The 62989-nt window shown below is 42.4% G+C and overlaps 1 protein-coding gene across 1 annotated transcript; it reads left to right on the top strand.

Moving 5' to 3' along the window:
* The first annotated feature begins 19350 nt into the window (after nt 1-19350).
* Nucleotides 19351-55411, top strand: LOC115101839 (RNA-binding Raly-like protein). Its single transcript, XM_029621316.2, has 8 exons — nt 19351-19612; nt 50084-50162; nt 50549-50596; nt 50719-50927; nt 51428-51541; nt 51644-51780; nt 52192-52229; nt 54318-55411. The coding sequence occupies exons 1-7, from the start codon at nt 19357-19359 to the stop codon at nt 52222-52224; spliced, it is 876 nt and encodes a 291-aa protein (XP_029477176.1). The 5' UTR covers nt 19351-19356; the 3' UTR covers nt 52225-52229; nt 54318-55411.
* The last annotated feature ends 7578 nt before the right edge of the window (nt 55412-62989 follow it).

The following is a 62989-nucleotide window of genomic DNA, read 5'->3' on the forward strand; positions in this document are numbered from 1 at the left end:
CCCCTACTGAGTATAAGCAATAACATAATGCCCTTTACCCCTACTGAGCTTTAGGAATAATATAATCCCCTTTACCTTCTACTGAGCTTTAGGAATAACATAATGCCCTTTACCCATACTGAGCTTTAGGAATAACATAATCCCCTTTACCCCTACTGAGCTTTAGGAATAACATAATGCCCTTTACCCCTACTGAGCTTTAGGAATAACATAATGCCCTTTACCCCTTCTGAGCTTTAGGAATAACATAATGCCCTTTACCCCTACTGAGCTTTAGGAATAACATAATGCCCTTTCACTCGGATATGTTCCGTTAATGCTGAGTAACTATGTCTGAGCTCAGCTGAGATGCAGTTTTAAACAGAAAGCTGTGTGAAGAAAGGCTTCTCTTTTTCAGTTGTACAGTTGTTCATCACAGCATTACGCCAAAACACTGACACTCTCTCTCTCCATGTCTCTCTCAGTCACAAACAAGCTGAGTACATTCACCATAAGGCCAATGTGAGTAGAAAAGGTTATCCTGTGACATGTCAGGAAACTTCTCCTGACTAGGGCACTGAGTATTCCTAACCACCTGACCATCACTGCTAACACATCAACTAATGACAGCTACTGACCATGAAAGGGACACTCGGCAGTTGATAGATCGATTTTTGGACTTATAAATGAATACGTACCCATTGATTCTTGAAGAATATAACTTATAAATGCTTTATGAGATTAGTTCAACTGCCATACCCCATCAGAGCCCAAAATATAAGCTCAAGTTTAAAAAGTTGTATTAGTCGTACATATGTGGGATACATCGTCCAAGGAAATGCTTACTTACAGGTTGCTGCTCGATAATACAGCCACAAGAAATAATAAAATACATTTTTCAGTAGAATAGAATAAACAGTTTAGCATAAGTATAATACAGGAAGGCACAATTTATAGTCCAGCATTTACTGTATTGGAGAAGGGCGTGGGGGGGTGTATTAACTGACCAGTAGAATTAGAGTCTGGTAGCAGCAGTTGTATGTACAGTACCTCTACTTTCTGTATTTTTATTATTTTCTAATAGTGAAGACATCAAAACTATGAAAAACTATTAAATAACACATACGGAATCATGTAGTATCCAAAAAAGTGTTCAACAAATTAAAATAGATTTTATATTTTATATTCTTCAAAGTAGTCACCGCTTGCCTTGATGACAGCTTTGCACACTCTTGGCATTCTCTCAACCAGCTTCATGAGGTAGTCACCTGGAATGCATTTCAATTAACAGGTGTGCCTTGATAAAAGTTAATTTGTTGATTTTCTTTCCTACTTAATGCATTTCAGCCAGTCAGTTGTGTTGTGACAAAGTAGGGGGGTATACAGAAATAGCCCTATTTGGTAAAAGACCAAGTCCATATTATGGCAAGAACAATTCAAATAAGCAAAGAGAAACGACAGTCCATCATTACATGAACTTAGTCAATATGTAAAATGTCAAGAACTTTTGAAGTTTCTTCAAGTGCAGTTGCAAAAACTATCATGCGCTATGATGAAACTGGCTCTCATGAGGACCGCCACAGGAAAGGAAGTCCCAGAGTTCCCTCTGCTGCAGAGGATAAGTTCATTAGAGTTACCAGTTTCAGAAATTGCCGCCCAAATAAATGCTTATAGAGTTCAAGTAACAGACACATCTCAACATCAACTGTTCAGAGGAGACTGTGTGAATCAGGCCTTCATGGTCGAATTGCTGCAAAGAACCCACTACTAAAGGACACCAATAATAAGAAGATACTTGCTTGGGCCAAGATACATGAGCAATGGACCTGTCCTTTGGTCTGATGAGTCCAAGTTTGAGATTTTTGGTTCCAACAGCCGTGTCTTTGTGAGACGCAAAGTAGGTGAATGGATGATCTCTGCATGTGTGGTTCCCACCGTGAAGCATGAAGGAGGTGTGATGGTGTGGGGGTGCTTTGCTGTTGACACTGTTGGTGATTAATTTAGAATTCAAGGGACACTTAACCAGCATAGTCACCACAGCATTCTGCAGCAATACGAAGTCCTATCTGGTTTGCACTTAGAGGGACTATCATTTGTTTTTCAACAGGACAATAACCCAAAACACACCTGACCAAGAAGGAGAGTGATGGAGTGCTGCATCAGATGACCTGGCCTCCACTATCACCCAACCTCAACCCAGTTGAGATGGTTTGGGATGAGTTGGACTGCAGAGAGAAGGAAAAGCATCCAACAAATGCTCAGCATATGTGGGAATTCCAAGACGGTTGAGAGAATGCCAAAAGTGTGCAAAGCTGTCATCAAGGCAAAGGGTGGCTACTTTGGAGAATCTAAAATCTATTTTGATTTGTTTCACACTTTTTGGTTACTACATGATTCCACATGTGTGATTTCATAGTTTTGATGTATTCACTATTATTGCACAATGTAGAAAATAGTTTTTAAAAAATAAACTTTTGACTGGTACTGTATATGTGTCTGGGTGCGTGTGTGCGTGAATGACTGAGTGTATGTGTACTAAGGTGTGGAGAATCAGAGCAGGTGGTCAGTCCAGGTTGTTTTATTCCAATGTTTGTAAACAAAATGAATTTAAAACAAACACCGTATACCCTTAAAACATGGTTAGAACTACAATTGTGATATCATGAGAGTGGTTACATTTCGACCAGACCCATCCCATAGCTTTTTAGTGAAATAGGGACGGGGAGTTATTGTTTCAACTGCTGATTGGCGCTTTAATGATGGTTACTTACCTCAGGGCCCCTAATGACTGTAATGAAGTGTCGCTGGAGAGATTAGCTCTCTCCTACAGTAGCTAGCCCAGTTCAGTGAACAGACAGACAGCTCTGAGACAGCTCTCATCTCCTCCCATTAGAACCACTTATGACAGGACCCCTGGATGGTTGATTAGTCAGCTAATGGACTCACCACTGTAAACCTCAGACTGGAACTGTGACATGCCCAACAGAGTTAGTAGGTTTCGATTAGAGAGCAGAGCACATCTAATGCACTCTACAGTTCACACCTACTCATCATCTGCAATGTTCTATAGAGCAGGGGTCACCAGCCAATCAAGGTTAGGTTCATTACCCTGGTCACAGATTAGTTTGTCTGTTTTTCTGTCTTGCCATTCTTTATATTCTGTGGCTGTGAAAAGCAGGATAACATTGCCGTGTGCGACAGCTGAGGAGTGACTTGGCTGTTGAGAGAAATGGAGTGAAAAGGGAGGATGGGATGGTGAGAATTGTGTGGAAAGATAATGTCTTAGCGAGAGGAGATTAATTGTTGATAGGGTTCTCAGGCAGACTCTTCTTTGAGTGTGTGTGTGTGTGTTTGTGTGTGTGAGCTGGACTAGCCCCAGACTCACAGCTCATGTTCTGCCTGCCACTCCAGTGGAATCAGCTGTTGTTACCAACAGTTATCACTGCAGTGCTGTGAAAGGTTGTGAAAGGTGTCTGCTGAGAGACCACATTCCAATCAGAAGTAGGCACAAATAGTTGAGATGCGCTTGATTTGCCTTTCACTGTCCTGTGGAGTCGTCCTAAAGACGCAAGCTCCATGTAAAATCAGACAGACCTCAGGGTGTTTTCACATGTTGTCCTCTTAAAAAGAACCAATCTCAGTCGTCGTTGAAGTGAACTCAGTTCTCTTTGTGTTCACAATGCCCTTGCCTTTGAATGAGGACTCAACTCTTTTGCCAGGTCACTTCACCTATTTTGTGGTCCGAGTCCTCTTTGCATTCACATTGCTATGTTTAGAATGGAACCAAGTTATTTTTCCAAACATTCACTCAATGAATGCAATGTGGATTTTTACAAAGTGCAGGAATGGCCATACCATCAGATCGTGTTATCGGATAGCTAGATGTCATTTTGGAAGCAAATAGATTTCATTTAGTTAAAAGATGAGACATGGGATAGTTCCGGTTTAGCAGGTGAATGGAGAAGAAGCTCGTGGACGAGGCTCCTACGCATTAGTTAATTTTGCCAAATTTGTACTTTGCATTCCACTTTCTTACATATCATATATTTATTTGATTGATGAGTTCGTAAGTTACCTTTTTGATTCAAATGTCACACGACCTGAGTGGCCCGAAGACCTGTAACTAACGTTTCAAACGCGATGGCAAACGTGAATGGTACTAATGGAGCCGACTCCAGTCCAATTGTTACAGAGCCTCATGCGGTCACACTCATGTCAGAATTCTGCAGATGTGCTGGGTCCGGCCATCGTTCCATCACCCCCAAAGCTGGACAGAGCCCACCGCATGCGGCGAAGACGACAACTCCAAGCCTAGAGTGTTTATCGTCCTTGTCAATACTACGGTGACAAGGAGCGCATCCTCCAGAGGCTGAGGTCTTTCCTGACCTCAGCTCGAATGTCGCCAAGAAAATAGTTAAATTCCTTGATGTGAAATGCAAGCTTCATGAGAAGAAAGGGAAATTCTCACTCTGCTTCCCTGCTCGTCTGCACATTGAACATGCCGGGGGGAAGCCACATTTCGACTCCCATGAGGATGCCCAGCATTGGTTCGACAGTCACTTTGAGTCGTATCCTGGATCTATGACCTATTATTTTGACAGGTAGCATGCATAGCCTAGCCTTTAAGTCAAAGGTATGTTTGACTTTTAGGGCAGGGCATTTTTTGTCTCTCCTGTTGCTATATTCCTTTTCTACTCTGCAGAAACACTAACATTATTGAACTCTGATAGAAAAATGACTAACACTGTCTTGTGTGGTTACATTTTTGGGAGGTCCTTTTTATTTGGCTAGATGGCTAACATAGTAATGCATAGCTACAATTACAGGCTTTTGCAGAGCTTCCCTCAGTTGTTTATTCTTTCTTTTCGTCTAGATACTTACTGAAGGACTTTCCACCACTTTACGCCATATTGATCATTCATGTACGGACACTCAGCCCCTTTTCTTTTTTGTAACAGGGTAACATACTGTGGGATACTTATTTGGCCATCCTGAAGACACATTGTATACATATTGCACTGATTGAAGACTCCCTGAGTCAGGGAGAGTTCCGTTACACTGTAATGCGGTGTTTTTGGTTGGCCTACAGTCGTGGCCAAAAGTTTTGAGAATGACACAAATATTAATTTCCACAAAGTTTGCTGCTTCGGTGTCTTTACATATTTTTTGTCAGATGTTACTATGGAATACTGAAGTATAATTTACAAGCATTTCATAAGTGCCAAAGGCTTTTATTGACAATTAGATGAAGTTGATTCAGATTCAATATTTGCAGTGTTGACCCTTCTTTTTCAAGACCTCTGCAATCTGCCTAGGCATGATGTCAATTAACTTCTGGGGCACATCCAGACCGATGGCAGCCCATTCTTGCATAATCCATGATTGGAGTTTGTCTAAATTTGTGGGTTTTTGTTTGTCTACCCGCCTCTTGAGGATTGACCACAAGTTCTCAATGGGATTAAGGTCTGTGGAGTTTCCTGGCCATGCACCCAAAATATCGATGTTTTGTTCCCCGAGCCACTTAATTATCACTTTTGCCTTATGGCAAGGTGCTCCATCATGCTGGAAAAGGGCATTGTTCGTCACCAAATTGTTCCTGGATGGTTGGGAGAAGTTACTCTCGGAGGATGTGTTGGTACCATTCTTTATTCATGGCTGTGTTCTTAGGCAAAATTGTGAGTGAGCCCACGCCTTTGGCTGAGAAGCAACCCCACACATGAATGGTTTCAGGATGCTTTACTGTTGGCATGACACAGGACACAGGGCTCACCTTGTCTTCTCCGGACATTATTTTTTCTGGATGCCCCAAACAATCGGAAAGGAGATTCATCAGAGAAAATGACTTTACCCCAGTCATCAGCAGTCCAATCCCTGTACCTTTTGCAGAATATCAGTCTGTCCCTGATGTTTTTCCTGGAGAGAAGTGGCTTCTTTGCTTCCCTTCTTGACACCAGGCCATCCTCCAAAGTCTTCACCTCACTGTGCGTGCAGATGCACTCACACCTGCCTGCTGCCATGCCTGAGCAAGCTCTGTACTGGTGGTGCCCTGATCCCGCAGCTGAATCAACTTTAGGAGACGGTCCTGGCGCTTGCTGGACTTTCTTGGGTGCCTTGAAGCCTTCTTCATAACAATTTAACCGCTCTCCTTGAAGTTCTTGATGATCCAATAAATGGTTGATTTAGACGCAATCTTACTGACAGCAATATCCTTGCCTGTGAAGCCCTTTTTGTGCAAAGCAATGATAACGGCACGTGTTTCCTTGCAGGTAACCGTGTTTGACAGAGGAAGAAGAAAGATTCCAAGCACCACCCTCCTTTTGAAGCTTCCAGTCTGTTATTCGAACTCAATCAGCATGACAGAGTGATCTCCAGCCTTGTCCTCGTCAACACTCACACCTGTGTTAACGAGAGAATCACTGGCATGATGTCAGCTGGTCCTTCTGTGGCAGGGCTGAAATGCAGTGAAAATGTTTTTTTGTGGATTCAGTTCATTTGCATGGCAAAGAGGGACATTGAAATTAATTGCAATTCATCTGATCACTCTTCATTACATTCTGGAGTATATGCAAATTGCCACCATACAAACTGAGGCAGCAGACTTTGTGAAAATTAATATTTGTGTCATTCTCAAAACTTTTGGGCACGACTGTACTTTACCGTTTTGTGAATGCCTTTTCAAATGTATTTCACGACTGGTACTATGGAGCCTCTCCATGTTAGGATAGGAAGGTTTTCTGTTTATATGCACCGAAGCTGCATAAATTTCAACCTGCTGTCTCCATTCGCTGGGGAAGGAGACTTTGTGTTTGGGTGGGAGGGGGAGTGACCTTTTTCGGTCCTATTTTTGTATTATTTTGTATTTTTTGCTTTGCTTTTTTCATCAGTTTTCTCTGTTATCTTTGCAAATGCTTGGTCAGTTTTCACAGCTTTTTCATTTCAATATTTTAGATGGCTAACAACGCTAAATGTTTTTTATCTTGGAATACTAAGGCAATGAACAATCCTGTCAAGAGGTCTAGGGTCTTCTCTCATTTGAAAAAGCTAAAAACAGATGTGGTATTTTTACAAGAGACCCATTTACGCATTAAAGATCATTCAAGGCTACAAAACTCCAGGTTTAGTCAGGTTTCCATTCAGACTAACTCCAAAGCCAGAGGGGTTGCAATTTTGGTTAGTAAAAGAATACACTTCTCAACTACTAATGTTATTTCAGACAGTAATGGGAGATATTTAATCATAACTGGCACCATTTGGCACATGCCTGTAGTATTGGTCAATGTATATGCTCCCAATTTTGATGTTGAATTTGATGTGGTACTTACTATGAACATGGCGACATGGCAAGGCGTCTGCTCGCACACCAATTAGAACGCAGTGCTGCTACCCGTCTGATTCCCCAAATTAAAGATTCCACTCATAGCTTGATTTCTGACCCTACGGGGATCAATGACACCTTCAAATCTTGAAGTCGGAAGTTTACATACACCTTAACCAAATACATTTAAACTCAGTTTTTCACAATTCCTGACATTTTATCCTAGTAAAAATGCCCTGGTCAATTAGGATCACCACTTTATTTTTAGAATGTGACATGTTAGAATAATAGGAGAGAGAATTATTTATTTAAGCTTTTATTTCTTTCATCACATTCCCAGTGTGTCATAAGTTCACATACACTGAATTAGTATTAGGTAGCATTGCCTTTAAATGGTCTAACTTGGGTCAAATGTTTCGGGTAGCCTTCCACAAGCTTCCACAATAAGTTGGGTGAATTTTGTCCCATTCCTCCTGACAGAGCTGGTGTAACTGAGTCAGGTTTGTAGGCCTCCTCGCTCGCACACACTTTTTCAAATTTTCTATGGGATTGAGGTCAGGGCTTTGTGATGGCCACTCCATTACCTTGACTTTGTTGTCCTTAAGCCATTTTGCCACAACTTTGGAAGTATGCTTGGGGTCATTGTCCATTTTGAACCAAGCTTTTAACTTCCTGACTGATGTCTTGGGATGTTGCTTCAATATATCCACATTATTTTCTTTCCTCATGATGCCATCTATTTTGTGAAGTGCACCAGTTCCTCTTGCAGCAAAGCACCCCCACAACATGATGCTGCCACCCCCATGCTTCACGGTTGGGATGTTTTGTTACATCAGACCGGAGGAAATTCCTCCAAAATGTATGATATTTGTCCCCATGTGCAGTTGCAAACCGTAGTCTGGCTTTTTTATGGCGGTTTTGGAGCAGTGGCTTCTTCCTTGCTGAGCAGACATTCAGGTTATCTTGATATAGGACTTGTTTTACTGTGGATATAGATACTTTTCTTCCTGTTTCCTCCAGCATCTTCACAAGGTCATTTGCTGTGGTTCTGGGATTGATTTGTACTTTTCGCACAAAAGGAGTCTCTTTCCTGAGTGGTATGACAGCCATGGTGTTTATACTTGCATACTATTGTTCGTAGAGTACAAACGTGATACCTTCAGGCATTTGGACATTTCGCCCAAGGATGAACCAGACTTGTGGATGTCTACAATTGTTTTTCTGAGGTCTTGGCTGATTTCTTTTGATTTTCCCATGATGTCAAGCAAAGAGGCACTGAGTTTGAAGGTAGGCCTTTAAATACATCCACAGGTACACCTTCAATTGACTCAAATGATGTCAATTAGCCTATCAGAAGCTTCTAAAGCCATGAACATTTTCTGGTATTTTTCCAAGCTGTTTAAAGGCACAGTCAACTTAGTGTGTGTAAACTTCTGACCCACTGGAATTGTGATACAGGGAATTATAAGTGAAATAATCTGTCTGTAAACAATTGTTGGAAGAATTATTGCACAAAGTAGATGTCCTAACCGACTTGCCAAAACTATAGTTTGTTAATTAACATGAAATTTGTGGAGTGGTTGAAAAACGAGTTTTAATGACTCCTACCTAAGTGAATGTAAACTTCCGACTTCAACTGTACGTCTGAATTTCCATCAGATACTGCCAATATGACTACATTTCTGGGTGAACTGGAGGTTCCCACAGTTGATTCTGATAATGCATATGACCTTGATTCTCCTCTCAGCCTTGAAGAAGTTATTCAGTCTATCAAGTCAATGCAGAGCAGTAAGGCTCCAGGGCCTGGTGGGTTTCCAACTTTAAGAAATTATATACCAAGTTGGCCCCTTTACTTTTATCTATGTATAATGAATCAGTTGAACGTGGCTCGTTGCCATCTACCCTAACACAGGCTTCAATGGCTTTTCTCCTTGAGAAGGGGAAAGACCCCACTTCCTGTTGTTCATTTAGGCCCCTAAGCCTCCTTAATGTGGATGTAAAGGTGCTGGCGAAGGTGATAGCGATGCGCCTGGAAGTAGTCTTACCAGGACTCACAGGAACAAACCGGCTTTGTAAAGGACAGATAATTCATTTTTTTTACATTCGTACTCTGTTCAACATTTTTTATTCTAAACAATTCTGCAACTCCCCTGAGGTGGTAATCAAATCAAATCAAATGTATTTGTCACATTCACATGGTTAGCAGATGTTAATGTGACTGTAGTGAAAGGCTTGTGCTTCTAGTTCCGACAATGCAGTAATAACCAACGAGTAATCTAACCTAACAATTCCAAAACTACTACCTTATACACACAAGTGTAAAGGGATAAAGAATATGTACACAAAGATATATGAATGAGTGATGGTACAGAACGGCATAGGCAAGATGGAGTAGATGGTATAGAGTACAGTATATACAGTGGGACAACAAAGTAGTTAGTCAGCCACCAATTGTGCAAGTTCTCCAACTTAAAAAGATGAGAGAGGCTTATAATTTTCATCATAGGTACACTTCAACTATGACAGACAAAAATGAGTTAAAAAAATCCAGAAAATCACATTGTAGGATTTTTTATGAATTTATTTGCAAATTATGGTGGAAAATAAGTATTTGGTCACCTACAAACAAGCAAGATTTCTGGCTCTCACAGACCTGTAACTTCTTCTTTAAGAGGCTCCTCTGTCCTCCACTCGTTACCTGTATTAATGGCACCTGTTTGAACTTGTTATCAGTATAAAAGACCTCAAACCGTCACACTCCAAACTCCACTATGGCCAAGACCAAAGAGCTGTCAAAGGACACCAGAAACAAAATTGTAGACCTGCACCAGGCTGGGAAGACTGAATCTGCAATAGTTAAGCTGCTTGGTTTGAAGAAATCAACTGTGGGAGCAATTATTAGGAAATGGAAGACATACAAGACCACTGATAATCTCCCTTGATCTGGTGCTCCACGCAAGATCTCACCCCGTGGCGTCAAAATGATCACAAGAATCCCAGAACCACATGGGGTACCTAGTGAATGACCTGCAGAGAGCTGGGACCAAAGTAACAAAGCCTACCATCAGTAACACACTACGCCGCCAGGGACTCAAATCCTGCAGTGCCAGACGTGTCCCCCTGCTTAAGCCAGTACATGTCCAGGCCCATCTGAAGTTTGCTAGAGAGCATTTGAATGATCCAGAAGAGGATTGGGAGAATGTCATATGGTCAGATGAAACCAAAATATAACTTTTTGGTAAAAACTCAACTCGTCGTGTTTGGAAGAATGCTGAGTTGCATCCAAAGAACACCATACCTACTGTGAAGCATGGGGGTGGAAACATCATGCTTTGGGGCTGTTTTTCTGCAAAGGGACCAGGATGACTGATCCGTGCAAAGGAAAGACTGAATGGGGCCATGTATCGTGAGATTTTGAGTGAAAACCTCCTTCCATCAGCAAGGGCATTGAAGATGAAACGTGGCTGGGTCTTTCAGAATGACAATGATCCCAAACCTACCGCCCGGGCAACGAAGGAGTGGCTTCGTAAGAAGCATTTCAAGGTCCTGGAGTGGCCTAGCCAGTCTCCAGATCTCAACCCCATAGAAAATCTTTGGAAGGATTTGAAAGTCTGTGTTGCCCAGCAACAGCCCCAAAACATCACTGCTCTAGCGGAAATCTGCATGGAGGAATGGGCCAAAATACCAGCAACAGTGTGCGAAAACCTTGTGAAGACTTACAGAAAACGTTTGACCTCTGTCATTGCCAACAAAGGGTATATAACAAAGTATTGAGATAAACGTTTGTTATTGACCAAATACTTATTTTCCACCATAATGTGCAAATAAATTCATTAAAAATCCTACAATGTGATTTTCTGGATTTTTTTTCTCTCATTTTGTCTGTCATAGTTGAAGTGTACCTATGATGAAAATGACAGGCCTCTCTCATCTTTTAAAGTGGGAGAACTTGCACAATTGGTGGCTGACTAAATACTTTTTTGCCCCACTGTACATATGAGATGAGTAATGTAGGGTATGTAAACAAAGTGGCATAGTTTAAAGTGGCTAGTGATACATGTATTACATAAAGGTGCAGTAGATGATATAGAGTACAGTATATACATATACATATGAGATGAGTAATGTAGGGTATGAAACATTATATTAAGTAGCTTTGTTTAAAGTGGCTAGTGATATATTTTTTCATCAATTTCCATCAATTTCCATTATTAAAGTGGCTGGAGTTGAGTCAGTGTGTTGGCAGCAGCCACTCAATGTTAGTGGTGGCTGTTTAACAGTCTGGTGGCCTTGAGATAGAAGCTGTTTTTCAGTCTCTCGGTCCCTGCTTTGATGCACCTGTACTGACCTCGCCTTCTGGATGATAGTGGGGTGAACAGGCAGTGGCTCGGGTGGTTGTTGTCCTTGATGATCTTTATGGCCTTCCTGTGACATCAGGTGGTGTAGGTATCCTGGAGGGCAGGTAGTTTGCCCCCGGTGATGCGTTGTGCAGACCTCACTACCCTCTGGAGAGCCTTACGGTTGTGGCCGGAGCAGTTACCGTACCAGGCGGTGATACAGCCCGACAGGATGCTCTCGATTGTGCATCTGTAGAAGATTGTGAGTGCTTTGGTGACAAGGTTGAAGAGGCGCTGCTGCACCTTCTTCATGACGCTGTCTGTGTGGGTGGACCAATTCAGTTTGTCCGTGATGTGTACGCCGAGCAACTTAAAACTTACTACCTTCTCAACTACTGTCCCGTCAATGTGGATAGGGGGGTGCTCCCTCTGCTGTTTCCTGAAGTCCACAATCATCTCCTTTGTTTTGTTGATGTTGAGTGTGAGGTTATTTTCCACACTCCGAGGGCCCTCGCATCCTGCCTGTAGGCCGTCTCGTCGTTGTTGGTAATCAAGCCCACCACTGTAGTGTCGTCCGCAAACTTGATGATTGAGTTGGAGGCGTGCATGGCCACGCAGTCGTGGGTGAACAGGGAGCACAGGAGAGGGCTCAGAACGCACCCTTGTGGGGCCCCAGTGTTGAGGTTCAGCGGGGTGGAGATGTTGTTACCTACCCTCAACACCTGGGGGCGGCCCGTCAGGAAGTCCAGTACCCAGTTGCACAGGGCGGGGTCAAGACCCAGGGTCTCGAGCTTGATGACGAGTTTGGAGGGTACTATGGTGTTAAATGCTGAGCTGTAGTCGATGAACAGCATTCTCACATAGGTATTCCTCTTGGCTTTTGGGCTTTTTTGTCATCCCCTCAGACTCGGTGGCTTTCATCACTGCCAATGTTTTCAGCATCCCCTTATGTCCAGCCCACAGAGGTGAGAGGCTACGCACGCAGCATGCCCACCAGCCCTGGACAACTAACACCTCGGTATTATCCAATGAGAAAATTAGCCATTGACCATTACTGCATCTCATCCTGTCTCAGGAAATAACAAACTAGTGGACACTGTAAGGTTTACATGTACAGAATGATCATAAACCGTAATCATGTAAGATCACCAAAAAAAACTAAATGACTATATCCCCATCGCGTAGTGTGGCCAGAGCGATAAAGATTGAACTCTACGAGACCCCCACGGGGTGGTAGTTCTTTGGCAACCTGATGGATGCAGGCAAATGGAGAAGAGAGTTTCGGCACAGGTAGCTCATCAGTAACTCCACAGGGCGAGGTCGAGACCCAGGGTCTCGAGCTTGATGACGAGTTTGGAGGGTACTATGGTGTTAAATGCTGAGCTGTAGTCAATGAACAGCATTCTCACATAGGTATTCCTCTTGTCCAGATGGGTTAGGGCAGCGTGCAGTGTGGTTGCAATTGCGTCGTCTGTGAACCTATTTGGGCAGTAAGCAAATTGGAGTGGGTCTAGGGTGTCAGGTAGGGTGGTGATATGGTCCTTGACTAGTTTCTCAAAGCACTTCATGATGACGGAAGTGAGTGCTACGGGGCGGTAGTCGTTTAGCTCAGTTACCTTAGTTTTCTTGGGACCAGGGACAATGGTGGCCCTCTTGAAGCATGTGGGAACAGCAGACTGGGATAAGGATTGATTGAATATGTCCGTAAACACACCAGCCAGCTGGTCTGCGAATGCCCTGAGGACGCGGCTGGGGATGCCGCCTGGTCCTGCAGCCTTGCGAGGGTTAACACGTTTAAATGTTTTACTCACGTCGGCTGCAGTGAAGGAGACTCCGCAGGTTTTGGTAGCGGGCCGTGTAAGTGGCACTGTATTGTTCTCAAAGCGGGAAAAAAAGTTATTGAGTCTGTCTGGGAGCAAGACCTCCTAGTATGCGACGGGGCTGGTTTTCTTTTTGTAATCCGTGATTGACTGTAGACCCTGCCACATACATTGTGTCTGAGCCGTTGAATTGCGACTCTACTTTGTCTCTATACTGACGCATAGCTTGTTTGATTGCCTTACGGAGGGAATAGCTACACTGTTTGTATTCGGTCATGTTTCTGGTCACCTTGCCCTGGTTAAAAGCAGGGGTTTGCGCTTTCAGTTTCATGCGAATGCTGCCATCAATCCACAGTTTCTGGTTTGGGAATGACATGCTATGGGTATGACATCGTCAATGCACTTTCTAATGAACTCGCTCACCGAATCAGCGTATTCGTCAATGTTGTTGGACGCAATGCAGAACATATCCTAATCCATGTGATCGAAGCAGTCTTGAAGCGTGGAATCAGATTTGTCGGACCAGCGTTGAACAAAACTGTTTGTATTCGGTCATGTATCCGGTCACCTTGCCCTGATTGAAAGCAGTGGTTCACGCTTTCAGTTTTGCGCCATTCCAATTGGTCAGACAAGCGTTGAACAGACCTGAGCGCGGTCAGAATGGAGCCGTGGTCAGCTTTTCCGAAAGGAGGGCGGGGGAGGGCCTTATATGCGTCGCGGAAGTTAGAATAACAATGATTTGGGGTTTTACCAGCCTTGGTTGCGCAATCAATATGCTGATACAATTTAGGGCGTCTTGTTTTCAGATTAGCCTTGTTAAAATCCCCAGCTACAATGAATGCAGCCTCAGGATATGTGGTTTCCAGTTTGCATAGAGTCAAATAAAGTTCATTCAGGGCCATCGATGTGTCTGCTTGGGGGTGAATATATACGGCTGTGATTATAATCGAAGAGAATTCCCTTGGTAGATAATGGGGTCGACATTTGATTGTGAGGAATTCTAAGTCAGGTGAACAGAAGGACTTGAGTTCCTGTATGTTGTTATGATCACACCATGTCTCACTAAAACTTCTTAAGGTATAGGGGACACTTGCGTCCCACTTGGCCAAAAGCCAGGGAAAATGCAGCGCAGCAAATTCAAATAAAATTATCTAAAAATCAAACTTTCATTAAATCACACGTAAGATACTAAATTAAAGCTACACTCATTGTAAATCCAGCCAACGTGTCAGATTTTAAAAAGGCTTTTCGGCGAAAGCATAAGAAGCTATTATCTGAAGATAGCACAACAGTAAACAAAGAGTAGCATATTTCAACCCTGCAGGCGCTAAACAAAACGCAGAAATAAAATATAAAACATGTCTTACCTTTGACAAGCTTCTTTTGTTGGCACTCCAATATGTTCCATAAACATCACAATTGGTCCTTTTGTTCGATTAATTCCATCCATATATATCCAAAATGACCATTTATTTGGTGCGTTTCATCCAGAAAAAAAACAGCTTCCAATTTGCGCAACGTCACTACAAAATATCTCAAAAGTTGCCTGTAAACTTTGCCAAAACATTTCAAACTACTTTTGTAATACAACTTCAGGTATTTTTAAACGTTAATTATCGATCAATTTGAAGACGGGTCTATCTGTGTTCAATACAGGAAGACAACAAACCAATGCTACTTTTCAAGTCTTGCGCAACTCTCAACAGTGTTACCCATTTCCTAGATGGCCTTACTTCTTCATTGCACAAAGGAATAACCTCAACCAAATTCCAAAGACTGGTGACATCCAGTGGAAGCGGTAGGAACTGAAAACAAGTGCCTAAGAAATATCGTTTTCCCAAATGAGAACGTTTTGCCTGCTACATAAGTTCTGTTATACTCACAGTGTTTTCTATCCAAATCTACTAATAATATGCATATCTTATATTCTTGGCATGAGTAGCAGGAAGTTGAAATTGGGCACGCTATTTATCCAAAAGTGAAAATGCTGCCCCCTATACCTTAAGAAGTTAATCATAAGGCATACCCTCCCACCCCTCTTCTTACCAGAAAGATGGTTGTTTCTGTCGGCGCGATGCGTGAAGAAACCAGCTGGCTGCACCGATTCCGTTAGCGTCTCTCGAGTTAGCCATGTTTCCGTGAAGCAAAAAACGTTACAGTCTCTGATGTCTCTCTGGAATGCTACCCTTGCTCGGATTTCATCAACCTTGTTGTCAAGAGACTGTACATTGGCGAGTAGTATGCTAGGGAGTGGTGCGCGATGTTGCCCGTCTCCGGAGCCTGACCAGAAGACCGCTTCGTTTGCCTCTTTTACGACGTCGTTGTTTTGGGGCGCCAGCTGGGATCCGGTCCATTGTGCTGGGTGGAAGGCAGAACACAGGATCCGCTTCGGGAAAGTCATATTCCTGGTCGTAATGATGGTGAGTTGGCGTTGCTCTTATATTCAGTAGTTCCTCCCGACTGTATGTAATGAAACCTTAGATTACCTGGAGTACCAATGTAAGAAATAACACGTAAAATAAACAAAATACTGCATAGTTTCCTAGGAACGCAAAGCGAGGCGGCCATCTCTGTCGGCGACGGAAGTGGAAGACAATCTCCCTAGACGCAGAGAAGGCATTCGACAGAATTGAGTGGGAGTACCTTTGCTGTTCTTAAATTTGGGGACAAATTTAGCTCATGGATCTGTCTCTTGTATACATCTCCCCAGGCCAGTGTCTGTACCAATGACACCCGTTCTGATTATTTTGCCATGGAACGTGGGACATGCCAAGGCTGCCCACTGTCCCCTTTATTATTCGCCGTCGCCATCGAGCCCCTTTCAGTAGCTTTGCGGGCATCCTCCTCTTTCCAAGGTGTAGCACGGAAAGGAGTTGAACATTGGTTATCATTATATGCAGATGATTTGTTACTCTATGTAAATAACCCTGTAAAATGTTTACCTTCTATTCTGGAGAACTTTGGCTCCTTCTCCGGTTACAAGATGAATCTCCAGAAAAGTGAGTGCTTCCCAATCAATCCAGCAGCGCTACAGCTCCAGCAGACAGACTTGCCCTTTCAGCTTAGCCACTCTGGTTTCATATACCTCGGAGTGAATGTAACTCGTTCATTACATGCTCTTTTTTCTGCAAACTCTACTCCCCTTCTTGTGCAAATGAAGACTGATTTTCCGAAATGGGGTAAGCTTGACACTATCACTATCTACATATAATGCTATAAAAATGAACAGTTAACCCAAATTACTTTATCTATTTCAATCTATCCCATTGTTCTTACCAAAGTATTCTTTAAGTCAGTCAGGCTGTTTTTATGTTATTTTTTTACCTTTTATTAACTAGGCAAGTGAGTTAAGAACAAATTCTTAATTTCAATGATGACCTAGGAACAGTGGGTTCAGGGGCAGAACAATAGATTTGTACCTTGTCAGCTCTGGGATTTGAACTTTCAACCTTTCGGTTACTAGTCCTACGCTCTAACCACTAGGCTACCTTGCCGCCTGTTGCCACATTTATCTGGGGAAGAAAGGTACCCAGAGTCAGTAGATCTTTACTTCAGAGATACAAGTTTAGTGGAGGGCTGGCACTGCCCAACATTTTATACTATTACTGGGCAGCCAACTTTCAGAAATTGCCATTCTGGTTACATGCTCCATATAACCCATGGTGCCACCTAGAGGCACATTTTTGTATTAGGGAGGGAGGAAACCGAGGTGGGTGGACTGCGGTAGGGAAGGGACTAGGGGGGTTGGATGGATGTGTTGTATGGAGGGAGGGTGATTGGTTGGGATATAGTAAAATCTTTGTACTTACATTGATGTGCATTTTGTAAAACTTAAATAAAAATATATTTAAAAAAAGATGAGACATGGGCCTCCTGAGTGGTGCAGCGGTCTAAGGAACTGCATCATAGTACTAGAGGTGTCACTACAGACCCTGGTTCGTTCCGGGCTGTATCACAACCGGCCGTGATCCATAGGGTAGAGCACAATTGGCCCAGTGTCGTCCGGGTTTGGCCGGGAGGGGCGTTACTTGGCTCATCGCACTCTAGCAAACTCCTTGTGGTGGCCGGGCGCCTTCAGGCTGACCTCGGTTGTCAGTTGAACGGCAAATTGGTGCGGCTGGCTTCCGGGTTAAGCTGGCGGGTGTTATGGACGCATGACTCAACTTTCCCCTCCCGAGCATGTTGGGGAGTTGCAGCGATGAGACTGAAAAGGAAGAATTTTTAAAATTTTATTTTATTTTTAATTAGACAATTATAATCATGTAAATATTATTGGTAAGAGAATAAATATTAGAAGAATACTGCAGATTAAATAATGCTGTAATTGAAAATTGTACACTGAATGTAGGATACTACTTCACATTGCCCCAAAAAAGGGAACCAGACCACGCAATTCAAGCGAACCGAACTCAGACCACCTCTGGAGATGGTCTCGGTTCGGTTCACTTCAGGGGCCTCTTTTGAGGGGTCTGAGTTCCTTTGGAGTGTTCACACTGCAGAAAAATGAACCTCTTAGGGAAGTTGAAAATTCAAGCAGCTTTTCGCAGCTTTTTGTTAAAAATCGCGCAACATTTCAGCGCCCTGCTATTTATGCCAGGAATATAGTATATGCATATGATTAGTATGTGTGGATAGAAAACACTCAGACGTTTCTAAAACTGGTTAAATCATGGCTGTGACTATAACAGAACGTGCGTTTCATCGAAAAGTGCATGAAAATCTGATCACTGAAAATGGAAATAAATATCCATGCGCGACTTCAAGGAATTGTTCAAAGTGAACCGAATTAAATGAGGCCGAGGTGCCTACAGCTTCCACACGCTGTCTAGAGTCTTGTCATTTGATTCGGCTTTGATTCTTGGTCAAACTGACACAAGGGAACCGATTCCCTCCGGTCTCCGACCGGATGTTTTGGTCGAGCTCTCTCCAAGACATTTTTTCGAGACGGACATGTATAGAATTTACATCGCCTCCTGATGAATTTTATCGCTTATTAACGTGTACTAATACCTAAAGTTGCATTACAAAAGTATTTCGAAGTGTTTTGTGAAAGTTTATCGTCGACTTTTTTAATTAAAAAAAATGACGTTACGTTATGAAACGCTATTTTTTTCCGTTTATCACACAGTCTTCATAGATCGATATCTTGGCTATATATGGACCGATTTAATCGAAAAAAAGACCCAATAGTGATTATGGGACATCTAGGAGTGCCAACAAAGAAGATGGTCAAAGGTAATGAATGTTTTATATTTTATTTCTGCGTTCTGAGTAGCCCCCGGCTATCGCAAAATCTGTCGTTATGTGACGGTGCAGTATTTGGAGGATACATGCTATCAGATAATAGCTTCTCATGCTTTCGCCGAAAAGCATTTTACAAATCTGACTTGGTAACTAGATTCACAACGAGTATAGCTTTAATTCAGTATATTGTATGTGCATTTTAATGAAAGTTTGAGTTTTATCAAAAACTATACGTGGCGCACTTGAAATGTCCGCTGATATATGTTCCCACCACGGGACCACGGCCCTAACAAGTTTTAAGAGAACCGCACTGAGTTTGCAAAAATTGTCTGAAAGGGACCAAGTGTGAAAACACCCTCAAATACTTGAAAGTATTGTGTTTGTGAGAGCTTGCTTGGGTGATCTCAGATTTCCAATGTATTCATAATGGCAAATAAACTTGAAATACTTTAACTTGACAGTATCTGGCCCTGACAGTATCTGGCCCTGGCAATATCTGACCCTGACATCTTTTTTCTCTCATTTCAGCACGGTGTGGTAGGATGACTGGAAATACTCTCTCTCTCTCACACACACACACTCCCCCCCTACACAACCACACACCCTACACACTCTGACATCTCTTCTCTCCTCCTCGGTCAGTCGGTCAGGGTACAGTAGGATGACTGGTAAGACTCCCACCAGCAACGTGACCAACAAGAATGATCCACGCTCCCTCAACTCCAGAGTCTTCATCGGCAACCTCAACACGGCGGCGGTAACCAAGGCCGACATCGAGGCCCTCTTCACCAAGTACGGCAGGATCGTGGGTTGCTCCGTCCACAAGGGCTTTGCCTTCGTCCAGTATGGCAGCGAGAGGAACGCGCGAGTGGCTGTAGCAAGGGAAAACGCCAGGGTCATCGCTGGACAGCCCTTGGGTAACTTCCTTTTTTTTGCTCGTCGATTGCTCGTCGATTGCAGGGAAGGAATATGTTAGGTCTATATTGTGGTAAGAAGATAACTATTGAGTTGTTGTTGATATCACATCAGTGATTGTACTGTGCTTCTCTTCAGCTGTTCTACTGTTTCTAGTATTGCACTCACTGTCGAGGCCTCTTGAATTGTTGAATGAATCATTAGTTCCAAAGGACAAGCTATTTCAGAGTGGATCCACTGATGCAGAGTACAAGAGAGGCATAAAGTACCTTGCATTCAGTATGAGTGGCGATTTTAGCATGTAAATCTTGGTGGGGCAAAATCCCCACTTTTTTTTTTTTTTACTTGCATGCCAGAAAAGCCCCAACACAACAACACTAAACAATATATTAATTGCACTATAACGGTGAAAAATGGTGCCCACAAACTGTTGGGACAGCTTTACGTAGGCCCTAACAATAGAGTTTTCTTTTCAGGACCATGGAGGGAATCCTTCCCACCGCTACACCTGGCTTTCAGCGGAGCCTTGTCTGGCAGAGAAACAGTTAATTCAGCCTCATTTACTGCCTTTTTAAAAAACATGGCTGACTTGCTTAAACAATTGTGCTTTCTACTGACAATTGAGATGTACAAACTATGGCAAAGGAAACGAGGAGCGGATAAAAGGCAATCCGTAATTTTGATTAAGACATTAATGACCAACGTCGTCAATATAACTCCTTGTGACTATTTATATATCAAAAATTTAAATGGTGTTTTTTACATTGCATAAAAGCAGAGATACAGAGGTACAAAATGGTATATCATACACTGCATTTGAGGAACAATGGGAAAGCAATTCTGCTTTGAAAATTCATCAACTTGTAACCTCAATTTTGAGAAAATAACCTTTGAATGTTTTGGTACCAACTGGAGAGATCTTCTTTGTTTACACACATTCAGCTTCGTTCACACCCTCTTAAGCGTTAGACTGACCCATCTCTTTAAAACCTTTTAGGGATCCCTTAAGCCCCAATCCCGCTCGAATCCCGGTAACGGGATTGATTTGACAACGTCCAGTGAAATTGCAGCACCCCAAATTCAAAAACAGAAATACTCAAACAAAAAGTCATAAAACATACAAGTGTTATACATCAAAATAAAGCGTAACTTCTTGTTAATCCAGCCACTGTGTCAGATTTCAAAAAGGCTTTACAGCGAAATCATACCATGCGATTATCTGAGGACAGCACCCCGCATACAAACACATGAAAATCAGATTTCAACCAGGCAGGTACGCGACAAAAGACAGAAATAGCGATATAATTAATGCCTTACCTTTGAAGATCTTCTTCTGTTGGCACTCCAAAATGTCCCAAAAACATCACAAATGGTCCTTTTGTTCGATAATGTCCTTTATGTCCCAAAAATGTCAATTTATTTGGTGCGTTTGATTCAGAAATACACCGGTTTCAACTCGCCCAACATGCCTACAAAGTATCTAATAAGTTAGCTGTAAACTTAGTCCAAACATTTCAAACAACATTCCTAATCCAACCTTAGGTACCTTAAAATGTAATGAACTGTTTATAATACCGGATAAAAACAACGTGAAGCGCGTTCCAGGTCACGTGCACCAAATGACTTGGGTACCTCTGAGTGACACATGGAAAGAATAGGACTACTTCTTCATTTCTCAAAAAAAAACATCAACCCATTTCTAAAGACTGTTGACATCTAGTGGAAGCTATAGGAACTGTAACCAGATTCCTATTAAAAGGGCTTCCCATAGAAAACTAATGGAAAACACATTGACCTCAAAACAACTACCCTGGATGGATTGTACTCGAGGTTCCTCCTGCCAACTCAGTTCTGTTATACTCACAGACATTATTCAATCAGTTTTAGAAACTTCAAAGTGTTTTCTATCCAAATCTACTAATAATATGCATATCCTAGCTTCTGGGCCTGAGTAGCAGGCAGTTTACTTTGGGCACGCTTTTCATCCGGACGTGAAAATACTGCCCCTAGCCCAAAGAGGTTTTAAGGGTTCATCCGAGCGTTCTGTCCTAACAGCAGCAGTCAAGCAAGCAACCAAGCTAATTGGTTAACATGCTAGTTACTTCCAGACACAAATGAGAGAACAGCTCACTGAACATTACTCGCCCTAGCAGTGCTGGTTAGTTTGTTTTATGTTATCCAGAGCGTGGGTGACTGCAACTGTGCTGGCAGATTGTCCAATCGTAAATTCAGAGCATTTCACTCTGGGAGTGTTCAGAGCGTACACTGGATGCTCTCGCCGACGAGTAGGGTTGATCTGAGCGATCTGACCTCACAACAGCAGTCAAGCACCCAAGCTAACCGGCTAACATTGGCTAGTTTGCTAGCTACTTCCAGACACAAATGAACACTCCACGCTGACCATTTTAGTCACCCAGCAGAGCTGGTTAGGCTGTTTTCATATTATCCAGAGCAGTGGTGACAGTAACTGTGCTGCTGCAACAATTTAATTATGTTTTTTTGACGACGTTTACTGACACCAGCCATATTCAAGGTGTTGAGCGTTCATCCCATCAGCACTCTGGCACACAGTGCTTTGAAATTGGAGTACATTACCAGATAGGTAACCAACCAGGTTCAATGTTAGCTAGCAATGCAAATGGCTCTGAGATACAAATAATAAGATCATACTAGTAACGTAAGCTAGTGAGCCAGCCAGCTAACATTAGCTAGATAAACAGTATACTTTAACTTGAAATGAATTCACTTTGTCAAAATTAGAAATGTGTAATATCTGAAAATGTAGCTAGCTAGACTATCTTACCTGTATACATCATAGATGGATGCATCTCCCTGTCACAGATGCCATGGTTGCCCTTAGTTTGAACATATCAATCAGGGGACAGGTGTTTTCTCCATCTCCTTAGCTATCATACTCTAATTCCACTGATTTCAAAACTCGGTCCTCCAGAAAGTGGAGAGCAACACTTATGCAGTTTTACTACGCAATGCATTGAAAAAACAGCCACGTTAACACAGGATTGCCGACACATACTGACCAGCTCAAATAGACAGAAGCATGCTATATAGCAGACCAATCCGAACTCATCTCTCGGCATGTCCAGCCCACTCATATCTCAGCCAATAATGGCTAGCGGGAAGGTTGCTGGCTTTTTCTGTGGCTAAACCAACTAGGCTTGTAATTTAACAATTGTATTCGTATTTACAGATGGCAAACAGGTTTGTTTCTAAGGCACATGAAAGTTCACATGTTCCAGAAGGCCTTTCTGACAAAAAAATTCATTTTGACAAAAACATTTTTTTTTACATTCAAACGGCTCTCCTGTGAAGTAGTAACCCGCAACATAAGTCTAGTTTCCTGAAACGAGTCACATTTGTTCAGCACTTTTGAATTGTTCAGCGACGGGATTCAGAACATGGTCCATTATTACAGTATTCTCCCTGTACACCAAGTCAGAACCGTATGATAAATAAAGGAGGCATATAAGCAGACAATGAAAGCTCTTACAATATTAAATTATTACATTTCTCTAAAACAGGCTATAGGCTACACCACCAAGTCAGAACAGTAGGCTAAGTTACCAAATTATTAGGGTGAGGCACATGGGCTACTAACAGCTTACTCCTCAACATACACTTAGTATTACTTTATTAGCTATAATATACAGTGCCTTGCGAAAGTATTTGGCCCCCTTGAACTTTGCGACCTTTTGCCACATTTCAGGCTTCAAACATAAAGATATAAAACTGTATTTTTTTGTGAAGAATCAACAACAAGTGGGACACAATCATGAAGTGGAACGACATTTATTGGATATTTCAAACTTTTTTAACAAATCAAAAACTGAAAAATTGGGCGTGCAAAATTATTCAGCCCCCTTAAGTTAATACTTTGTAGCGCCACCTTTTGCTGCGATTACAGCTGTAAGTCGCTTGGGGTATGTCTCTATCAGTTTTGCACATCGAGAGACTGACATTTTTTCCCATTCCTCCTTGCAAAACAGCTCGAGCTCAGTGTGGTTGGATGGAGAGCATTTGTGAACAGCAGTTTTCAGTTCTTTCCACGTATTCTCGATTGGATTCAGGTCTGGACTTTGACTTGGCCATTCTAACACCTGGATATGTTTATTTTTTAACCATTCCATTGTAGATTTTGCTTTATGTGTTGGATCATTGTCTTGTTGGAAGACAAATCTCCGTCCCAGTCTCAGGTCTTTTGCAGACTCCATCAGGTTTTCTTCCAGAATGGTCCTGTATTTGGCTCCATCCATCTTCCCATCAATTTTAACCATCTTCCCTGTCCCTGCTGAAGAAAAGCAGGCCCAAATTATGATGCTGCCACCATCATGTTTGACAGTGGGGATGGTGTGTTCAGGGTGATGAGCTGTGTTGCTTTTATGCCAAACATAACGTTTTGCATTGTTGCCAAAAAGTTCAATTTTGGTTTCATCTGACCAGAGCACCTTCTTCCACATGTTTGGTGTGTCTCCCAGGTGGCTTGTGGCAAACTTTAAACAACACTTTTTATGGATATCTTTAAGAAATGGCTTTCTTCTTGCCACTCTTCCATAAAGGCCAGATTTGTGCAATATACGACTGATTGTTGTCCTATGGACAGAGTCTCCCACCTCAGCTGTAGATCTCTGCAGTTCATCCAGAGTGATCCTGGGCCTCTTGACTGCATCTCTGATCAGTCTTCTCCTTGTATGAGCTGAAAGTTTAGAGGGACGGCCAGGTCTTGGTAGATTTGCAGTGGTCTGATACTCCATTTCCATTTCAATATTAACACTTGCACAGTGCTCCTTGGGATGTTTAAAGCTTGGGAAATCTTTTTGTATCCAAATCCGGCTTTAAACTTCTTCACGACAGTATCTCGGACCTGCCTGGTGTGTTCCTTGTTCTTCATGATGCTCTCTGCGCTTTTAACGGACCTCTGAGACTATCACAGTGCAGGTGCATTTATACGGAGACTTGATTACACACAGGTGGATTGTATTTATCATCATTAGTCATTTAGGTCAACATTGGATCATTCAGAGATCCTCACTGAACTTCTGGAGAGAGTTTGCTGCACTGAAAGTAAAGGGGCTGAATAGTTTTGCACGCCCAATTTTTCAGTTTTTGATTTGTTAAAAAAAGTTTGAAATATCCAATAAATGTCGTTCCACTTCATGATTGTGTCCCACTTGTTGTTGATTCTTCACAAAAAAATACAGTTTTATATATTTATGTTTGAAGCCTGAAATGTGGCAAAAGGTCGCAAAGTTCAAGGCACTGTACATATCTCCCTAATATTACATCATTTATGCAGCAGCATACAATACATTTTTGGACTCACCTTGTTGTGCTGCGCTCACTTGAACAGGAAGGTGGAGCAGCGTCCTTCTTGTGGACAAATTTTGCCATGAATCTTTCTCAACAAAGTCGGGCATTATCTGGATTTATGGTCCTTTCAAGACAACTGGGAACTCTGAAAAAAACAAGGTTGAATCATGACGTCAGTTTTCTTCAGGTCAGAGCTCTAGGAAGAGGCCCCAGTTTTCGACTTCGAATTCCGAGTTGGATGACCGTTCAAAACGTATTTCCCCAGTCGGAGCTTGTTTTTTCTGAGATTTTCCAGTTTCCAGTTGTTTTGAACGCGGCAAAAGTCATGCTTGATTGACAGCATGGCCAATGTCTTCAACCTTTTCTGGCCCATGACATGTGGATGTTTATCCTTTTCAGTTTGGAAATAAGACCCTTAAACCTACACTTGGACCACACACCCACTCCACTGAATAGCAGGCTAGTGATTGCTTTGCAATGCTTGCAGTTAGCCACTGATTCCACTCATTGTTGAATTTGCAATTTCCTCCAACTTGTTGTGTAATCTTTATGTCCAATGATGAGCACCGATACTTTTTAATCAAACATTTATTTTCATATGACAAGGATTTGCCAGTAGATTGTCGACCTGATTCATAATGATGACTGCTTGTCTTAAATTGCTAGCAAAAATGTTGAAAGTATGATGTTGACATGATCAGTCCAATCAACACTACGGGTAGAACTTGATTTGACGTCATTTTAGCTCTGGTCAATGAACTTGAGCCTTCTTGGATGGGCACTTCTAATGTAAATCTATGGCAGCACCCAAGAGGCTTGAATTTTCTCTCCCCATAGATTTTGTGGTGACGTAGTGTCCCCACAAGTGACAGAACACTGAGCTAATCACGGCCCAACTAGACAACATTACCAACCCCTACGCTCTGTTTTCGGCTGGCTGGTCTAACAACCACAGAAAGCATTGAGCTAGGCTGAAACACCTACATTTTATTAACTTAACAGCTTTATTAACTCAATTAGTTTATTTTTGACATTGTTTGCAAACTGATATGTGACACCTATTAATGCCAAAATAACAAACAGGCAAAACCAATATGATATACACACACACGATGCATTTGGAAAGTATTCAGACCCCTTCCCCTTTTCCACATTTTGCTACTTTACAGTCTTATTCTACAATTGATTAAATACATTTTTTTCCTCCTCAATCTACATACAAAACGCCATAGTGATAAAGCAAAAACAGGTTTATAGAAGTAAAAAACAGAAATACTTTATTTACATGTCAGGTGGAAGGAATTGTCCGTAGATCTCCAAGACAGGATTGTGTCGAGGTACAGATTTGGGGAAGGGTATCCAAAAAATGTCTGCAGCATTGAAGGTCCCCAAGAATACAGTGGCCTCCATCGTTCTTAAATGGAAGAAGTTTGGAACCACCAAGACTTCCTAGAGCTGGCCGCCCAGCGAAACTGAGCATTCAGGGGAGAAGGGCCTTGATCAGGGAGGCGACCAAGAGCCTAGTGGTCACTCTGAAAGACCTCTAGAGTTCCTCTGTGGAGATTTGAGAACTTTCCAGAAGGACAACCATCTCTGCAGTACTCTACCAATCAGGCCTTTATGGTAGAGTGACCAGAAGGAAGCCACTCCTCAGTAAAAGGAGTTGCAGGGACTGGAGACTAGTCAGGATCGAGGGAAAGATGAACAGAGCAAAGTACAGAGAGATCCTTGATGAAAACCTGCTCCAGAGTGCTCAGGACCTCAGACTGGGGCGAAGGTTCACCTTCCAACAGGACAACGATCCTAAGCATACAGCCAAGACAACGCAGGAGTGGCTTCGGGACAAATCTCTGATTGTCTTTGAGTGGCCCATTCAGAACCTGGACTTGAACCCGATTGAACATCTGTGGAGAGACCTGAAAATAACTGTGCAGCAACACTCCTCATCCAACCTGACAGAGCTTCAAAGGATCTGCAGAGAAGAATGGGAGTAACTCCCCAAATACAGGTGTACCAAGCTTTGAGCGTCATACCCAAGAAGACTCAAGGCTGTAATCACTGCCAAAGGTGCTTCAACAAGGGTTTTTCTTTATTTGACTATTTTCTACATTGTAGAATAATAGTGAAGACATCAAAACCATGAAATAACACATACGGAATCATGTAGTAACTAAAAAAGTCTTAAACAAATCTAAATATATTTTATATTCTTCAAAGTAGCCACCCTTTGCCTTGACAGCTTTGCACACTCTTGGCATTCTCTCAACCAGCTTCATGAGGTAGTCACCTGGAATGCTTTTCAATTAACAGGTGAGCCTTGTTAAAAGTTAATTTGTGGAATTTATTTCCTTCTTTATGCATTTGAACCAGTCAGTTGTGTTGTGACAAGGTAGGGGTGGTATACAGAAGTTAGCCTTATTTGGTAAAAGACCAAGTACATATTTTGGCAAAAACAGCTCAGATAAGAGAAATGACAGTCTGTTATTACTTTAAGATCAAATCAAATGTATTTATAAAGCCCTTCGTACATCAGCTGATATCTCAAAGTGCTGTACAGAAACCCAGCCTAAAACCCCAAACAGCAAGCAATGCAGGTGTAGAAGCACATAAGACATGAAGGTCAGTCAATCTGGAAAATGTCAATGCCTTTGAAAGTTTCTTCAAGAGCAGTCACAAAAACCATCATGTGCTATGATGAAACTGGCTCTCATGAGGACCGCCACAGGAAAGGAGGACCCAGAGTTACCTCTGCTGCAGAGGATATGTTCATTAGAGTTACCAGTCTCAGAAATTGCAGCCCAAATAAATGCTTCACAGAGTTCAAGTAACAGACAGATGGCCCATCTCTGAATGAGGAGAGCACTATGGCCCATCTCTGATTGAGGAGAGCACTATGGCCCATCTCTGAATGAGGAGAGCACTATGGCTCACCTCTGAACTTTAGAACTGGAATCCTTCATGGTGAAACGGTCCATTTGTGAGATTAAAACAATAAAGAAGCTACTGCAAACACAGAGTTTTCCCCTCTGACATCATCGCACTTGTGATAGAAGAGCCCAATATGTACAGATTGTTGTTTTACCATGCTGCATGATAAAACAATAACCAATATGTACAGATTGTTGTTTTACCATGCTGCAGGACGCTCCTCAGCTCAGCAACTAAAACAATAACCAATATGTACAGATTGTTGTTTTACCATGCTGCATGATAAAACAATAACCAATATGTACAGATTGTTGTTTTTTCACCATGCTGCATGATAAAACAATAACCAATATGTACAGATTGTTGTTTTACCATGCTGCATGATAAAACAATAACCAATATGTACAGATTGTTGTTTTTTCACCATGCTGCATAATAAAACAATAACCAATATGTACAGATTGTTGTTTTACCATGCTGCATGATAAAACAATAACCAATATGTACAGATTGTTGTTTTTTCACCATGCTGCATGATAAAACAATAACCAATATGTACAGATTGTTGTTTTACCATGCTGCATGATAAAACAATAACCAATATGTACAGATTGTTGTTTTTTCACCATGCTGCATGATAAAACAATAACCAATATGTACAGATTGTTGTTTTACCATGCTGCATGATAAAACAATAACCAATATGTACAGATTGTTTTTTCACCATGCTGCATGATAAAACAATAACCAATATGTACAGATTGTTGTTTTACCGCGCTGCACGATGCTCCTCAGCTCGGCAATAACAGCAGTGGTGGGGCGGCCAGTGGCGTTGTTTCCCCCTACTGTGGATTCCATCTTTAACCTTGCAGTCACACTGCACCCTCCCACTAACATACCATCTATATGAAGCCATAGTGTTAAGCAGGATAGAATATCAGCTGCGACCTTCTGGACTCTAGTTCATATTTAATAAGAGAAGAGGACTAGACAGGCTTTCTCATTTTCATGGCTGAAGCAGGGAGTTAATCAATAAGTCATATGGTGAAGATGTGTTCTAGACAGAGAGAGAGAGAAAGAGCATAGAAGTATGTGGTTTAATGCAGGGATGTGACGAAGAAAAACAAAATCTTTACAAATTAAACAGACATTTATTTGTGGTTTTCTATTAAAAAGAAAATAACATTTCATAAAATTCCACTTCAAATCCTATTGCGTGGTATGGCTGACAGGTGGTAGTCAAACAGTAGGGCGGCATCTGGAATCTGCTTTGGGCAGGTGAAATTAAGTCCCTTAGACAACCGTTCATTTACGTTAGCTTGTGTCCCTTCCATTGTTATGTGTATTAGCGAGGTGATCACAGTTCTTCTCCCTACATTCTGTTATCCCTCCACCTCTCCCTCCACCTCTCCCTCTACACACCTCCCATTAGATCTACAGAAATGACTGCCTATAAAGACACTGACGGAATGCACTAAAACAAAACTGTAGACGAGATACATTCTTTACCAAATCACGACAGCTTTAAAACAAATTCTAAATGGACTGGTTGATTACAGTAGGGAAATATGAGTTCCCAATCACGCGCTGCAGTTAGGAATAATAAATGCATATCGTCTATTTTAGTTTTTTTTTGTGTAGTGCGCAGCTGTAGTGTGCCATGTAGATTAGGTTACCCCCCCCCCTAAACCTAGGCAGGTTCCAGACTGAAATATGCAACAAAAACATTGTTTTGATGTTGTCAAATTGCGTATTCATTAGTCTATAGGGGCCTACTTTGTTCCATGTTTAACAAAAGCCTGTCCACCAAGTTTAAGCTCACAAATCAAACACAGAGCAAAAGAAGACACGTGCCAAATATGGATATCTATTGGTTTAAAGAATGGAAGAAGTTATGCTTTGTAATTGCTGTTAAGTGTATGTCTCAACTCCCTGCTCAAAACACTGGAAGAATTATCATTGAATTATCGCTGTGAATCACTGTAATGTTTGTTTATGTGTGAAATAATCCCATACGGGATGGGATGGGTTGCCAAATGGGGATTTGACATAAACATTTAAATGTAATCTATTTATTCATAAAGGGAATGAGACCCTGTTAAAGCGGGAGTAAACGGTGAACAGTGATATGAATGAGAGAGAAGCAACTTTCCAACTGTTAACTATGATGGCGTGTGGAAGCGTTTACATCCCGCAAATCATTTGAAAGATGCTGCATTAATGTTAAGGATAAAATGTTGTTAAAAAGTTAAAACACCCTTCGATTAATGTAATCTACTTGAAACAGAGCGCCATCATGTGGTGGCCTCTGAAAGTGGTGCTGGTTTAGATTGTAGGTACATCTGTCCCGGTTAGAGGACAGAAATGACCAGTAGGAGATAGATTTACAGTCCACACTTTATTACCTCACACCAAACAGGAAGAGGAGACCAGTGGTAGTGACAGTGGATTATGGTCAGTGACACACGGTTAGGAAGTCCAGGTTGGAGGCTTGTCCTTGTAGGAAGGGTCCAGTGGTGAATTGTGTTGAGGTGGTGCAGAGTTCTTCTGACCTTTGGTCTCTCTGGACCTCTATGTCCAACAAAAGAACAGACTGTGTTGGGGGGGTTTGAGATCCCCACCAGATACAGCATGTGATTGGCTGACCCCCTAGCGATGGAGTAGCCAAGGACAGAGGTGTGAAACCGGGGGATGGTAGCCTCTGCTGAGTCCTAAAGTTTATCTCTATCTCCCAGGGCCAGAGAGAGGTTCTGTCTCTAACTCCCAGGACCAGAGAGAGGTTCTGTCTCTAACTCCCAGGGCCAGAGAGAGGTTCTGTCTCTAACTCCCAGGACCAGAAAGTTCTGTCTCTAATTCCCAGGGCCAGAGAGAGGTTCTGTCTCTTATCTCCCAGGACCAGAGAGAGGTTCTGTCTCTAACTCCCAGGACCAGAGAGAGGTTCTGTCTCTAACTCCCAGGGCCAGAGAGAGGTTCTGTCTCTAACTCCCAGGACCAGAGAGAGGTTCTGTCTCTAACTCCCAGGACCAGAGAGAGGTTCTGTCTCTAACTCCCAGGACCAGAGAGAGGTTCTGTCTCTAACTCCCAGGGCCAGAGAGAGGTTCTGTCTCTAACTCCCAGGACCAGAGAGAGGGGTTTTCTACACTATCCTATTTTCTTCCTCCTCTCACATCTGTCTTCTCCTCAAACACACACACACACACACACACACACACACACACACACACACACACACACACACACACACACACACACACACACACACACACACACACACACACACACACACACACACACTCGTAGAAGTAGGAAAGGGGTAAAAAAAAAAGAGCAAAGCTGCAGAATAAATAGCAGATGCAGAGAATTACATTTTCCCAGATTACAAAAGGTGTGTGTGCGTGTTTGTGTGTGTCTGTGTGTTTATGTTCGTGATCATGATACTGCTGTGGATTTGGCCAGCAGGTGAGGAGAGGCTTGAATGCTTGAGTGAATTTAATAGCCATATGAGAGACCGAACTCAGGCTTTCTATTCATTCACTCAGGTTAATTTCACCAGCCAGGACTCCATTTCCATCACAATGACTTTAAGTGGCATATGCAAATAATATACACACTCAATCATACTGGGGGAGCTAACAGGAACTGAGGGTATTTTGATCCAGATAAAGATATCTACCGACTCCAGATCATTTGCCCCCTGTGATGCGTTGGGCAGACTGTACCCCCCTCTGGAGAGCCCTGCCGTTGTGGGAAGGAGCAGTTGCCGTGGTGATACAGCCCGACAGGATGCTCTCAATTGTGCATCTGTAAAAGTTCCTGGGGGTCTTAGGGACCAAACCGAATATTTCTTCTGCCTCCTGAGGTTGAAGAGACACTGTTGTGCCTTCTTGTGTGGACCACACTGTCTGTGTGGACCATTTCAGATCGTCAGTGATGTGTACGTCAAGGAATTTGATGCTTTCCACCTTCTCTACTGCGGCCCCCATCGATGTGGATAAGGGCGTGCTCCCTCCTGCTGTTTCCTGAAGTCCATGATCAGCTCCTTCATTTTGTTGGGTACAGACCCAGGGCCCGAGCTTAATGATGAGCTCAGAGAGTACTATGGTGTTGAAGGCTGAGCTATAGTCAATGAACAGCATTCTGATGTAGGTATTCCTCTTGTCCAGATGGGATAGGGCAGTGTGCAGTGCGATTGCATCGTGTGTGGATCTATTGGGGTGGTAAGCAAGCAAATTGAAGTGGGTCTAGGGTGTGAGGTAAGGCAGAGGTGATATGATCCTTGACTAGTCTCTCAAAGCACTTCATGATGACGGAAGTGTTACGGGGCGATAGTCATTTAGTTCAGCTATCTTTGCTTTCTTGGGTACAGGAACAATGGTGGATATCTTGAAGTAAGTGGGGACAGCAGACTAGGATAGATAGATTGAATATGTCCGTAAACACTCCAGCCAGCTGGTCTGCACATTTCTGTCTGTAATAAAGCCCTTTTGTGGAGAAAGTGAGTGAAAACATCCGAAGTTCATCAAAGGTAAACGATTTAATTTGATTGCTTTTCTGATTTTCGTGACAAGGTTGCCTGCTGCTAGCTGGACAAAATGCTATACTAGGCTATCGATAAACTTACACAAATGCTTGTCTAGCTTTGGCTGTAAAGCATATTTAGAAAATCTGAGATGACAGGGTGATTAACAAAAGGCTAAGCTGTGTCTCAATATATTTCATTTGTGATTTTCATGAATAGGAATATTTTCTAATTATGCTAATTAGTGTCAGGCGATGATTACGCTCCCGCATGCGGGATGGGGAGTCACTAGAGGTGACATATGTGACCAAAAATATTTGATTTGAATGAATTAACATGCACCTGTGGAACTGTCATTAAGACACTAACATCTTTCAGACGGTAGGCAATTAAGGTCACAGTTATTAAAACTTAGGACACTAAAGAGGCCTTTCTACTGACTCTGAAAAACGCCAAAAGAAAGATGCTCAGGGTCCCTCATCAACGTGCCTTAGGCATGCTGCAAGCAGGCCTGAGGACTGCAGATGTGGCCAGGGCAATAAATTGCAATGTCCATACAGACAGCGCTAAAGAGAGACAGGACGGACAGCTGATCGTCCTCGCAGTGGCAGACCACGTGTAACAACACCTGCACAGAATCAATACATCCGAACATCACACCTGCGGGACAGGTACAGGATGGAAACAACTGCCCGAGTTACACCAGGAATGCACAAAACCCTCCATCAGTGCTCAGACTGTCCGCAATAGGCTGAGAGAGGCTGGACTGAGGGCTTGTAGGCCTGTTGTAAGGCAGGTCCTCACCTGGCAACAACGTCGCCTATGAGCACAAACCCACCGTCACTGGACCAGATAGGACTGGCAAAAAGTGCTCTTCACTGACAAGTCGCAGTTTTGTCTCACCAAGGCTGATAGTCGGATTCGAGTTTATCATTGAAGGAATGAGCGTTACACCGAGGCCTGTACCCTGGAGCGGGATCGATTTGGAGGTGGAGGGTCCGTCATGATCTTGGGCGGTGTGTCACAGCATCATTGCACTGAGCTTGTTGTCATTGCAGGCAATCTCAATGCTGTGCGTTACAGGGAAGACATCCTCCTCCCTCATGTGGTACCCTTCCTGCAGGCTCATCCTGATATGACCCTCCAGCATGACAATGCCACCACGCACAGAATGAGCAGTATGGCTGATTTCCTGCAATACAGGAATGTCAGTGTTCTGGCATGGCCAGCGAAGAGCCCGAATCGCAATCCCATTGAGCATGTCTGGGACCTGTTGGATTGGAGGGCTCGGGCCATTCCCCCTAGAAATGTCTGGGAACTTGCAGGTGTCTTGGTGGAAGAGTGGGGTAACATCTCACCGCAAGAACTGGCAAATCTGGTGCAGTCCATGAGGAGAAGCACTGCAGTACTTAATGCAGCTGGTGGCCACACCAGATACTGACTGTTACTTTTGATTTTGACCCCCCCTTTGTTCAGGGGCACATTATTCCATTTCTGTTAGTCACATGTCTGTGGAACTTGTTCAGTTTATGTCTCAGTTGTTGAATCTTGTTATGTTTATACAAATACAACGTTTTCTTAAAATAAACGCAGTTCACAGTGAGAGAGGATGTTTCTTTTTTTGCTGAGTTTATATATACACACACACTGTATAGAATATATACTTTATTTGTTCGTTTTCAAATTTGAGAACATGGAGAGGTTGACATCATTGCAACATCCACAGTACTTTATCCCCCCACACCGATACACAAAAGAGAAAATAAAATGAATCAAATAAAATAGGCGTCATAATAACAATGGAATCCTATCTGCACACTGTAGCCACTGACATAACTACCTATACTGAAAAAAAACAATTAAAATAGCCATTCTCCACAAGCGGCTCAGACACCATTTGGCCCATGACATCATTTCCCAGTCCTGGCCCCAGGACCCGAAGGGGGCCACACATTCCCACCCCCGCTCACTCGACTCCTGTCACAAGTTTGGTAATGAGTTGGACAATTGAATCAAGTGTGCTAGGGCTAGGGAAAAGCCTGGCCCACTGGGCCCCAGGTGTGTTGTGAAATCTGTTATGAATGAATTGTAATAACTGCCTTCATTTTGCCGGAACCCCAGGAAGAGTAGCTGCTGCCTTAGCAGGAATTAATGGGGATCCATAATAAACCCCAGGAAGAGTAGCTGCTGCCTTAGCAGGAATTAATGGGGATCCATAATAAACCCCAGGAAGAGTAGCTGCTGCCTTAGCAGGTATTAATGGGGATCCATAATAAACCCCAGGAAGAGTAGCTGCTGCCTTAGCAGGTATTAATGGGGATCCATAATAAACCCCAGGAAGAGTAGCTGCTGCCTTAGCAGGTATTAATGGGGATCCATAATAAACCCCAGGAAGAGTAGCTGCTGCCTTAGCAGGAATTAATGGGGATCCATAATAAACCCCAGGAAGAGTAGCTGCTGCCTTAGCAGGAATTAATGGGGATCCATAATAAACCCCAGGAAGAGTAGCTGCTGCCTTAGCAGGAATTAATGGGGATCCATAATAAACCCCAGGAAGAGTAGCTGCTGCCTTAGCAGGAATTAATGGGGATCCATAATAAACCCCAGGAAGAGTAGCTGCTGCCTTAGCAGGTATTAATGGGGATCCATAATAAACCCCAGGAAGAGTAGCTGCTGCCTTAGCAGGTATTAATGGGGATCCATAATAAACCCCAGGAAGAGTAGCTGCTGCCTTAGCAGATATTAATGGGGATCCATAATAAACCCCAGGAAGAGTAGCTGCTGCCTTGGCAGGAATTAATGGGGATCCATAATAAACCCCAGGAAGAGTAGCTGCTTCCTTGGCAGGAACTAATGGAGATCCATAATAAACCCCAGGAAGAGTAGCTGCTGCCTTGGCAGGAACTAATGGAGATCCATAATAAACCCCAGGAAGAGTAGCTGCTGCCTTGGCAGGAATTAATGGGGATCCGTAATAAATACAAATACCAGGAGAATCCGGTCCATACATTGGCTGGCGAAAACAAGGCAACAGTGCATGGATAACAGAATATAAAAAATAGCAAAGATAATGAAACGGGTATGACAGTAACAGTGGATTCCTATTAGCACATTGCAGCCTCTTACATAGGACATGACTGCCAATACTAAAATGTGAGCACTAAACTACGTAAAAAAGATAGGCTCTCTACATGTTCAATGAAAGGGGACCACGTCAGGCCAAAGTTCTCTCGAGACCCTTGCAAAGTGTATCTAACCATTTCAAGTGGCAGAGATGACATCATTTCCTTAACCCACTGCGTTAGAGAAGGTCTTGCCGACTTCCAATTAAAACGGAGGATAAGACGACGAGCTAAAAGTGAAGCAAATGCTACATTTCATGTATGTTATTGGAAAAATAATCATTTGGTTGTGTTTATGAAGGTCTTGGGTAACATTAGAATACAAAAAACATTTCAATGAACACAATAGCATTTTCATGAGTTTATATGTTTATTATTTATTTTACCTTTATTTAACTAGGCAATTCAGTTCAGAACAAATTCTTATTTTCAATGACGGCCTGTGGAGCTCATGGAACAGTGTTTAGTCTTGGAAAACTTTGATTTTGAAATAAAGCTCTTCTCTTCAATTTTGAGAGTTCATTGGCAATGGTGAGGGTTTGGGAAAACCTCAGCATCTTCTCTTTCTGATACTATATAGAATGAAAAACACCTTACCTGCATGTGACTGTAGGTGTAGGAGGATTTGAAAAAGTGCCTTTCTGTCAAAAAATTATGTCCTCTTAAAACTGCTTATGACACAGTATGTTTGTGATGTCAACATTCTTACAACATATGTTTGTTAAATATACTTATTTAGGAAAAGTCAAGGACAGAGGGGGGCATGAATTTTAAAATGGCAGAGATATTTGAATTCTAAATTCATATTTAGTCAAAACAACCTCACGTCCAGTGTTTAAAGAAAACCTACTATTTGAACCCTCGTCTGATTGGAGTATGAGGTAAGATGGTCTTTGGCTTTAGTCATTTATTTCTAAAAACCCAGTGGTTTTCTGCTTGCCTTGTGTCATTCTGACGGGAGAGGAGAGCTCTCTAATGGTGCTTGAGCGCCTTGTTGGGTCTATTATTAAAAGTACAGTACAGGATTGTGCATTGATTCTTGTGTGTTGTTTGGGTGTAGGTTAGTATGCATTTCAAGTGTATTGTCCTGATTGAGGTTTGTATATGTATGTTTTTAACAAACACATGTCCGGAGACGTATGCAGGTTTGGCAGTAATTTATAGCATTTTGTTATTTTGGACTAGAGAAAATATCATAATTGTATACATATTCTTTCAACCCTTGCATATGTATCCATGAAAATGTTACTTAAATAGTTCTCTGCATCCATATGAACAAGTTGATAGTTCTTATTCTGAATAATATACATTTTCTTGAATTGTAATTTAAATAAGTTGTTTAAAATCATTAGGAGGATAATGTCGTATCTATCTCTACGTGTCAGTCCCCTCTGACATGGTGATGGATTTTGTAATATTACTGATTTTAGCAGTAGTAATACAGTTATACTAGCCTGGTCCCACATATGTTTGTGCTGTCTTGTCTTATACAGCACAAACAGGTCTGAAACCAGGCTACAGTTACTATCTATTTACGTGAGTGGACTGCACTTTCCTAATGTGAACACTAGGTGGTGGTAGTGGAGTAGTTATGGAGGCTACTACAGCACTTGTCTCAGTTGTGTAGCACATCTTATTAAGATTCAACAGCTTCACGTTATCTTTCCTAAGAACACGTCGTGATATCAGATATTGGTACTTTATAGCGGGAATCCTTAATTGGAGGAACTACCACGCCCGTTTGCGATATTACAACAACAAATACTTTTCTGCAAACAACTAACAGTTTTTTTCCCCCTCGGACTTCACTGCCCTCACGATGGAACAGCAGAATATATACTGCAAATTATTTTATCACGCGCCTCACCCCCACCGTGTCAACAAAACAATAGCAACGGCCATGGGGCAGACAGCTATTTCCCCCATTGCGGACCATCTTTAACTAACTAAACTGAATCTCATGTTGTGAATATAGTGGTTTCGTCAGTCTTCTGTATTCGTATTATAATTCATCTGATAATATGTATAGTTATCCTCTCTTAAAAGATGCACTATGCATTAATCAATTCTGATAGTTAGCCTAATTTCAGTTTTTGTGACAAAACACGCAAGTAGAGTGTATAAGAATCATTCTAGCATCTAAACCATTGTGAAACATATTTTCCATAACAAAAATATTGTAATTTCAGCTGGTGTACAAAACCAAAAGTAAAAGATACAAAAACAAAACTTAAAAACGGGAAGCATAGTTATCACAAATATAGAACAGATCTTACGCTTCTTAGACTTGCTTTGCATGATAATTACAGATCTATAAGTCACATTTCTATGGGAATTTTGTTGGGTCTACCAAAAAAGTTACATATTGCAGCTTTAAAATGTATAGAGAAAGATTAGAAATATCTCGGTCTAGGGGGGATTTTTTTGTTGTTCAATGATACATGAATGCCAGGACCGTCTAACTGAAAAGTTATACTACTTCAAGAGAATACAAATTGACTGGTGCAAAGTCAGTGGGCTATTGAAAGAGACAAGTTAGCAATGATGAGCCTCTTTTCTTGTGTGGAATAAAAAGGTCAGACAATAAAGATCTCATCCAGGAGAGACAGAGGCCTCTACTTTCAGCAGGCTTCATTGTCCTTCCTGTGTGATGGTGAAATGAGCACGGATTTGAATCGTTTTCAACATTTGACAATCATTCAAAAGATGGTCTCAATACACTGGGTACAATGGAGTCTCCGAAGATGTGGTTTGGGTATAGTCGAATTCAAGAAATCTAATCTTGGTCTGAAACTGGGTCTTGAGGGCTCTAGACAACTACAGACATGTGACCTTCTATTGAAGACCTTTGTTGGATGGTGTGGCCACTCCTACATGGAACTGAATGTTAAGAAAACCAAGCATATGGCTATTGGAGCTCACTGACACCTATGAGGACTCGTATCAATGGTGAGCCAGTGGAGACCATTGATCAGTACAAATATTTTGGCACTTTCCTTGACAGCAAACTAAGTTGAGGCCAATGTGGATGCTATGTGTGCAAAGGGGAATTGGTGCTTGTTCTTCCTGAGGAATCTCTGCAGTCTCAGAGTGGATAAGCCTATTTTCTACAGATCATTAATTGAGTCCAAAAGTATGTGGACACCTGCTTGTCGACACATCTCATTCCAAAATCAAAGGCATTAAAAACGGAGTTGGTCCCCCCTTTGCTGCTATAACAGCCTCCACTCATCTAAGAAGGCTTTCCACTAGATGATGGAACATTGCTTCAGGGACTTAGTGAGGTCGGGCACTGATTTTGGGCGATCAAGCCTGGCTCAAAGTTGGCGTTTGAATTCATCCCAAATGTGTTTGATGGGGTTGAGGTCAGGGGCTCTGTGCAAGCCAGTCACGTTCTTCCACACCGATCTCAACAAACCATTTATGTATGGACCTCGCTGTGTGCACGGGCATTGTGATCCAGGTGATGAAACAGGAAATGGCCTTCCCCAAACTGTTGCCACAAAGTTGGAAACACAGAATCGTCTAGAATGTCATTGTATGCTGTAGCGTTAAGATTTCCCTTCACTGGAACTAAGGGGCCAAGCCTGGACAATGAAAAACAACCCCAGACAATTATTCTTTCTCCACCAAACTTTACAGTTGGCACTATGCATTCGGGCAGGTAGCATTCTCCTACCATCTGCCAAACCCAGATTTGTCCGTTGGACTGCCAGATGGTGAAGCATGATTAATCACTCCAGAGAACGTGTTTCCACTGCTCCAGATTCCAATGGTGGCTAGCATTACACCACTCCAGCTGATGTTTGGCATTGCGCATGGTGATCTTAGACTTGTGTGCGGCCATGGAAACCCATTTCATGAAGCTCCCGACGAACGTTTCTTGTGGTGACGTTGCTTACAGAGGCAGTTTGTAACCATCATTTGCAAATAAATTCATAAAAAATCCTACAATGTGATTTTCTGGATTTTTCTTTCTCATTTTGCCTGTCATAGTTGAAGTGTACTTATGATGAAAGTTAGAGGCCTCTCATCTTTTTAAGTGGGAGAACTTGCACAATTGGTGGCTGACTAAATACTTTTTTGCCCCACTGTACCAGTCCTATTTATGATATTATTTACAAAGATTATACTGGTTAAAAAAAATAATCTTCAAAAATAATGTGTTTTTTAACAATTCGTATATTTGAGTCTAACCATAATATTTGTTCCGTCTTTTCTGGTGGATTAAACAGAAATAGCAACCAAATTTCTATGGCTTGTCCTTAAAAAAAGCAATATTTTGGAGATTATTTCATTTTCAAATAACCGAAAGTAAGAGGTTGTAATCTGAATAAAGGGGAAAGGGCCATTCTTACTAATCTGCTAGAGAACTGGTTCGGTTTTAAGAATAACTTTTGTAGGACTGAAGCCTTTAGTAAGATATCTAATGCTTTAATATTTAAATCATTGCTGCCTTCCACATTTATATTAATTGTATAAATAGGCCCGTTTAATTTAGTCTGGCTTGCCATTCCAAATACAATGGAAAAATGCTCATATAATTTAAAAAACAAGTTGCTAGGTGTAGGCAAGGCCATAAGCAAATAGGTAAACTGGGATATGACTAAATAGTTCAATCAGGGTGATTTTTCCACAAATAGGCAGGTATTTTCCTTTCCATGCAAGATCTTATCTATCTTTGCTAACTTGCTATTAAATTGTATTGTAGTGAGATCATTTCTTTGTTTTTTGGGATATTAACACAGAGTACGTCCACTTCACCGTCAGATCATTTTAATAGTAAACTATAAGGTAATGTAAAGGTTGTATTTTTTTGTGATCAAATACGTAAAATAGTACATTTATCATTATTTGGCTGAAATCCAGAGAGGTTAGAAAAATTATCTAGATCCTCTATGAGGCTGTGGAGGGATCCTAATTGTGGATTTAAAAGAAAACAATAAATCACCACCTTTGTTTTTATGCCCTGGATTTCTAGCCACTTGATATTATTGTTATCTGATTTTAATAGCTAACATTTCAATAGCCATAATAAATAGATATGCCGATAGTGAACAACCTTGTTTTATTCCTCGACAGTTTAACACTTTCAAATCAAATCAAAGTTTATTTGTCACGTGCGCCAAATGCAACAGGTGTAGACCTTTACAGTGAAATGCTTACTTACAGGCTCTAACCAACAGTGGAATTTCTAAAAGGTATTAGGTGAACAATAGATAAGTAAAGAAATAAAAACAAGAGTAAAAAGACAGTGAAAAATAACTTTAGCGAGGCTATATATAGTAGCAAGGGTATATACAGTAGAGAGGCTATATATAGTAGCAAGGGTATATACAGTAGAGAGGTTATATACAGTAGCAAGGCTATATACAGTAGAGAGGTTATATACAGTAGAGAGGTTATATACAGTAGAGAGGTTATATACAGTAGCAAGGCTATATACAGTAGCAAGGCTATATATAGTAGCAAGGGTATATACAGTAGCAAGGCTATATACAGTAGCAAGGCTATATACAGTAGAGAGGCTATAAGAGTAGGGAGGCTATATACAGTAGCAAGGCTATATACAGTAGCGAGGCTATATACAGTAGCGAGGCTATATACAGTAGCGAGGCTATAAGAGTAGCGTGGCTATATACAGTAGCGAGGCTATAAGAGTAGCGAGGCTATATACAGTAGCGAGGCTATATACAGTAGCGAGGCTATATACAGTAGCGAGGCTATAAGAGTAGCGAGGCTATATACCGTAGCGAGGCTATATACAGCAGCGAGGCTATAAGAGTAGCGAGGCTATAAGAGTAGCGAGGCTATATACCGTAGCGAGGCTATATACAGCAGCGAGGCTATAAGAGTAGCGAGGCTATATACCGTAGCGAGGCTATATACAGCAGCGAGGCTATAAGAGTAGCGAGGCTATATACAGGCACCGGTTAGTTGGGCTGAGAAGTAGCCATTATTTACTATTTTCCACATTGTATAAGATATTCTCCAAAATGTAAATATTATATATCAATTCCAGTCATACTTTATCAAAAGCCTTATCATAACCAGCTATGAACTTAAGGCCTGGTTTCCCAGATTTGTCATAGTGTTCTATTGTTTCCAATACTTATCCAATGTATCGTCCATGTAAAACAGCAGTCTTATTGGGATGAATAATATACGACAATACCTTTTTAATTCTGTGTGCTATGCATTTTGCATTACAACACTGAAGTGTAAGAGGCCTCCAATTTTTTTTTAAATGGACTGGGTCTTTATATTTACCACTTGGGTTCTGTTTCAGTAATAATCAAATCAGAACTTCTTGTCGAGTATCTGATAATCTACCATTTGTACAGGAGTGGTTAAAACATGCTAATAACGGTCCTCTGAGTACATCACAAAAGGTTTGGTATACCTCCACTGGTAGGCCATCCAGTTCTCCCAGTCTTTACATTTACATTTCATTTCCCAGTCTTTAGGCTTTGCATTCATTGACATCAGTGGAACAAGTTCTAAATCAGAGGGATTGCAGGTGGGGTTTCAGGAAGGTGGTGATTTCCAGGATTGCATCAGGAAGTTCCAGGATTGCATCAGGAAGTTCCAGGATTGCATCAGGAAGTTCCTCCTCGTCTTCACATGAGTCTTTCTGTACAGCTGTTCCTTTTACATTATTCATAGAAAACAAATCCTTTCAATTCACTTTGATTAGTGGAGATGGAGACTGAAATGAAAACATATGCTTAAAGTACTTTGCTTCCTCTTTCAAAATATAACTTGGTTGACTCCGTCATTTGTAACAAGTAAATTAGTAAATCATTTTTGGTAGAATTTCTGCCGTATGTTGAAGATTACAAAATAATTGTGTGCATTTTTCCCCATATTACATTGTGTATATTGATTTTCATGTGTCCATTGATTAATCCACTCAGACTGTATGTGTGTGTGAGTGTGTGATGCTGTAGTCCACCCCCCCCCCAGATCGGCTGTGCCATGGTACAGTCCAGGGAGGCATTGTGAGTCCTGCCTAGTACTGTCGGCAGTCCATTTTTGGAACCCCGACTAGAATAGAGCATCTCTACTTGGATGAAACCGTTTCCAGTTCGTCATGGCAATGTATAATAAGGGCAGACGCCGCAATCAAAGATGTGAGTAGTTAGTCATGTTTCTATGTAAAGGTGTGAGTAGTTAGTCATGTTTCTATGTAAAGATGTGAGTAGTTAGTCATGTTTCTATGTAAAGATGTGAGTAGTTAGTCATGTTTCTATGTAAAGGTGTGAGTAGTTAGTCATGTTTCTATGTAAAGATGTGAGTAGTTAGTCATGTTTCTATGTAAAGATGTGAGTAGTTAGTCATGTTTCTATGTAAAGATGTGAGTAGTTAGTCATGTTTCTATGTAAAGATGTATTAATTACATCATTATTGTATTTACAGTATTACATTATGTACAGTAGAATTTGCACAATTTGTGCTTCTCACATTCGGCTTCTATATATATATATATTTTGTTTTGTTTATACCAACCAACCCTACAGCAAATCACTATGAAGATGTGTGTGTTGTGTATGAGGATGAGATAGATGTGTGTGTTATGTATGAGGATGAGACAGATGTGTGTGTTGTGTATGAGGATGAGACAGATGTGTGTGTTGTGTATGAGGATGAGACAGATGTGTGTGTTGTGTATGAGGATGAGATAGATGTGTGTGTTGTGTATGAGGATGAGATAGATGTGTGTGTTGTGTATGAGGATGAGATAGATGTGTGTGTTGTGTATGAGGATGAGACAGATGTGTGTGTTGTGTATGAGGATGAGACAGATGTGTGTGTGTTGTGTATGAGGATGAGACAGATGTGTGTGTTGTGTATGAGGATGAGACAGATGTGTGTGTTGTGTATGAGGATGAGACAGATGTGTGTGTTGTGTATGAGGATGAGACAGATGTGTGTGTTGTGTATGAGGATGAGACAGATGTGTGTGTTGTGTATGAGGATGAGACAGATGTGTGTGTTGTGTATGAGGATGAGATAGATGTGTGTGCTGTGTATGAGGATGAGACAGATGTGTGTGTTGTGTATGAGGATGAGACAGATGTGTGTGTTGTGTATGAGGATGAGATAGATGCAACAGGTGGAAGAGGAGTAGAATACATTCAAACCCAGACTTCTCTCTCTCATAAACCTTCACCATATTACTTATTGATTAGCTCCCTGCTTCCTCCATGAGAAAGTCCTCAGAAAAATACATGAAAGGCTAGTATGAAATGGATGGACCTCCTCTAAGTGGACAGACAGAGTATTGCCCCACTCACTAATTTACATCATGCCCCAGTCACTCAGTTACATCATGCCCCAGTCACTCAGTTACATCATGCCCCAGTCACTAAGTTACATCATGCCCCAGTCACTCTGTTACATCATGCCCCAGTCACTAAGTTACATCATGCCCCAGTCACTCTGTTACATCATGCCCCAGTCACTCGGTTACATCATGCCCCAGTCACTAAGTTACATCATGCCCCAGTCACTCAGTTACATCATGCCCCAGTCACTCAGTTACATCATGCCCCAGTCACTCAGTTACATCATGCCCCAGTCACTCGGTTACATCATGCCCCAGTCACTAAGTTACATCATGCCCCAGTCACTCAGTTACATCATGCCCCAGTCACTCAGTTACATCATGCCCCAGTCACTCGGGTTACATCATGCCCCAGTCACTCGGTTACATCATGCCCCAGTCACTCGGTTACATCATGCTCCAGTCACTCAATTACATCATGCCCCAGTCACTCGGTTACATCATGCCCCAGTCACTCGGTTACATCATGCCCCAGTCACTAAGTTACATCATGCCCCAGTCACTCGGTTACATCATGCCCCAGTCACTCGGTTACATCATGCCCCAGTCACTCGGTTACATCATGCCCCAGTCACTAAGTTACATCATGCTCCAGTCACTCAGTTACATCATGCCCCAGTCACTCAGTTACATCATGCCCCAGTCACTCAGTTACGTCATGCCCCAGTCACTCAGTTACATCATGCCCCAGTCACTAAGTTACATCATGCCCCAGTCACTCGGTTACATCATGCCCCAGTCACTAAGTTACATCATGCCCCAGTCACTCGGTTACATCATGCCCCAGTCACTCGGTTACATCATGCCCCAGTCACTCGGTTACATCATGCCCCAGTCACTAAGTTACATCATGCCCCAGTCACTCAGTTACATCATGCCCCAGTCACTAGGTTACATCATGCCCCAGTCACTCGGTTACATCATTAAACTAAACATCAGGCAGTTGATTCCAAAAGAGAACTGAAGTGGAGACAACAGCAAGTCAACAGTAATAGCAAATGAGATGATAACAAGGATTGTGTATGTACGTATGGCAGGGGTTCCCAAACCTTTCTGACCCGCGATTCCATTTTGATATCCATGTAAAGAAAATGATGTAATCAACAGCCAATGTTTACTTTTTTAAAAATTGGGGCTATGACAGTCTGTTACAAATCAGTCTGACAGTATTTCCATCTGAAGGAAGTATGCATCAGGAAGGTGTTGGGAAGTTCAGAAGATCATCAGGCAATAATGAGTCGCGACCCCTAGTTTGTGAAACACTGATGTAAGGAGTGTTTTGGAATGCCTTAGATAATGCCTTGGAAGCCTAATTGCAGTTATAGTATATAGAGAGTTCTATTGAGTGGAGTATTTTTGAAGTTGAGTGTTTTTTGGAGTTGAAATGCCATAATATGCTTTAAAATGCCAAGGTAGTGGGCAGTCTGAGGCAGGGCTTCAATCTGTATAGCGCTGTTGACAATGCAGCTTTAAAAGGCAATATTCCTGCGTTCGCGAAGACTGCATTCATGGTAAACGATGCATATGTCAGCTCAATCGGAGATGACCTTTTAACGGTGCATCGTCGAAAAAGGGGAATCGGATTGCAGTTACAGTGTTGACTATAGAGTCATATTGTGCAAAGCCAGCGGCCTTTTGACCTGGTATCTATAGGTCACTAAATCAATAGAGGAGCATTCATTTAGTATGGATACTAGGAAAAGAAGCCTTAGTTTCAAGTCAAAGTTATTTTATCTATTCAATCCAAGGCATGTTATCGACAAACGCAAAGCATTTGACCTTTAAAGGTGATTTACACTTCAGCCAACATGCACAGCGTTTATTGGGAATGCGATCTCCACAAACATCGGGTAAAATGCGCATTGTTGGCTATCTAGGGCAATGCTCTACAACACGCCTTGGATTAAATCACGGCCTGTCTTGGCTCAGCATCGGGGGGCTATACACTCTTAGAAAAAAAGTGCTTTCTAGAAACTAAAATGGATCTTCTCGGTCCCCATTGGAGAACCTTGTTAGTTCCAGGTAGAACCTTTTCCACACAGGGTTCTACATGGAACCCCAAATGGTTCTACCTGGAACTAAAATGGTTCTACCTGGAACCAAAAAGGTTCTACCTGGAACTAAAAAGGTTCTACCTGGAACCAAAACGGTTCTACCTGGAACTAAAACGGTTCTACCTGGAACCAAAAAGGTTCTACCTGGAACTAAAAAGGTTTGTACCTGGAACCAAAAAGTGTTCTCCTACGGGGAGTGTTGAAAAACCCTTTTTTTCTAAGAGTGTAGGAGAGGCTCTTTCTGGCAGGTATGATGTGCCAAACCTCTGTGCCAAGTTTGTCTGTGGAAAACAAGTTTGCTCATCCCCATTAGCTATATGGAGAATAGACTGGTAGGGAGCGCAGATGGATACACTTGTAGAATATCAAATAGTACTTTTTTTAAATGTTATTTTTTAAACATCCATTCTTGATCACAAAAAAAAACCTCAATTTTGCCAGTCTCCTGCATGATAAAGCCATATACTGAACCATAGATATCAGCCATGCCCTTAAAGAAAGATAAGATAACTCATACCTGTCTCTCCCAGACATCCAGACCTTAAAAGCACAGTTATTATCTGATGGTATCTGTAACCAACGACATGAGAGGTCTCTTACACATTCAAATTCAAGGCACATCGAAACTCTCAAAAAACTCTATCATGAACACAATCTGCTGTTCACTCACGCAACTATACTTTAATGTACGTAGCTAGTCCAATAGAGTTACCATACTGTAGTTTCCTAAAAAGGAGGCATAGACCAAGTGACTGTGAGAGCTCTCAGCAGCAGCTTTGAGGATCTCTAAAACACAGACTGTTCCCTCCATCAAGGACTGTAGACAGGGATAATAATGGTTTGAAGAGAGTACAAGCTGATGTAGCAATGCTAATGCTGTACATTCTGCTAAATGGGGATGGTTTGGCACTTCAGATGTCCTTTGATATCATTTTAGCCAAAATAGAACATTGTATAAGGTCAAAGTTCAAATTGTATTTATATGCATGTTCTTAAGTCGTGGTCATTGCTTAGCAACACATTATTCGTGTGTGTACCTTGTCTTGCGCACACACACACACAACACACCCACATGTACTCTCTCTCTCACACACACACTCTGTCTCTCACCATATGCACACACTCTCTTACACAACCCCAAAGCACACAATTATATGATTAGTATAATGACTGACATCAATCACAGTACTGTGTGTTCCCTGGATGAACGGCACAGTGTTCACTTAGAGTCCCACTCTTATCATTAGTGACCTCAGCAGGATTCCAGGGGAGAACGTACTCTGTTGAGTGCCACTCTATCATTAGTGACCTCAGCAGGAGTCCAGTGGAGAGTGTCTTTTATGGAATGGATGAGTTGTTCATCAAGACCCTCACAGAGTATGAATGTAAGAAAGGCACTGTGTGATCTACTGTAGCTGTCTCTGTGATGTAGCTGTATGTATGTGTTTTCTGTGTCTGCGTGCTTGTGCCTGTCTGTCCTATTACCTTGAGAGACCCTCAGGGCTCATAGGATTGAGCCGACAGACAGACGCTTCAACACTGATATCATCTCACTCCCCGACCAGTGTCCTGCCACTCTGAATGGGACAGGGATGAGGTGTGAGTCAGTGCTGTCAATGTGTGTGCAGATGTTTCCTTATCTGTTGTACTACTCTGTATTTATTCAGGGAAAACCCATTGAGACCAGGGTGTCATTCCCAAGGGTGCCCTGATCACAACAATACGACAACCAATGTACAACAAAACGGCAATCGATACAAAACAGTTACATTCCTCAGCTGCTAGGTCTTCAATCAGCACCCTGAACTGCCAGAGAGGCACCAGAACATCCAAATTGTAATGAGTTCTGCAAATTGTCCCAGCAGTGAGGCGCATTAAAACTTAAATGCGGATTTACCTAATTCAGCGGAGACCCGAGGAAGTTAACTGTGAACTGGTTTGGTAACACGTCTTTATACTTCAATAAGGAAGTTAGGTAAGTCGGGTAGCTTGTGTAGTAGAGCTTTGTAAACAAAAAGGGAGAAATCAAGAGATCTACGGGACTTTAATGAGGACCAGCCAACCTTTTGATAGAGGACGCAGTGAGGAGTATTAAAACTGTCACCTGTGATAAAGCGAAGGGCGCTACGGTAGACGGCATCCAAAGGTTTAGGAGAAATGGCTGCTGCATTCTGGTAAATTGAGTCGCCATAGTCAAGAACTGGCAGGGAAGTTGACTGTACAATCTGCTTGCTGCTGTTTCGGGAGAGGCAAGATCTATTCCTAAAAAAGAAGCCAGATTTACATTTTTGCTTTTTAACTAGTTCATCAGTGTTTTTTAAACATGAAATCCTTGTCATATTTTTAGAAGAAAAAAAAACTCGCCCAAATGAATAGCCCCGTTGGAAAAATATAAATGGACTGTTTGAAAATGTGAATCACATTTTTTTCCCCCCCCGTATCCCAGTTTGGGAATACCTGTCCTCGGCCAATGACTTCTCCAAAAGATAACTGGAGTCAGGAGTCAGCTAACCTGGAGTCCAATCAATGAGATTGGAGATGTTGTTTAGAGCTGCCCTGCCCTATAAAAAAAACACTCACAATTGGAGTTTGTTATTCACAAGAAGCATTACTTGATGTGAACCATGGCTCGAAACAAAAGAGATCTCAGAAGACCTAAGATTAATTGTTGACTTGCATAGAGCTGGAAATGGTTACAAAAGTATCTCTAAAAGCCTTGACGTTCATCAGTCCATGGTAAGACAAATTGTATATAAATGGAGAAAGTTCAGCACTGTTGCTACTCTCCCTAGGAGTGGCCGTCCTGCAAAGATGACTGCAAGAGTACAGCACAGAATGTTCAATGAGGTGAAGAAGAATCCTAGAGTGTCAGCTAAATCTCTGGAACATGCTAACAACTATGTTGATGAGGCCACTAAACCAAAATGGTGTTCATGGGAGGACACCATGGAAGAATCCACTGCTGTCCAGAAAAAACATTACAGCACGCCTGACGTTTGCAAAAGAGCACTTGGTTGTTCCACAGAGCTACTGGCTAAATATTCGGTGAACAGATTACAGTTGAGTTGTTTGGAAGGAACATAAAAAAAGGCACAAGCACAACAACATCAAAACCTCATCCCAACTCTAAAGTATTGTGGAGAGAGCATCATGGTTTGGGGCTGCTTTGCTTGGATCATCGATGGAAAAATGAATTCCCAAGTTTATCAAGACATTTTGCTAGAGAATGTAAGGCTATCAGTCCGCCAATTGAAGCTCAACAGAAGTTAGGTGATGCAACAGGACAACGACCCAAAACACAGAAGCAAATCAACAGAATTGCTTCAACAGAAAAAAAATACGCCTTCTGGAGTGGCCCAGTCAGAGTCCTGGCCTCAACCAGATTGAGATGCTGTGGCATGACTTCAAAAGAGCAGTTCACACCAGACATCCCAAGAATATTGCTGAACTGAAACAGTTTTGTAAAGATGAATGGTTCAATATTCCTCCTGACCGTTGTGCAAGTCTGATCCGCCACTACAGAAAACGTTTGGTTGAGGTTATTGCTGCCAAAGGAGGGTCAACCAGTTATTAAATCCAAGGGTTCACATACCCACCCTGCACTGTGAATGTTTACACGGTGTGTTCAATAAAGACATGAAAACATATACATTGTTTGTGTGTTATTCGTTTAAGCAGACTGTGTTTGTCTATTGTTGTGACGTAGATGAAGATCAGATACAATTGTATGACCAATTTGTGCAGAAATCCAAGTAATTCCAAAGGGTTTTATATCACTTAAATTGTGATTATGGTTTATTGTTTAGCTAGCTAGCTACAGGTCTTAGACCTGACACCATCAAAAATCACACATTGTGTCTGTCCTGTCTGACCACTTCCAATAAGCCTGATTTCAGTAAACCTTTGAATGAGTGTTTAACAGTGTGAAAGACCTTGGAAAGATCTATAAATAGGGCAGCACAATGATTTTTTATCATCTAAGCAATTTAACACATCTAAAACAAGCGCAGCTGCTGAAACGGTGTTATGTCCAGGTATAAAACCAGACTGGTGCACATTAAGAGTAGAGTGAGAAATTAAAGTTATTAGCTGCCAGTTAGCCATGGATTCTAAAAGTATGTGTGGTCTGTGTGAAGCGTTCAGACAGTGATCCTGCAGCTGCTGTGCTTGTCTTCCAGACATCAACATGGCAGGAGAACCAAGACCCTACAGGCCACAGGTGGTGGGCTCCAAGAGGCCCCTCTCCTCTCTCTACAGGTCAGAGTCATAGCATGACCATAGAAATAGATTGTCATTCTGTGAGCAGGACAACCATAGAAACACTTTGTACTACTCTATAAATAGAGTTGGCTAAAGGAGCGTTTCTCAAACCCTTTTTTTTGTGCCAGAGAGTGACAAGCTATGCCCACTTCCTTCTTGGAAGACCACTTTCATTAAAACCACTTACATTAATAAACCACTTACACTAAAAACCCACTTACATTTATAAAACCACTTCCACTAAAACCCACTTACATGAATACTAGCCCTTGAGTAGGGACAACATCAGTGTCAACCATACCAGGGACTGATCAACATCGCTTTTATTGTTTTGGTAGTGTATCAGTGGCTTATTGTATGTACATCTCTATTTCTGTCTTTAGTGGCTATGAATTTGACTACGACTATTACAGAGAGGATTTCTACAGCAGGTATGGAAATCATTCTGCGCTGTTCTATTCTAGTATTTGTTTTGGTAAACAATGTACTCCACTTTACCTATTTAACTACTTCTTAAAACTTTTGCCCCTCTCACCTTTCCTCGTCTCACCAGATTATTTGATTATCATGGACGCGTGGTGGAGCCCCCCATCCGATCGCCGATACCGGCCAAACGCTCTCGTGTTGTGGTCCCGTCCCTGCGGCGAATCAAATCTTCCTTGCCGGTCAGGACCTGCTCTGACTCCTTTTCTTCTTCCAGACCTCTTCCTCCGTCCTCGCCTCTACCTCTCACTTCTGGGTCTTCAGCTGCAGGAGCTATGTGTATGTCTAATACTCTAGTCACTCTGCCTGCCTTTATCCTCCCCTCTCTCTGTCCTACTCTTTATCCCTCTATCCTCTCCTCTCTCTATCCTACTCTTTCTCCCTCTATCCTCTCCTCCCTCTGTCCTACTCTTTCTCTCTCTATCCTCCCCTCTCTCTGTCCTACTCTTTCTCTCGCTGTCCTACCTCTATCCTCCCCGTCCTACTCTTTCTCCCTCTATCCTCCCCTCTCTCTATCCTATCTCTGTATTTGGCTCCTCTGTCCTCTCTGTCTTTGGATCCTCTGTCCTCCCCTCTCCCTCCGTTCTCACCTCTCTCCCCTATCTCTGTCCTCCCCTCTCCCTCCATTCTCACCCCTATCTGTGTCCTCCCCTCTCTCCCCCTTCTGCACTGCTCTGTCTGTCTCCTACTCTTTGACATAACTGTTTTGGTGAAGTCATAGTTAAGAAGCATATTCTTTTCAAGAAACATCATTTGTCTCCGTTTTTGTATATTCCCAGTAAAGACCGACCAGTTGGTAACCATCAAACAGGAGCTGTCCCAGATCAAGACCAAGATCGACTCTCTACTGGGGCGTCTGGAGAGAATTGAGAGACAGCATCGCACAGAGGCAGGTAAGAGTGTTCAGACTGTGTGTGTCCTGTTGTGTGAGTGTCAGACTAACCTTTAACCTGACCTCATCTTCTCTCTGTCTCTCATCCCCCCCCTTCCCCCAGCAGCCCAGAGGAAACAGGGAGGAGTGTATAAGTGTCTCCGTGCCAAGACAGCGGACCTCTCCGGAGACTTGGAGGCGGGAGAGATGACAGATGAAGCCAACGAGGATGTCTTTGACGATGAAGGCATTAACGATATGGTGAGGAGGCCAAGGGTTATTTTAGGTATTTTATTAGGATCCCCATTATCTGTTGCAAAAGCAGCAGCTAATCTTCCTGGGGCCCACACAAAACATAATATAGAACGACAGAATACAGAACATCATTAGACAAGAACAGCTCAAGGACAGAACTACATAAAACAATTTTTTAAATGTCAAGTTAGAGGTTAGTCTGTCATCGTACATCTGAAGTCTTAATTGGGTCAAATGACACCCTATTCCCTATGTAGTGCACTACTTTTGCCCAGAGCCCTATGTGGATGATACCTAGGCAGCATTATGAGTAAGCCACTGTGTGTTGTTAAACAATATACAATGGGTGAGTCTAATCCTGAATGCTGAATGGTTAAAACAGTATCACTGCTTACTGTGTTGTTTTCTTCTTTTCAGATAGAAAATCACTTATCAGACATTGACAATTGAGAGAGGTCAGTTATTACTCAGGTGACATGTTTGGTTCAATTTAAACGTGTTAATTAGAAGTGTTTATTATAAGTGTCAGTGTAAGGGCCAGTGGGTGTAGGCTTTTGTTCCAGCCAAGCGGTAGCGACGGGCATTCCAGATCTTTTGGCTCCGCTCACCGAAAATGAGCCATCTATTTGGATGAAAAAAAACAACATGAAAAATAGCACATTTCATAGCAAAAAAAATGCAACATTGCAAAAATTGAGCGTGGACCAGAATGAGGCTTTTTCCCCGACGACCTATTGTTCCTGCCGTGGCTCAGGAATCACCATCTCCAGGGAATGTTTTTACAACTTACCTACAGATAATCATAGTCGTTGTCCTCATAAAGCAATAGTAGGATCGTTCCACCAATTCAGTGCCTTTTGAGAAGAGTAAACTTGGTGCAAATTTAAATACATGTACATTTCACAAAAATGTTTACATTCTGTCATAAAGAGCACATGTTCAACTTAATAATTTTTTTTTACATTCTGTCATAAAGACACATGTTCAACTTAATAAAAAATGTTTCCATCTCAAGAGGTTAAGTGTTTACTACAGGGTTGAGGATTTCATTTTCAAATCAGCCATATATCCCTGTCTGACTGGGGAATGGAAGCTTAGTGTGAAACAGGGAGGGGCAATTAAATGCAAGCTAAAAAAAAAATAATAACACACATTGTTATTTTGTTGTTGTTGCCTGTCTACAGTATCTATGGTATCTATGGTTAACGTGACCCACTCAGTTTTCCACCACAAAACACCAGAAAAATGTCCAAATAAAGTAGAACCAACTCACCTTGAAAAAAAAATATTGAAAAAGGAATAGTTTCACTATATTAAAATGAGAGTTCAGTTCATGTAACAGGTGTGACTTTAAAATGAGGAACAGATGTAAATGAATCACATGAAGTAAAAAATAATCATCCTCAGAAATTACTTGTAAAAGCAACAACATAACTAGGGCTTCACAATGATGGTGAAAACATGACATTTTGGGGTTAAAATCTTCCCAGAAGTCACTGCGGGTGCATGGAGGGACATGTGAAAATACTTCAGCAAGTCTTTACTCAGAGAGACAAATGAGCGGCTCGGAGACAGATGCAATTCGGATCCTGAGGTTCACTGAAGAGATCTGTTTGTTCACGAACAACCCATCCCTACCAAGCAATAAGACACCTGATAGCAATGATCAGCAAATCATAGTCTTCTATCAAGACTTTTAAAATCGGGTTTGTTATATGGCTTGGTTGGCCACAAAAGCCTTCACCGACACAGGCTCACTGCGGATAAGAATGGCCACAACTCGTTTGACTTAATATGATTATTCCATAGAATGCAGGGATTAGCCTGGCCCCAGATCTGTTTGTGTTGTCTTGCCAACTCCTATGGTCTGTCTTGCAAGAGCACAAATAGATCTGGTACCAGGCTAGGAAAACAGATCTGGTACCAGGCTCGGAAAACAGATCTGGTACCAAGCTAGGAAAACAGATCTGGTACCAGGCTCGGAAAACAGATCTGGTACCAGGCTAGGAAAACAGATCTGGTACCAGGCTCGGAAAACAGATCTGGTACCAGGCTAGGAAAACAGATCTGGTACCGGGCTAGGAATTTGCTCCATAGGAAATTGCTGTGTTTTACTTGTCTTTATTTCAAGTTGAGAAGAACCCAAATAGGCAATCATTATCTTCTAGTTTAATTCACAGTTTTTCTAAATTGCCTGTCATTTTTGGTGTCTATAGCAGTAAAATGGCTGTTTTTCAGCAGTTATCTCTGATGTCTGTTGAGCATGTCAAAAAGACAACCTCTCTCCCTCCCCTTTTCCCTCTGCTGGGTCACATTGAAATGCCCCCTGATTTGTCTAATATTTTTTGGGGGGCAGAGATCAGAGATGATTTTTATATAATATTGGGGGAAACTCCCATTCTAAGGTTCTCCTTGATTAGGATGAGGATGTTGACGATGACAATAATAATTAATATTGTTTTGGGATTTTACTGATCATGACAATAAGGTTCACAATTAAAATAATTCATCGTATTGTGTGTTGTTATGCTTCTTGTTCGCAGGGAGGTAAAAATGAAGCCTCATTGGTGGTTTGAAGAATCAATAGACAACATCAGGACCTGAATGACCAATCAATGACCTGATCAATGGAAAAAAGGAAAAGACTCTCAGAGAGAAAGACTCATGGACCAGTGTGCTTGTGGTACTACAATGTTGTACTTTAATTTCATACAATACATGTACCAGACTACTGTATTTTATTCTAGTCATCTAAGAAATGAGTTCATGCAGGGTGTGAAAAAAAGAGTTGCTCTCATTGAGTGTGGCTTACATGCACACAATAATGTGATTGTGGATAGTCAGATTAATATAATAGTTCAATTAAAACATTTACATGCTTTGTAAGAGGAACGATTTCTCTAATAATCATGTTTACATGGACACGTGAAAATCAGGCTACCGAAAATCGGCAATCAAAATAAATGTTCTAGTAAGAATATTTGATTCTGAGTTTGGACATTTAAAGTTTATATTTGAGAACTACTTCTACTGCGCATACATTCAGTAGTTCCTCAACTCACTTCACCTGTGCTTAATAGGGAGGCTCGCTTGGCTGGTGCTAGAAAATGTGCATATCAAATACACCGCAGGAACGCCGTTTAAGGTGCTTACGTGTTCTAATAAATCTAAAGATTGCTCAGAAAAACCAGGTGTTTTTAATGGGCATATGCTTACTTTTATTTTGACCTTACACCGATTAAGATAAGCAGAGTAAGGTGGTTACATGACTATTGTATAATCTGTCTATTGTCATAAATCAGTTTGATATCGAATTATTAGTGTGCATGTAAACATACTCATTGTTCTCAGACTAATAGTTCTGGTTTCAAGGTATTATCGTCCAAAACGTGAATGGCAAAATTCAGAAGAAATGTTTTGTTGGAATTGTGACTTTGCATTTTAATTTATTTGTTGAAACTGTTGTATGGCCACCTATGAAATGGGTTAGGGGACAAGACAAAAAGGTTTTAGAAATTAGTCTCGCAGGGAGCAGTTTTCAGATGTTGTTTGAAAATGGTAGACCACAAAATTCTGCCATTTTCTTAATATTGGCACCAAAATGTGTGTTTAATAAACTACAGTACCAGTCAAAAGTTGACGCACCTACTCATTCCAGGGTTTTTCTTTGTTTTTTACTATTTTCTACAATGTCGAATAATAGTGAAGACATCAAAACTATGAAATAACAAAAATGGACTCATGTAGTAACCAAAAAAAGTGTTAAACAAATCAAAATATATTTTATATTCTTCAAAGTAGCCACCCTTGTCTTGATCACAGCCTTCCACACTCTTGGCATTCTCTCAACCCATGTTCATGTACAATGGCTGATGAGCACCGATATGTTTTATCTATAATTTCTCTTCAAATGACAAGGATTTGCCAGTAGATTGTTGACTTTACTCACAATGACGACTGCTAGCTAAGATTTTGAAAGTATGATGTTGCCATGATCAGTCCACATCTTCCTACGGTAGATAGAAAGTGATTTGACGTCATTTTATTATCTGTGGCCAATGACCATGAACCTTCTTGGATGGGCACTTCTAATGTAAAGCCATGTCAGCACCCAAGGGACTTGAATTTGAGAGCTCTACCCTTAGATTTGGCCGAAACGTAGTGTCCCCATGAGTAACAGAACACCGAGTCCAATTACAGCACAACTAGAGAACATTACCAACCCCTACGCTCCGTATTTTCCTCTGGCTGCCCCACCACCACAGAAAGCACTGAGCTAGACTGAAACACCTGCATTTTGGAGTTGCCTTACTCAAGAAAGCAAAAAAGAGACCATGTTTGTATGGAGTTTTTATTAACTCAATGTTTTTTTTAAATACCATTTTTACATTGTTTGCAAACTAATATGTGACACGTATCAATGCCAAAATAACATGCAATACAGGCAACCCCCTCGTTTTTTATAGCAAAAAACAAATCCAATTTTATTTGTCACATGCGTCAAATATAACAGGTTTAGACAGGGAAATGCTTACCTAGAAGACCTTAACCAACAATGCTTTGAGAAGTTAAGAAGAAAAACATGTTAAGTAAAAAATAGATAAGTAAAAAAAAAAAAATGAAAATAAGAGTAACAGATAATTAAACAGCAGCAGTAAAATAACAATAGCGAGGCTTTATACAGGGGGTACCGGTTAGTAATGAGGCTATATACAGGGGGTACCGGTTAGTAATGAGGCTATGTACAGGGGGTACCGGTTAGTAATGAGGCTATGTACAGGGGGTACCGGTTAGTAATGAGGCTATGTACAGGGGTACCGGTTAGTAATGAGGCTATGTACAGGGGGTACCGGTTAGTAATGAGGCTATGTACAGGGGTACCGGTTAGTAATGAGGCTATGTACAGGGGTACCGGTTAGTAATGAGGCTATGTACAGGGGGTACCGGTTAGTAATGAGGCTATGTACAGGGGTACCGGTTAGTAATGAGGCTATATACAGGGGGTACCGGTTAGTAATGATGGCTATATACAGGGGTACCGGTTAGTAATGAGGCTATATACAGGGGGGTAATGAGGCTATGTACAGGGTTAGTAATGATGGCTATATACAGGGGTACCGGTTAGTAATGAGGCTTTATACAGGGGTACCGGTTAGTAATGAGGCTATATACAGGGGTACGGTTAGTAATGAGGCTATATACAGGGGTACCGGTTAGTAATGAGGCTATGTACAGGGGGTACGGTTAGTAATGAGGCTATGTACAGGGGGTACCGGTTAGTAATGAGGCTATATACAGGGGTACCGGTTAGTAATGAGGCTATGTACAGGGGTACCGGTTAGTAATGAGGCTATATACAGGGGGTACCGGTTAGTAATGAGGCTATGTACATGTACAGGGGGTACCGGTTAGTAATGAGGCTATGTACAGTAATGAGGCTATATACAGGGGGTACCGGTTAGTTAGTAATGAGGCTATGTACAGGGGTACCGGTTAGTAATGAGGCTATATACAGGGGGTACCGGTTAGTAATGAGGCTATATACAGGGGTACCGGTTAGTAATGAGGCTATATACAGGGGTACCGGTTAGTAATGAGGCTATACCGGTTAGTACAGGGGTACCGGTTAGTAATGAGGCTATATACAGGGGTACCGGTTAGTAATGAGGCTTTATACAGGGGTACGGTTAGTAATGAGGCGGTTAGTAATATACAGGGGTACCGGTTAGTAATGAGGCTATATACAGGGGTACCGGTTAGTAATGAGGCTATGTACAGGGGGTACCGGTTAGGGGTACCGGTTAGTAATGAGGCTATGTACAGGGGGTACCGGTTAGTAATGAGGCTATATACAGGGGGTACCGGTTAGTAATGAGGCTATGTACAGGGGGTACCGGTTAGTAATGAGGCTATATACAGGGGTACCGGTTAGTAATGAGGCTATATACAGGGGGTACCGGTTAGTAATGAGGCTATGTACAGGGGGTACCGGTTAGTAATGAGGCTATGTACAGGGGGTACCGGGTAATGTACCGGTTAGTAATGAGGCTATATACAGGGGGTACCGGTTAGTAATGAGGCTATGTACCGGTTAGTAATGAGGCTATGTACAGGGGTACCGGTTAGTAATGAGGCTATGTACAGGGGGGGTACCGGTTAGTAATGAGGCTATACAGGGGGTACCGGTTAGTAATGAGGCTATACAGTACAGGGGTACCGGGTTAGTAATGAGGCTATATACAGGGGGTACCGGTTAGTAATGAGGCTATATACAGGGGGTACCGGTTAGTAATGAGGCTATGTACAGGGGCTATGAGGCTATATACAGGGGGTACCGGTTAGTAATGAGGCTATATACAGGGGTACCGGTTAGTAATGAGGCTATACAGGGGTACGGTTAGTAATGAGGGTACCGGTTAGTAATGAGGCTATATACAGGGGTACCGGTTAGTAATGAGGCTATGTACAGGGGGTACAGGGGTACCGGTTAGTAATGAGGCTATATACAGGGGTACCGGTTAGTAATGAGGCTATGTACAGGGGGTACCGGTTAGTAATGAGGCTATGTACAGGGGGTACCGGTTAGTAATGAGGCTATATACAGGGGTGAGGCTATGTACGGTTAGTAATGAGGCTATGTACAGGGGTACCGGTTAGTAATGAGGCTATATACAGGGTTAATGTAGGCCGGTTAGTAATGAGGCTATATACAGGGGTACCGGTTAGTAATGAGGCTATATACAGGGGTGAGGCTATGTACGGTTAGTAATGAGGCTATGTACCGGTTAGTAATGAGGGTTAGTAATGAGGCTATATACAGGGGGTTAGTACATGAGTAATGGCTATATACAGGGGTACCGGTTAGTAATGAGGCTATATACAGGGGTACCGGTTAGTAATGAGGCTATATACAGGGGGTACCGGTTAGTAATGAGGCTATATGTACAGGGGTACCGGTTAGTAATGAGGCTATGTACAGGGGTACCGGTTAGTAATGAGGCTATATACAGGGGGTACCGGTTAGTAATGAGGCTATATACAGGGGGTACCGGTTAGTAATGAGGCTATGTACAGGGGGTACCGGTTAGTAATGAGGCGGTATAGTAATGAGGCTTTGTACAGGGGGTACCGGTTAGTAATGAGGCTATGTACAGGGGTACCGGTTAGTAATGAGGCTATGTACAGGGGTACGGTTAGTAATGAGGCTATGTACAGGGGGTACCGGTTAGTAATGAGGCTATATACAGGGTACCGGTTAGTAATGAGGCTATATACAGGGGGGTACCGGTTAGTAATGAGGCTATGTACAGGGGTACCGGTTAGTAATGAGGCTATAGGGGGTACAGGGGGTACCGGTTAGTAATGAGGCTATATACAGGGGTACCGGTTAGTAATGAGGCTATGTACAGGGGGTGTACACCGGTTAGTAATGAGGCTATGTACAGGGGTACCGGTTAGTAATGAGGCTATGTACAGGGGGTACCGGTTAGTAATGAGGCTATATACAGGGGGTACCGGTTAGTAATGAGGCTATGTACAGGGGTACGGTTAGTAATGAGGCTATATACAGGGGTACCGGTGAGGCTATGTACAGGGGTACCGGTTAGTAATGAGGCTATGTACAGGGTACAGGGGGTACCGGTTATGAGGTAATGAGGCTATATACAGGGTACGGTTAGTAATGAGGCTATGTACAGGGGTACCGGTTAGTAATGAGGCTATGTACAGGGGTACCGGTTAGTAATGAGGCTATGTACAGGGGTACCGGTTAGTATATGTACCGGTTAGTAATGAGGCTATATACAGGGGTACCGGTTAGTAATGAGGCTATGTACAGGGGTACCGGTTAGTAATGAGGCTATGTACAGGGGGTACCGGTTAGTAATGAGGCTATATACAGGGGGTACCGGTTAGTAATGAGGCTATGTACAGGGGCTATGTACAGGGGGTACCGGTTAGTAATGAGGCTTTGTACAGGGGTACCGGTTAGTAATGAGGCTATGTACAGGGGGTACCGGTTAGTAATGAGGCTATATACGGTTAGTAATGAGGTACCGGTTAGTAATGAGGCTATATACAGGGGGTACCGGTTAGTAATGAGGCTATGTACAGGGGGTACCGGTTAGTAATGAGGCTTTGTACAGGGGTACCGGTTAGTAATGAGGCTATGTACAGGGGGTACCGGTTAGTAATGAGGAGGCTATATACAGTACAGGGGTACCGGTTAGTAATGAGGCTATGTACAGGGGGTACCGGTTAGTAATGAGGCTATGTACAGGGGGTACCGGTTAGTAATGAGGCTATATACAGGGGGTACCGGTTAGTAATGAGGCTATGTACAGGGGGTACCGGTTAGTAATGAGGCTATATACAGGGGGTACCGGTTAGTAATGAGGCTATGAGGGGGCGGTTAGTAATGATATACAGGGGTACCGGTTAGTAATGAGGGCTATATACAGGGGGTACCGGTTAGTAATGAGGCTATGTACAGGGGGTACCGGTTAGTAATGAGGCTATATACAGGGGGTACCGGTTAGTAATGAGGCTATATACAGGGGGTACCGGTTAGTAATGAGGCTATGTACAGGGGGTACCGGTTAGTAATGAGGCTATATACAGGGGTACCGGTTAGTAATGAGGCTATATACAGGGGTACCGGTTAGTAATGAGGCTATGTACAGGGGTACCGGTTAGTAATGAGGCTATGTACAGGGGGTACCGGTTAGTAATGAGGCTATGTACAGGGGGTACCGGTTAGTAATGAGGCTATGTACAGGGGTACCGGTTAGTAATGAGGCTATGTACAGGGGGTACCGGTTAGTAATGAGGCTATATACAGGGGGTACCGGTTAGTAATGTACCGGTTATAATGAGGGGGGGTACCGGTTAGTAATGAGGCTATATACAGGGGTACCGGTTAGTAATGAGGCTATGTACAGGGGTACCGGTTAGTAATGAGGCTATGTACAGGGGTACCGGTTAGTAATGAGGCTATATACAGTAATGAGGAGCTATATACAGGGGTACCGGTTAGTAATGAGGCTATGTACAGGGGGTACCGGTTAGTAATGAGGCTATGTACAGGGGTACCGGTTAGTAATGAGGCTACAGGGGGTACCGGTTGTAATGAGGCTATGTACAGGGGTACCGGTTAGTAATGGGCTATGTACAGGGGGTACCGGTTAGTAATGAGGCTATGTACAGGGTACCGGTTAGTAATGAGGCTATGTACAGGGGGTACCGGTTAGTAATGAGGCTATGTACAGGGGGTACCGGTTAGTAATGAGGCTATGTACAGGGGGTACCGGTTAGTAATGAGGCTATGTACAGGGGGTACCGGTTAGTAATGAGGCTATGTACAGGAGGGTACAGGGTACCGGTTAGTAATGAGGCTATGTACAGGGGTACCGGTTAGTAATGAGGCTATGTACAGGGGTACCGGTTAGTAATGAGGCTATGTACAGGGGTACCGGTTAGTAATGAGGCTATGTACAGGGGGTACCGGTTAGTAATGAGGCTATGTACAGGGGTACCGGTTAGTAATGAGGCTATGTACAGGGGGTACCGGTTAGTAATGAGGCTATGTACAGTAACCGGTTAGTAATGAGCCGGTTAGTAATGAGGCTATGTACAGGGGTACCGGTTAGTAATGAGGCTATGTACAGGGGGTACCGGTTAGTAATGAGGCTATGTACAGGGGGTACCGGTTAGTAATGAGGCTATGTACAGGGGTACCGGTTAGTAATGAGGCTATGTACAGGGGGTACCGGTTAGTAATGAGGCTATGTACAGGGGTACCGGTTAGTAATGAGGCTATGTACAGGGGGTACCGGTTAGTAATGAGGCTATGTACAGGGGTACCGGTTAGTAATGAGGCTATGTACAGGGGTACCGGTTAGTAATGAGGCTATGTACAGGGGTACCGGTTAGTAATGAGGCTATGTACAGGGGTACCGGTTAGTAATGAGGCTATGTACAGGGGGTACCGGTTAGTAATGAGGCTATGTACAGTAATGAGGCTATATACAGGGGGTACGGTTAGTAATGAGGCTATGTACAGGGGTACCGGTTAGTAATGAGGCTATGTACAGGGGTACCGGTTAGTAATGAGGCTATGTACAGGGGTACGGTTAGTAATGAGGGCTATAATGAGGCAGGGGGTACCGGTTAGTAATGAGGCTATACAGGGTACGGTTAGTAATGAGGGTACCGGTTAGTAATGAGGCTATGTACAGGGGGTACCGGTTAGTAATGAGGCTATGTACAGGGGGTACCGGTTAGTAATGAGGCTATGTACAGGGGTACCGGTTAGTAATGAGGCTATGTACAGGGGGGTACCGGTTAGTAATGAGGCTATACAGGGGGTACAGTAATGGCTATGTACAGGGGGTACCGGTTAGTAATGAGGCTATGTACAGGGGGTACCGGGGTGAGGCTATGTACCGGTTAGTAATGAGGCTATGTACAGGGGTACCGGTTAGTAATGAGGCTATGTACAGGGGGTACCGGTTAGTAATGAGGCTATGTACAGGAGGCTATATACCGGTTAGTAATACCGGTTAGTAATGAGGCTATGTACAGGGGGTACCGGTTAGTAATGGGGTACCGGTTAGTAATGAGGCTATGTACAGGGGGTACCGGTTAGTAATGAGGCTATGTACAGGGGGTACCGGTTAGTAATGAGGCTATGTACAGGGGGTACCGGTTAGTAATGAGGCTATGTACAGGGGGTACCGGTTAGTAATGTTAGTAATGAGGCTATGTACAGGGGGTACCGGTTAGTAATGAGGCTATGTACAGGGGTACCGGTTAGTAATGAGGCTATGTACAGGGGTACCGGTTAGTAATGAGGCTATATACAGGGGGTACCGGTTAGTAATGAGGCTATATACAGGGGTACCGGTTAGTAATGAGGCTATATACAGGGGGTACCGGTTAGTAATGAGGCTATATACAGGGGTACCGGTTAGTAATGAGGCTATATACAGGGGGTACCGGTTTATGTAGGCTATGTACAGGGGGTACCCGGTTAGTAATGAGGCTATGTACAGGGGGTACCTATGAGGCTATGTACAGGGGTACCGGTTAGTAATGAGGCTATGTACAGGGGTACCGGTTAGTAATGAGGCTATGTACAGGGGTACCGGTTAGTAATGAGGCTATGTACAGGGGTACCGGTTAGTAATGAGGGGGCTATGTGAGGCTATGTACAGGG

This window comes from Oncorhynchus nerka, linkage group LG20 (assembly GCF_034236695.1).
Source record: "Oncorhynchus nerka isolate Pitt River linkage group LG20, Oner_Uvic_2.0, whole genome shotgun sequence".
NCBI classification, from domain to species: Eukaryota; Metazoa; Chordata; class Actinopteri; order Salmoniformes; family Salmonidae; genus Oncorhynchus; species Oncorhynchus nerka.

Coding starts and splice junctions, on each gene's coding strand:
- LOC115101839 (XM_029621316.2), top strand. CDS start 19,357: ATGACTGGTAAGACTCCCACCAGCAACGTGACCAACAAGAATGATCCA. Junction 50,928..51,427: donor TTCAGCTGCAGGAGCTATGT/GTATGTCTAATA, acceptor GTATATTCCCAG/TAAAGACCGACCAGTTGGTA. Junction 51,781..52,191: donor ATGAAGGCATTAACGATATG/GTGAGGAGGCCA, acceptor TCTTCTTTTCAG/ATAGAAAATCACTTATCAGA.